The sequence below is a fragment of the Triticum aestivum genome, chromosome 6D (assembly GCF_018294505.1).
Source record: "Triticum aestivum cultivar Chinese Spring chromosome 6D, IWGSC CS RefSeq v2.1, whole genome shotgun sequence".
Lineage (NCBI taxonomy): Eukaryota > Viridiplantae > Streptophyta > Magnoliopsida > Poales > Poaceae > Triticum > Triticum aestivum.
Window position 1 is genome coordinate 41,863,132 of NC_057811.1, and position 72,089 is coordinate 41,935,220.

General features: G+C 43.4%; 1 protein-coding gene across 3 annotated transcripts; it reads right to left on the reverse strand.

Annotated features, from left to right (window-relative positions):
* Window positions 1–1,833: 1,833 nt before the first annotated feature.
* LOC123143383 (protein fluG) lies at window positions 1,834–17,127 on the reverse strand. Of its 3 annotated transcripts, none has more exons than XR_006470826.1 (17): window positions 16,866–17,127; window positions 16,020–16,271; window positions 8,197–8,464; window positions 7,978–8,083; window positions 7,638–7,794; window positions 6,533–6,581; window positions 5,983–6,245; window positions 5,677–5,852; window positions 5,064–5,184; window positions 4,944–4,996; window positions 4,729–4,858; window positions 4,454–4,599; window positions 3,498–3,686; window positions 2,962–3,194; window positions 2,734–2,873; window positions 2,379–2,632; window positions 1,834–2,216 (listed from the first exon to the last, which is right to left on the reverse strand). XR_006470826.1 is itself a non-coding variant. In XM_044562299.1 (17 exons), the coding sequence occupies exons 1-17, from the start codon at window positions 17,037–17,039 to the stop codon at window positions 2,570–2,572; spliced, it is 2,436 nt and encodes an 811-aa protein (XP_044418234.1). In that variant the 5' UTR covers window positions 17,040–17,127; the 3' UTR covers window positions 2,256–2,569. The 3 variants fall into 3 exon arrangements, 2 of the variants coding, with proteins under 2 accessions (XP_044418234.1, XP_044418233.1); XM_044562299.1 differs by lacking the exon at window positions 1,834–2,216 and having other exon boundaries at window positions 2,256–2,632; window positions 8,197–8,312; window positions 8,397–8,464; XM_044562298.1 differs by lacking the exon at window positions 1,834–2,216 and having other exon boundaries at window positions 2,256–2,632.
* Window positions 17,128–72,089: the final 54,962 nt, after the last annotated feature.

Here is a 72,089-nt window from a genome sequence, read left to right on the forward strand (position 1 = left end):
TGTTGGTTGAAATAGCGACTAACAAAGAGCATTAGAAAATAGAAATTTGATCAGTGTTATGGGACAAGCGGACAGCTTGGTGTTATGGAATTATATGGCTTTGTATTGCAGGGTGCTGATCTCCATGACATAGCAATTAAAAAAGTATTGTTAAACATAGGATTCCAAGGTCTTATCTCTTTCTCGGAGCTGAAATTTTGGCCATGTCTTTCTATATAATTTAGAAGTTGGTGGAGAAAACAATACTACATAACAATAAGACGCGAATGAATGATAGAGAATATTTTACCAAAAGAAGAAAGAAAGCATTAATTAAGGACAAATCGACAGCCGAAGTGATAATATTTTATCAATTTTGACCGTGAAGCGGTATTGATAATTACCTCAAAATGAGAAGATGTAAAAGCATATAAATGTATATATGGATATATGACATTGTATTTATAAGAACACATGTGCATTACAACCGGTGATGAGATAGACAATAAAACAGATAATAGTAAAAGCTATGTATTAGTATAAAAGCATATGGTTTGGCATGGTGGGACACATGCCTTGGTTCGGTCTATCTTTCAGTGCCATAATAACCCAATCTATATACCTACAACATTATACAGATTACAGATATATACGAAGTGCAGTTTGGTCATGATTTATATAGATATAAATTTTGGTTGAAACATTTATATAAATATTTATATAATGATGGATCAAATGAAAGAAGATACATAGAGAAATACCACCAAAAAACATATAATATAACTATAGGAAGTCTAGCCGCGCAAATGCGCGGGTCACCCCGCTAGTTTATTGTAAAGATCATGGCAAGTTTTGTTTTAAAAATGATGGCAAATTTACATTTTCTAGAACATGGCAATTTTAACTATGTAGCAGGGTAAATATATTTGTATAGCCATGACATTTTAAATTTGTTTCCATGGCAAAAGTACTCCATTGTTGTCATGGGAATAATTAATCCATTTTTTGACATGGCAAATTTAACTCCATTTTTGCCATGCCAAAAATACTTTTAACTTTCACATGGCAAATTTTTAGTTTAAGTTGACATTGCAAATTTTATTTTTAGTTGCCATGGCTTATTTATTGTAAGGAGCATGGCAATTTTAATTTAAATATTATGGCAAATGTACATTCTATAGAACATGGCAAATTTTACTATGTAGCATCTTAAATATACTTGTGTAGCCATGGCATTTTTTTAATTTATTTCCATGGCAAAAGTCCTACATTTTTTTCATGGCAAATTATCTAGATTTATGTGTGATATTTGTTGTAAAGTTTTTTTTTCAGTTTTTTAGTTGGTTTCATATTTTTTATGGTTTTTTTATTTACCTAAATGGGCTTATTTTGGCCCGCCAGCACAAGTGACATGAGGGTTTTACTCTTTTTTGCCATGGAAATTTTTAGTTTTGATGGCACGGCAATTTTTACTTTCTTTGACATGGCAATTTTTACTCTATTTTTCCATGGCATTTTTTTACTTCTAATATAATCTAATGCATGAAATAAATCTCTAGATGAACTTCTCTTAGCTGCCATGGGAACATGGCATATTTTGTAGAAAATGTTGAAGATGGTAAATTTGAGTATAAATAACATACATTTCTTGTGCAGAACATGACAAATTGTTGAACAACTTTTTAGTAGATTTCCCATACTATTTTAGTGTACTTACATTCTGGACACATGAGCATGTCAACCTTTTTCATAGCATTGCAAAAGACCATGGCATTTTTTGTCGTGCAAACGAACAATGTATATTTCGTCACAACAACAGAGCTTTTTAGTTCTTATGGGCTTTTTTTTGTACAGAGGAAAGGCCTGTAGGGCTTTTTCGTTTTTATGGGCTTTTTTTGTACAGAGAAAAGACCGAGGACGGGAAGGAGCGTTCGGGCTGGGAGGCCTCTCCTCCCAAACGATTTCGTTCGCAGGGAGCTGCCTGTCGTACCGAACTCCTCGTTCGGTCTGGGAGGCCCCCAGACCGAACGTTCGGTCCTTATCGACGTCCTTTTCAAAACACGGTACAAATGTTGATGCTCACATGCACTCGCCCCTATGAACACACGCACACCCTACCCCAGGAGCATCTCTGAGATACTGAGCGAGCACAACATCTTGAGATCAACAAAGTCATCATAGGCGCATCATAGACCATGGAAACGTCTCATCCCACTGAACAAACACCGATGAAAAATCTGAAATAAATCAAGAAAAATGTGAGCACTGGAGCGAAATTTAGGACTTGATCCCTGGTGGGTGACTGGTTCCACCACAAATAACCTAATCAAAATATAATTCTGAAATTTCAGCCAGATTCAAATATTTTGTGCTACCAAAATCTTAACATTGGTCTCTACCACTTATTAACTGAAAACGTCGGAGAACTGCAAGTGCATTGCCGAGATCCATCAGCAATCCGTGGGACAACATTATTCATCGGCATACATGTGAAGTGCCGAGAGCAGAGCAATGCCTAAAAGAAGAGCAGTACGTTTTCAACCCGATCGATCATCAAGCAAGAGTGCTCGATCTCGGCCTGCAACTACTGCTAGTAACGGTGAATGAGATGGTGGACTGCCCCTGGGTTCTTAGCGTAGTGCTCGATCTCGGCCTGCAACACACACAGGACAACATGGCGGATTATTAAGACTAGTTATATCAAGAGCAGATGAAAACAGTGTACTGGAGAGCGTGTCTACTGGTAGTAATTACCTTTCGCATAGCTATAACAGAAGTCACAAGTTTGTCACCCATCAGTTCATGAAAAATCTTGTCCGCAGCAAGTGCCTCCACAGATCCAAGCAAGTCATGCGGTAGCCTCTCGTGTGAAGCGCAATCTGCAGGGTTCAGTTCTGCAAGAGCCAAGAGACACATTTTAAAATGTTAAACTTAAAAAAAAATGTTAAAAGATCAAAAGAGCAATGAGAAATTAGTGTTTACCAGTTGGTGGAGGCAACTTGAGGCCTCTCCTTAGCCCGTCGATCCCGGCAGCGACAATGGCGGCGAGGCCTAGGTGAGGGTTTGCGCACCCGTCGAACGACCTAATCTCGAAGTTGCTGACAAAATCAGGAGGCACGCCAGGTGGGCAGGAGGTCCTCAATGGAGCCTCCCGGTTCTCTTTCCCCCAGCAAAGATATGCTCCAGTGAATGTGTTTGGCTGAATTCGGTCGTAGCTGTATATGCACACACAGAGAAAACCATCATCGTGCTCTCTTCTTTCGTAAACAAATAAAAAGCCTGTGATAAAAAATCTAGCTTTGCTAGTTATGTATTTACAAAAATATTTAGGTTAGTAAGCCTAAAAGATCAATAACTTTGCCATGAAAAGCATTTTCAGGATCAAAAAAATCATAAATATCTAGCAAAGAGTAGTGATCGAGTATTCGATCGTATTGGAGACTATATATACAAAATCTTCTACTCCCTCCAATCCATATTAATTGTTGCTGATTTAGTATAACTGATTAAACTTGTACCTGTGTGGGTGAGGGGCAGTAAATGCCAGTATCGATGGAAGATGATGATAAACTCCAGCAAGGAACCGTTCACCGGTATTTGACATCCCATGGTAATTATATTTATTTGAGCCCATGAAAACATTTTGGTCATTCTTCCATAAGCTCAGGTGCACATGACAACCGGATCCAAGTTCATTTAGGTCTGGTCTGGGCAAATGAAAACATTGCATCATACTAGATACCAAGAACACAAGTTCCACATTATTGTGTCGTTCCGCAGGTCGAAACAATACATGCTTGATGATTTAGCTAGCTGGTAAATAGGTGTAGCTCAGAAAATTTGCGTGAAAGTAAAACATTTGGGTGGCAGCAGGGTTCAAGAAATTATCTGGTATTTTTTATAACTAGCCTAGTTGCAAGGCATACTGATGCCCCCAGAAAACAATCTTGGAGCATCTGCAATGCAAAGTGCTTAGAGAGGTTCTTATAAAAATAAACTATTTTTTAGCACCGGTGTTTATTTCTGAAGCATATGTGCCTAATTAAGGATTTGTGCTCCTTCATAAGCATCAGTGCTTTTCTAAGCACCTCTCTAAGCACAATGCATTCTAGATGGCCTTATCAATCAAAACTAAGCAACTTAAAGATGATTGTGCAAACAAAATATAATTTAAGCAAACCTAGGCAAACTATTAGTTTGTCTGAAAGCTTTCGGGCGATAGTGGCCGATATTTTTCGGTTATGACTATAGCTCATTTCAGTTCTCTTCATATCTTTATTTCAAAATTTTAGTTATTTTACATACAAGCCGATAGTTCAGTGTTCAGTAGTACAAAACAGTGTACCGAGTAAAATCCATTCTCTGGGTAATGCTATTATCACAACAGCGAATGTAGTGTGCACACTTGATATGTGCCTAATTTAACATACACATTAAACAAGATGGCATATTATATATTAATCTGTTGACTTACTTTGGTAGAAATGTTGCTATCACCCCGTGTTTTCGAGCAATGGATTTAATAATTTCTCGGGCATATATCTGATTATCAGCAGCAAGAGTGCACAACACATACTTTAAGGCTATCTCGAACTGCCCATTACCACCTTCAGCATGCATCTGTTATATTTGTGGGAGGAAGAATGTGGGTGAAACCACACAAAAAATCAATCGCTAAATAAGTACACGCAAAAAGGGTAACCAATTTGATTCGAGAAGTTCTTCACATGTATAAAAGTCACTTGTTACCTGCTCAACCACAATGCCTGCAGCTTTAAGACAAGAATGTGCTTCTTTCAGCATAAATGATGCACCATCAAATGCTGAAGTCGAGCAGTAACTGCTATTATCATATGGAACCCAATGTTCATGCCCCTCGCTGCAGGAGTTTTCGGTACAATTAAAGAGCAGATAGATTTTAACATAATTAAGTTTATACAGACTACAGAGTCGGGCAAAGATACCTGAATGATTTTCTGAGGAGATAAAATTCATTCTCAAAACCTGCCTTGACTGTATAGAAAAGACAAATAACTAAGCATCAATAAAAAACATCTACTATATTTTTATGGATTTATTCTTACCACATTGAATTCATCTAGCAGAACTTTTGTCACTTTTCTTAAAGCATTTCTAGGACAGTATTTGGAGGCTTCTCCGGAACCGGTTAGCATGTCAACCATCACCATTTCTTCGTTTCTTGACCTTGTAAGAAGTGTAAAGTGCAATTAGTATAATCCCAAGCCAATTTTATTCCTAAAAAATATTCAGGTTGCCATTGTTAAGACTATGTCTTAGTAAATTCCCAGTTTGTCCGGGTAGGTTCTGAACAATCCGGCAATGCTAATGCCTGATAAGAACTAAGTAATTGCTCCCTCTGTATCAAAATATAAGATTTTTTTATATACAAAGGGAGTATCAAAAAAACGTCTTATACTGTGAATTTGTGATACAGAGGGAGTAGTACTAGTTATATATAGAACAGAAACCATAAGGATATCCTTCGCCGGATATAAGCAACAAATTGTCACGCATATGTACAAGTTGGGGGTGGTTGATCTAAAAGGAAAGTTGGGTATGTGTGAGAGAGAAACAATAATAAAAAAATAAAAAAATGTTCAAAAATTAAGGTTTGACCCAATTTATATAAAAAATAACAATAAATTGTTCAAAAATAAATTAATTAAGGATAATCACCATGGGATCCTCAAAAGTGTTGACATATCTGCCACAAGCCTGATTTCCTCTCCGGCACAAGTAAGGTTTGTCCCAACTGCTGGGGCATCTCTAAAGGAAGTAAACCCCACTGCTGCAATACCTAGACCAACACCCTTGTTCCGTGCAATGCCGTAAAATCTCTCGGCTGGCAAGGCCTGAAAGTAAAGTTTCCATTTCTCATTAAAAAAAGTTTCCATTTCTCAAGACTACCTGCTAAAAATACTAGCAATTCTAAGGCAAAAAAATACTTAACAATGTTTTACGTGGTCAGGAATATATGCTTACACGGCATCTATGTTGACCTGAAGCATCATTCCAGACCATTCGAACAAGGATCACATCATCTTTCCCGAGACAAGACGACGATGATATGGTATTGTCATCAATACTGGTAGTTTTTTCATGGAAGACATTCAACTTGTACAGATGCAGTGCATTTCTTCTGAAGATGTCCTCAACTGCTTCTATAGCTTCCTGAATGGTAAGATCACCATCTTCACATGCAGCTGAGAGGACACGGTAAACGACATCACGTGCCCATTTTGCACCTGTACATCAGCCCAAGCTAAAAATCAACACCAAAAAGAAATAACTGTACGTCTACAGTCCTGTAAACTGAGACGACTTGCTTCCAAACTGTACTAGGAAATATGTATATCAATAGGCTCTGTATATCCACTTTTTTACTATTTTTATTGGTGAAAAACTGAAAATTATTTCTCCCTACCTTGCATAGATAACATTCAATTCAAAGGCCCTTATTTCTGATAAGCATATACATTTGTATTGACATATAACGTTCAGCTTATTTAATACCAAAGATGGATAAACATACCTAGATAGTATGTCTCTGGAAAAGCATATCCATCTGTGCTGAACATGACCTGAAATTAATGTTAAAAATTCCTAGATGTATCAGTTGTAAAGTATATCAAGAAGTGGCAAAATTCAGGTTAAATACATAAATGATGAATAATATCACATGCATCAAATATCAGCATAATTGGTACTCCCTCTGTAAACTAATATAAGATCTTTTACATCACTAAAAGATCTTATATTAGTTTACAGAGGGAGTAGAGTTCTGTTCAGAGGAAATATGAGAGTGAATACTACAGACATGGATTGACAAAAGAAAGTTAGATGTACTGTAAGAAGAAGATACCAAAGATATGCTCTTGAACCTTTGTCTCCAAAGGTTGATGGTAAGCTATTAACCAACAAATACTACTAGAATTGGATTCTCTGGCCATGCCTGCATGTTACTTTTGCCGATGCTATCAGTCAATAAAAGCGTTCTTTATCGGAAAAAGATGAATGCTACTATAGTAATTTGTTAGTTAGTTAATATTGACCCTCCAGTCACAAAACGGGGTTTTGAGATAGATGTAGTCAATTTTTCATTACTTCGTTATCTATTGATATCTGTGTGAGTAATACAAAATTTAAAATTGAGCATCCGGATAAAGTGTGAGTAAATTTGCCTTGAAAAATGTTTTCCCAATGTCTAACCTTACTAGGTTTATAAATATCTTACAGGGTCAAAGGAATTTTGGCACCATGTCGGTATGCACTATGACAGTCGGTAACCAGAAGGGGTGCTACTTTTGAGTTGGTCTTGGTTTCAACAGCATGAGAATCCTCAGTGTGTATTCAGCACGATCGATGAAAAGTAAACTAAATATGTATTCCTAACAATGATCTCAAGTATTCAGTTTTTCTAGAAACAGCCATTCAGAAGACAGGTACTTTACCTTCTTTATGGGAGCTCGCTCCAGGAGCTCTTTAAGTGATGATGTTATTCCTTGAACACTAAGTTTTGGAAATGCAAAGCCAAAATCAAGGTAGAACTATTTCTGGTTTGTGTAAGATGGTTAAAAACATAAAATGAAGCAAATAAAATGGACAATGTATAATTTCTTAGTAAAATGAGGTTCCACCTGGGAGTAAACAGATGCAAGATAGGATCCTTCCCTCGAAAATGGATACGAAGCATTTAGAAGAACTATTTGGCACTTGACAAATCTTTTGTCTTCAAGAACAGCACGCAGATGAAAAAGGGTGCAATGTCGTAAGCCCAGTTCCCTGTCTCCAAACCTGAAATTGCGTGGAAAACATATGGCATATATTTATACTGGAGATTTTATTTTATTTTGAAAAGGAGGTAAAGACCCTCGGCCTCTGCATTGGGTGATGCACACAGCCATATATATACTAGAAATGCATATTAAAATTACACCACTGTGCTTTGATATATATGATTTAAAATGTTGTCGTTACCCTGTATGAATCTGCATTGGCAAATGAAACTCCACAGCAATTTCAAGACTATGAATAAATATATAGTCAAACAGGTTTTTGTTTGTAATCCGAAGAGGCCTCCGAGCTGAAAAGTATGGATGATTAATAAGCTTAATTGCCATCCAATTCTAGTTATTAACTAGTAACACTATTTTATTGGTTTACACATTTGTATCTCCCAACAAAAAATATGCTTACTTGCTAGCTCCTTCCGAAGACCATCCTCTGCATCCACCTTGCTAACACTTGGATCAATCTCTAAGCCACTTCTATGTGCAGCCATGCTTTTCAATCCAACAATTTTGTTGGCAACTGTGAGGAATTTGTTAAGGGTATTTACAGAGTTCAAACAAACAAACACACACACACGCGCAAATATCCGAAATTGTGTAGGATATGATTTGAGCTTCGCCACAAATGCTTCAGTGAATGAATCCAGTGTCCAGCTTGATCCAACAACTGACTCCTGAAATATTATTCACTTCATCACTATTTAGTCAAAAAACACTTGACATTATTAATGTGACTCAAGAATTGCAGTAAAAATAGATTGACATAGTAATGTAGCGAAGATCGCTCTTTAACTAGGTAACCAATCTGTTATTTAAACTCAAATGTCATGTACGTCAATCAAAAAGTTCCACTATGAGCCCCCTTGTGGGTTTGGAAGATTAGTAATAAGATGATTAAGACACTGATTATAAGTAAGTGTTGAACAAAAACTTAGTCCCAGGTTCTAGTTGGGACAGTCATCGATGGCACATATCAACATTGAATAGGGTACGATTGGGCAAGTGCACCACACGCCCCCCCCCCCCGCGTCGTCCGCTCGGGCGACTCGGGAGGCGACTAGGGTTTCCGCCCAGCGCCGCCACACCCTCACCTCCTTCCCCCTCGTCGCCACACGAGGTGGCCGCCGGCAAGCCTGCGCGGTCGCCGGTGACGGTGGCGGCGAGGCCCTTGTCGCTCCGTTCCTGGCGTAGGACTCCGGATCTGGGGCGGCGGCCCTTGGCGTGGCGGCGGCGCCCTCCTGGCTGGCGGCGTCCGTGGGTGGTCCTAGCCGGCGTTCCCGACCACGCGGGTGGTGGGACGGCGGCGGGTGGTGGCTGTGGCGTGGAGATCCCCTCCTCGTCAGATCTGAGGTTCGACTCCCCTCCCCTTCAGCTCCCTATTCCCCGCCGGTTCCAGCAGCTTCGGTCGCCGGAATGGTGTAGATGGGTGCCCGGTGGTGCGGTTTTGGGACCGTGGGAAACCATTGGTCGGTTGGTCCGGCCCGGCGGCAGCGCCGCCCTTCCTCCTTGGAGGTGCAGCTGAGATCCCAACCCTATCCACCCCCGTTCCCCTCCCGGGTGAAAGCCCAAAATCCTTCTTGGATTGGGCGGTGACGGCGCGCTGCGCGTCGTGTCCTCCTTGGAGGCGCCGCCTGGGGAGTGTGCGTTCGGGTGAGGGGCGGCAAAGGTGGAGTTTTGGGCGGCTCTGGTTATCAGGTGGCTGTGGTTGGTCTGGCTCGCAGGGAAGTCTGTCCCCGCTCCCCTCAAGTGCGGTGCTCCTCGGCGGTGGCGTGTTTGGCTCAGCTCCGGCGGTACGGCATCTGCGATCCGGCGGTAGGGGATAGGGTTCCTCTTCCCGGCAGTAGCAGCACGTCCCTCGCCGTGGACGCCCGGTGTTTCTCTTCAGCGGCCGACGACTCCTGCTCCTCGTCGTTCTGCGGCCTCTCCTGGTGTCCTTGCTGCTCGTTCTTCAGTGGCTCCTCCCGGTGGCTTTCCCGCTGTTTTTTAGGTGTCCTAGGTTGCTTCGGTGTGTCAGATGAGGTGTGCTCATGTCCTAGGAGGTTGTGCTCTGTGACTGTTCCAGGACTCGAGGTCGGCATCACTCCTGCTCTAGGGTGAGCGTCTCTCATGTCCGTCGGCGGCGCCTTTCGATCCAAGGCGAGAGGGAAGGGTCCCTCTACGGCGAGAGCGAAGGAAGATGCTTAGTTTCCTCCTACCTTGGAGTCGGTCATGTCCACAACTCCACTCTGTTTCTGCAGGTCCTCGTTGTGCTCACGCTGCTCGCAATTCTTGGTTCTTGTTTGCTGCGGTCGGCGGCGTGTACTAGCTTGGGCTTCCTCTTCTTTTTGTTTTGAGCTAGTATTCTGCGTTGAGTTGTAAGCTTCCTAGGGTGCTCCTTTGTATCGTTCGGCCGATGTGCTTGTTGTTGTGTTGTAATTCCTGGCCGGTTGATGGCTTTGTTAATTCAAAGCCGGGCTCATCGCGAAGATTAAGGACATTTTCAAGATCTTTTGGTGGTCTAGTTATCATATTGAGTAACATCAAAATCATACTATCAAGGTAGGAGCTTGGTAGTAGCAAGCAACGTGAATTCATGCTAAGTGCTCAGAAGAAGTACTAGAGAACACTACTGACTAGTGTTAGCCAAATAATTGAGTAGATGTGAGAGTTTGTTGCCGGAATGTTGGTTCGGGTGCAATTGGAATCAATGTGAGGGTCAGTTGTTTTTATTAGAGTTTTGCTCGGGTTGTTAACTATTGAGTGATTTCTGTTTCATACTTCCATGGCTATCACGAGGATTTAATTCACAAGTTATTTTTTCTGCGAATACACAAGAGCTTGCATATCTTTCATTGATATAGGAAGAAGCACCCCACCCCGCGTACTACGATAGCAAGTTGACTAGTCCTTTGGCACCGTCCTTCTCCCAGGAGCGCGCCTCCTCTTGGATCGCATGAGTCAAGCAGGTGTGAGACTGTCGGTGGCCAGCCGTCGAACACACAGGCGTTCCGATGGGTCCAGATCGACCGTAGCAACCTGTGGATGGCCGAGTAAGCAGAATGGGAGGCAGGCCACCAGTGAAGAAAAAGGTGTGGCTGGCCGAGCCCATGAGCGAAACCAGGTGAGAACGCCATGCCAAACCTGCCAGACAAGGAGATGATGCATCTACTCCCTCCGTTCCTAAATACTTGTCTTTCTAGGTATTTTAACAAGTGACTACATACGGAGTAAAATGAGTGAATCTACACTCTAAAATATGTCTACATACATCCGTATGTGATAGTCATTTGAAATGCCTAGAAAAACAAGTATTTAGGAACGGAGGGAGTATACAATAGCTTGGTCGCAAAGCGGGTTGTAAAGCTGACCATGCTGCGCTGACAAGTGTTATGCAGTCATGGGTTTGTCTATCAGCGTTGCGACTCACATAGGCCATGGGCATACTACAAGATGTCTCAATCCACTAACCAGGCCCAACAAGAAAGCATCACGGGCTTATAACATGTCATGGCCAAAAATCAAACTTGTAATATAATAAAAAAATTGGGACAGCAAGAGTGCTACACTTTCCACACTATTCTCTTACGGGTTATTTGCCTTGTTTATATCCTCCCCCTCCCCCTGTAATAACCTGACTTATTAGGGATGATAGACTACTCATATCAATAAGAAATTTCTTCTTTTTTGATAGCCCATTAAAAAAGAAAAACTTCAAAGTTGAGTGTGCTCAACTTGGAGTAATTTCAGGATGGGTGACTGAGTGGGAAGTTGGTCTCAGATGCACATGAGTGAGTACAAAGTGCGCAGGAAAGACTAGTATTGATCTGTGAGGCTAGTCTAGATCCCGCCAGGAGTAACGACCACCGACGGGTGTGTTCGAGGCATTATAAGATGGTATCAGAGCCGACCCTCGCGGTTACACGGATGTTTGCGCGTCAGGTACGCGGTTATGTTGTGCAAGACGTTTGTGACCTGTCATGGCACACGGCATGGCACATGTGTCGGACTGGACGCACAGACGTATGTGCCAAGAGGGAACGTTCCTGTGGGCCGACGAGGACATCGGTTCCTCTGAGTGGGCGTGTATGTAATAGCCTGACTTATTAGGGATGATACACTACTAATATCAATAAGGAATTTTTTTTCGGGAGGCCATTCGGAAAGAACTCCAAAGTTGAGTATGCTCAACTTGGAGTAATTTCAGGATTTGATCTATGAGGCCAGTCTAGATCCCGCCAGGATTAACGACCACCAACGGGAGTGTCCAGGGTGTTAACCCCGCCCTCAATATGTTTACGGAATGACTAAAACTCAGTCGACTGATTTCTTAGGAAGTCTCAGTCGATCCCTCGATTGATTTTTCTTTTATGCTAGTTGCTTGTCACGTATAATCGGCCTGCTAGAATGATGCGCCGGCCGGCCTGTTACTTTGTTTTTGTCTGTTGGGTTGTGAATGGAAACAGACCATGCAAAGTGCAAACTGTGTTGTCTTGTTTTTTTAGTAGATCAACGTGTGTGTCCTATCTTCCCCTATATCTTCATGTCTTAATCAATAAACATTTTTATTTTCCTCCACGATGTGGGGCGGTGGCCCCCCCCCCCCCCACGTGCCCTTCCACCGCTAGCAGGACTACGACGACGATGGCGGCGGTGGCCAGGAAGAGGTCACCGTCCAGTAGGTCAAGGTTTGCTCATACTATAATATTTGGTAATGCGATAAACTATTTAATCTATGCGCCAAGATTCGTGCAAATTTGTGTTGCATTTCCTTTTTCCGGTCGCAACATTGTGTAATATTTTTTTCAAAATGGATTGAGCCAATTCATTTTGGATTTTCAGGTTAGTTTTCCTTTTGATTTTGTTTGTTTTTGTTTGTTCTTTTAAATTTATTAGCTATTTTCATTCTTCTCATTCTTTTCTTGTTCTCTTTTCTCTCATAATTCCTTCTTTGAAATATGTTCGTGTGCTTTTTTCATTTTTACTTTTTGGCTTTTATTAATTCTTAATTGTTCACATTTATTGTCGTCAATTTTGTAACCATACTATCAGCTACATGTACATCTATCCACATGCGACTGCACACATCATATCCGCGTGTAACTATGTTTTTTTATTAATTCGTTATTCTTTAGCCTCGAAGGAAAACTTTACAGTATGCATGTCCGTTAATCCATGCACAACTAAACACATCTTACTACACAAGCAATTGGTGAAGGAGTGGCCTTTGCGTATATTACTCTTTTTTTTCCTTTCTTCGTCTGGAGAGGGGGCAGTTGCATGTTTGTCAATAGGCACGCAACTGCAAGGGTCGTCCCCAACTACAACTGCATGTCTTCGATGCAACGGCAACTCAACGATTTGTTTGTCGGGAGAGGGGGATAGCTGCATGTCTATCAATAGGCATGCAACTACAAGTGTCGTCCCCGAGTGCAATTGCATGTGTTTAATGCGACTGCAACTTTGTGATGTTTTATCGGGAAGGGAGAAGTTGCATGTTTGCCACTAGACACGTAACTGCAAGTGTCACTCCCGCCGCAACTCTCTGTTGTTTTGTTCAGGGAGGCAGTTGCATGTCTGTCATTAGGCACGCAACTGCATGCCCACACACCTCGATCCAAACTGACCTTTGTTTTCTATTTTGTAAGTGGGTTATGCAAGAGGGGTACAGTTGCATGTCCGACACTAGGCTTTGCAGCTACAAGTGTCACCCCATCTACAACTGCATGCCTCCCTCCTGGCTGCAATTGATCTTGTGTTTTTGTCGGAGGGCGGCGGGAGAGGTATGGCAGTTGCATGTCCGATACTAGGCGTCGGGAGATATGGGGCCAAATTGCATGTCCCATGCTAGGCATGCAACTGCGTGTCTTCTACCTAGGTCGCAACTGCATGTCTTATAACTTGGTTGCAACTTGACTTCTATTTCTTGTTGTACAGGGAGAGGCGCCACTTGCATGTCCCACACTAGACATGCAATTGCATGTCTTCTAACTTGGTCGCAACTAGGGACCTTTATTTTTTGAGAGAGAAAGAGAGAGGCCCAGTTACATGGCCGACACCTGGCACACAACTGCATGTCTTCGAGCATGGTCGCAACTGCATGTCTTATAATTTGGCTGCGACTCGACCTTTTCTGTTTGTCGGATGAGGTGAGGGGCCAATTGCATGTCGCAGAATAGGCACACAAGTACATGTCTTTTCTAACCTGGTTGCATTTTTGTAAGCGCCTTTGTTTTGTCGGAGGTGGCGGCGGAAAGAGAGTGGGCGGGGGGGGGGGGGGGCAATTGTAGTCATGCAATTGCATGTCTTCCAACATGTGCGCAGTTGCATGTCTTCAAACTTGGTTGCAACCCGTCTTGTTTTTTGTCAGACGACAAGAGGGAGTAGTTTGCATGTCCCACGCTAGGCACACAACTGCATATCTTCTAACTTGGTTGCAATTGGGGCCTTTGTTTGTCAGAGGGGCGGCATCAAGAGAGGGGGGGAGGGGGCACTTGCATGCTCAAATGTAGTCATGCAATTGCATGTCTTCTAACTTTGGTCGCAACTCGACTTTTTCTTCTGTCGGGCAAGGAGTGGGGCCAGTCGCATGTCTTCCAACATGGTTGCAACTCGACATTTTTTTATTTTTTGTCGGATGAGGAGATGGGCCAGTTGCATGTCCCGCGCTAGGCACACAACTGCATGTCTTCTAACTTGGTTGCAACTGTAAGCGGCTTCCATTGTTTTGTCGAAGGGGGCGATGACAAGTGACAGGGGGGCACTTGCATGCCTAAATGTAGTCTTGCAACTGCATGTCTTCCAATATGGCCGCAACTACGTGTCTTCTAACTTGGTTGCAACACGACCTTTTTGTTTTTTTGTCGGATGAGGTGAGGGGCCAGTTGCATGTCGCAGAATAGGCATGCAACTACATGTCTTCTAACATGGTTGCATTTTGTAAGCGCCTTTGTTTTGTCGGAGAGGGCGGCGGCAAGAGAGAAGCATGTCCAACTATAGCCACGCAACTGATCTTAGAACTAGCTTTTTTATTTTCTCACAATGGGGAGTGGCATTTTTCAAGATATTTTGGTCTTTTTGTTATTTTTAAAAAATCATATACAATTTTTTTTGCATTGTAAATATTTTTTTTCTAAAGGAGCCAGAACAAAAAATTAATTTGTTTTTGCGGAAAAAAGAGCATATTAAAGCTGAAATAGTTACTTTTGTGTAGATCTAGGGACACATAAATGTTTGCTGTGGTGGACTGGAGTATCTATAGACGGTGTGTTGCTCTTTTTTCTGTTTGAAGTCTCTGGAATGTGGATCCAGGCTCAACATCTTTCTAGAGGCCACCCCAAAGGTACTGTTTGAACTGAGAGACAAGCGGGGAGAGAGAGAACGGGCGAGGAAGGAAGCCGCATCATGGGGGTGGGCACATCGAAGCTTTCCGCGGCGGAATTCGCCGGTGACAAGATGCTCGGCAACGCGGGCGCCCCTCCAGACTCCAGTATGTGAATTTATTTTCAATTTTTCATTTTTGATTTTGTAGTTTCTGTTTTTATTTCTATTTATTTTTACGTTTTGGATTTGTGTTATTGTGTTTTTTCTAAATTAGTCATGTTTTGGATATTTATCTAAAGAATAATGCCACTCGATTTTGTGCACACGTGGACCACACATTTTTTCTTAATTTGTTTTTCTTCTTTTTTGTGGCAAAAATATGTGCTCAAAGAAATACAAAGACGCTACAGTTTTTTAGAACAGCTACACTTTTTGTATGCATTATGTTTGTTTGAGACACACTACAGTGCAAATCGACTAGGAGAGCTGACACAGACACCCATATATTTGACAGCCCAAATACAAACAAAGAAAAAAAAACAATCTAAAAGAAAGAGAACAAAAAACAATAGGAGGCTGCCCAACGTACAAGCAAGAAAAAAAAAGCCCAACTAACAAGACAAGAAAAAAAAGACAAAAAGAAAGCCCTGTACACGTTAAACAAGCTCAAAGGGAAACGAAGGAACAACAAGGAAATCAAACAGAGCATCTGCAGAACGCTGACATCAGTCGACTTAGACTTCGCGAAGTCTAAGTCGACTGAGTTCTAGACAGACCCATATGTTTAATCTATCCTTCATAGTCAAATATATTGACAAACATGCATCTAATTTTAGAAGAGAATTCCTCAAAACACCATAATCATTCATTACAAAAAATGCCATTCACATCAACAAAAAACACAAATAGCATTAATAAAGGCACACTCACCTCATTAATAATTGTTTCCGCCAGGGTCTCGATTCCGACAACTCTGTAAACCTTGGGAGCAAATGCCTTGTGAGATTCCAGTTCAAGGGTTTTGTCCAATGTGGAGACATCATCTACAACAAGCGCAGATATATTGGCAGCTTGGAAGCATTTTGAAGTGATAGATGACAGGCCTTGAGCCCTTCTGAACTCCTCCACCTTCTCAAGTGAGGGATCACAGTCGTACAATGCAGCAATGTCCCTAAGGCTTCGCTGCATTTAATTAGTATAAATTGGTTACCAAAAATGCATGAGACGGCGAAAGTATTTGCTTAGTGCCACGACTATGTAACACGACATTTGGAACCACGCCACCCTTATTTAAGAAACAAAGAATGTAATGGCACCAGCTAGTAGCTTGGAATTGTCTCACAGAGCACCGCCCAAACGGGAGACGTCACATGACAGCAGGGAACATTTGGCAGGACGCCGCACAAAAAGTCCTCAACACCAGAAGCAAGAACCAGACAAGACACAGCCCCATCAGCTAGCTCGTCTGCTCCTCCGCTCCCCGGCCCATCCATGCCATGGAGTTTCGTTCTAATTCTTTCAATCGAAATCCAGAAAAGCTTGACGTTTAATTTTCAACACTGTAAAAAAAATGTTGAACTCTAAAAGGGAAGCTTGAAATAGGCTTTCGCCCTGCTGCAGATAAATCGCGTATAGTGAGCGAATGAGTATAGTCCGTGGGTTGCAGATGAGTTCGTGCATGCTTTGTGTTTGTGTGACCACAGGGGCTTCTTGCATCTGCGCGGCCAACCATCGGTGCATGCATGCTTATTATCAGGAAATGATACTGGTTAGTACCTTGAAAGGGAGGGAGTGGGGGGCCAAGGCGAGCGCGTCGCCGTCGGCCTCGGAGAAGCAGCCGATGAAGGGCAGGGTGGAACCAGCGGCGACGAGGTCGTGCGCGTGCGCGTCCACCACCGCCGTTTCCTCCGCCGCGCGCCGCAGATCAGCATACTTGGCCTCCATATCCATCTCCTCTCTGGTGTACGTAGGTCGCCGCTGCTGTCTCCCACGCTCGCTTGCTCGGTGCTACTACAGGAACGAAGTAGTTCGGTAAGGTGCCAAGATTGGCCGGTGTCACTCACGGGCTTTCCATTGTATACATGCATACCGACAGACACAGGTGGCCCCACGGATGGATTACCACCAAGACGGACGGCAGAGAAACGCAGGGTAGTCTGTGATCCCAGGAATCTTATCCTCCTCAGCACTATGTATGCCTTCATCTTTTCCTGCGCTTTCTTCCCAGACCTTAAGATCCTGAAGAACATCTTTGCACAGCCCAGAAGTGTAAATTAATCATATAAATATTTAGCGGCCTAATACGTCTTACATTTATTTACAGATCAAGTGAGAGTACTTAAGTACTTGATCCCGTCACTCCTATTTATCTCAAAATGCACATATTGCACCTCACCACGTATGCTATCTCGTCTAACTCTCATCAACCTCACTACTTATATGTTTCTATGTACATGCATATGGAAAAATGGTATTATAATATTTCTTTCAACATATATACATCTCACATCATCAACCCCGCTACTTCTATTTTGTTCTCAACATGCATGATAAATACTACTTATTATTATCCTATTAATATTTATAACTATATAATAATTAAATGCAATAAATCATATTAGTTTTAGTCTTCATTCTTGTATTCAAATTCCAAAACACTGAGTACCATTAAAATAATATATTGCAACAAATCCCGCAACAACGCGTGGGTCTCATATTGTACCATAGATGGTAAGTATCGAAATAAAAAAATCTAATAGGTTGAAAGATTCATACCCAGGACCAGAAAGAAAAATATTGATGGTCGCACTACCTCGTGGATCAGCGTAATAGCTAATAACTCCAAAATTTATGTGAAACTGTTAGAGTACGTAATGGGCCTAATGGCCTGGGCTGGTGGTATAGCCCGTTAGTCTTAGGGTTAATTAGAGATAAGGGTTGCTTGCTTAGGGGTCAAGTAAGCCTTGCTTGGGAGTCAAATAAACCTCTTTATATAAAGATAGGGGATGTATCAATCTAATCAAGCAAGAATTAAGAAGGAAATCCCTTCCATCTTGCCCGGCCGTGGGCAAAAGGCCCCCGGCCCACTAGTAGAAAAAGGGTCAAATGTGAAGCACATTAGTCTCGGTTTGTAACAGAACCGACACTAATATGTCCATTAGTGCCGGTTCAAACGGCTAGGCGGGCGGAGATCTATAGTACCGGTTCGTGGCGAACCTATAGTACCGGTTCATACCACGAACCGGTACTAAAGAGGCTGTGGCCCCACCTTCCCCCTTTAGTGCCGGTTAGTGAAGAGGTTGTGGCAGGCTGTTTTTAGTCCCATCTCGCTCCCCTAACAAGGTTTTTACCACCTTAAATATGTTACTTCTCAAACTATCACAAGCACTTGGTCTTCACTGAACTCTATGTGTAGAATTTGTGGCCGCAATATGATAAAAGTATTTTTGATGTATTTCTCTATAAAGAAATATAAGATCAATATCTAAATGCTCTTATATATCGTTTCTTTACAGAGGGGTATATTTTTACATGTTTACATATATAGCATTTAGATCAATGTACTTTTGATGTATATTTTTACATGTTTACATACATAGCATGTGCAAAAAAGTAGAGAGGGTTACGGCAAAAACTGGATGCACTTCGTGTACAAACTGGACAATCTCTTTCGGAGTATTAGAGTTTCAGACGAGAACTCATCTGTTACACGGGCACTTCATTTTTCTAAACTTATTTGAACTCCAGACTTTTTTCACGTTCCGTATGCACCATTCAAAGCGACGTCATCAATTTTCAACACTTTCTGACGTCATTTGCTATTTTCCAGTCATTTACCGATTTGTTTAGAGAGCTAAATGACCGTGAAATTGAAAATCACTACAAAATGAACTCTGAAAATATTGAAACTTGGCATGGTATCATCATTTCACCCACATAGCATGTGCAAAAAAGTAGAAAGAGTTACGGCAAAAACTGGATGCACTTTGTGTACAAACTGGACAATCTCTTTCGGAGTATCAGGGTTTCGGACGAGAACTCATCTGTTACACGGGCAATTCATTTTTCTAAACTTATTTGAACTCCAGACTTTTTTCGTGTTCCGTATGCACCATTCAAAACGACGTCATCAATTTTCAACACTTACTGACGTCATTTGCTATTTTTCAATCATTTACCGATTTGTTTAGAGAGCTAAATGACTGTGAAATTGAAAATCACTACAAAATGAAAACTATTCAAATTTGAAAACTACTGGCACTAACAGAAAGTTTGTAATTTTTTATACCTAAAGCAAAAGTATTCACAAAGAAAATAAATACAGCAAAAAAAACTACTCCGAAATAAATAAAAATAATACTGTATAAAAAAAATTGCGCATCACAGCGTGCCCTTTAGTACCGGTTCATGGTTCTAACCGGTACTTACGGGTGGTCTTTAGTACCGGTTGGAGCAACGAACTGGTATTAAAGGGGGCCGCTTCCCGCCGATTGGCCTGGCCAAAATTGGCTTTTAGTACCGGTTGGTGGCTCCAACCGGTACTAGAGGTTCTTCCTATATATACATAGCACTTACGAAAAATTCAGTTTCATCTCCCCATCTCCAACCTCTTCGCGACATTGCCGCCGCTCCCGTGTCGCGCCGTCGCCCATCGCTGTCTCGCCCTCGCCGCCCCCGCCGCTCGCCGTCGCCTCCGCCGTCTGTCGTCGCCGTACCCGTCGTCACCTTCTCGCGCCGCCGCCCCCGCTCGTACACACACACACACACACACGCGCGCGCACACACACACACACACACATTTTTTTAACTTATTTTCTGTTTTCTGTTTTTAGATTAATAGAACTAGTTTTTTTAGTAAATGCTTAGTTGAATTAGTTGAATTAATAGAACTAGTTTATTTTTAGTAAGAAAATTTAAGTATCTGAGATTTGATGGTCTAATTAAAATATTACTATATAGAACTAGCTACTTTATTTTAGTAAGAAAATTAATAGAACTAGTTTATTTTTAGTAAATGCTTAGTTGAATTAGTTGAATTAATAGAACTAGTTTTTTAGTTGAATTAATAGAACTAGTAAGTGTTTAATGTTTCACCCATATGAACATAGGAAATGTCGTCTGACGACGAAAAAGATTTCATTATGTGCGAATACTGTGAAGACCAGCACGGCCTATGCGACAGAAATTTCCTTGTTGATGATAGGCGCTTCAGCATCAAGCTGGATGAGACCTTCGAAGTGGATACAGTAAGTCACAACGACAAGTCTTTTTTTTCATAATTAAACATGACTTATGCTTCATTTGCTTGAACTTATAATTTGAAATTTTCACTACTACTAGCCCATCCCCTGCCATGCAAGAATTTTTGTCTTGGATAAGATAGGTTTCAGCGCTATGGAAAATATGGAGGTAAAGAGAGTTTACTTGAAGACCGAGCATGGTTATACTTTCAACGTCAAATTATACAATGCAGACACATACACCTATTTTGAATGCAAAACTTGGCAAGCACTATGCAAGGCTTATGCATTTGAGCATGATATGGTTATCACCTTTGATATTCGTCTGGAAGATGATATTGAAGGTAATAGAGACATCTGGGTCGATGTGCAGATGCCTCCAGTTCTACCATTATGTGAGTTTCTCAACCATATTTATGTCTTCGATATTTTTTATTCAAAAATAGTTGACAACTAATTTCTATGGACAGCTTATTTCCATTCAAACAAACATGTTCGGCACCTTGTAGACAGGACCGTCCACTGTCCCGGGGCTGAACTAAACTTCGAGGAGATAAGTCATTATGTTTCATGGCTTGAGGATCTTGATGTTGTCAAGAGAAATTATTTTCCTGAATTTGCAAATCTTAGTACTCAAAACGTGCGATCAATAGTGATCGTATTGAACTACGGTCACATCTATTTAGGAAAGATGGTAAGATTTTTACTATTTGTCCTCAGTGCATCTTTTGCATACATTAATTTTCAAGCTAAACTTTCATTGCTAAGTATATTACTATACGATGTTCTTCAACAGGGACTCCCGATGACAGTTGTGCCTGAGTGGATCGAGACTAAAGGTCGCATGTCAATGGTTAGCTTACGGCCAAGACATCCTACATTGCACATGAGTGCATTCAGGATTTCTAAAAGCGAGGAATGCTTAATAGTGAAAGATTGGAGCAACATTGTTAACGATCGCAGAGAAGTACTAGGGGCAGCAAGCAGAAGCGCAGCCCACGATTAGGAGACAGGTTCATTAGCATGCTCCAATATGATGAATCAGGAGAGCTATACATGTTCTATGCTATTTTACCTGAGAGAGAGCAGCAGGAGTGATTAGCTAGTTCATGCTCTTAGTACTTGTCCTCTCATGTCCGTGTTCTTCGTCCTGAACTTAATCTCAAAGAGTGATTTGCTTTTGTGGTGTTACGAACGCTTATAATATCATGACCATGTTGAACTCGATGATATCTTTGCTTCTGGTACAAGTGAATGTTTCTTCTTTAAGCTAGTGTTGGTGGTGATTAGATAGCGGTAATGACTATGATGATTGAATAGTGGTAATGACGACTATATATGATGATTTTTAGCTAGCTAGTTACTGGTGTTGGTGATGATATGATACAAGAGTTTTTATATTAATATGATGATGATGATGATGAGTTATTATATCATTTATGAAAGAAACCGCAAATTAGTTTCAACTGGATGGATCCTAGCTAAGTGATCAAGTGATCACTTAGCTAGGATCCACATGCATCCAATCGAAACTAATCTGCGGTACTTTCACCTAATGATTTAACAACTCATTATAATGTAAAACAATCATTAAATTAAATTGAAAACACAAAATTAAAGGAAAAACAAAAAATAAAATCAAACCCCCCCAACATTTAGTACCGGTTGGTGTTACCAACCGATACTAATGGTCTACCCGCACCCGGGCCTGTCTCGTGCCACGTGGTGGTAGTTTAGCGCCGGTTCGTGCCGAACCGGTACTAAAGGGGGGGTGGGCTTTAGTCCCCACCCTTTAGTGCCGGTTACAGAACCGGCACTAAAGGCCCTTACGAACCGGCGCTAGAGCCCGATTCTGCACTAGTGGCCGGCCCTCTCGCGCCCTCCCTCTAGCAGCACCATAACAATTTGGTATCACCTAGCTTCGGTTCGATCATGCCTTCACCGCCGCCCAACCCGTCTCTCCCGCTGCCGGTCACCTCGTCGCCTCCGGTGACCACCACGACCGTCGCCCCACTCCTGCTCGCGTCGGGATCCTCCGTCACGCCCGCCCCTGCCGTCCTGACCCCGGAGGAGGTATCCAGGGCGCTACGGGACCTAACCCAGGCGGTCCAGGAGATCCGCCTGTTCTTGGCCGGGTCCTACGGGCCGCACCAGGCTACGCCGCCGTGGCAGCCGCCGCACCAGGCGGCCTCCGCCGCGCTCGCCGGGCCGCTGCAGCTGCCATCCACCGCCCCACCCTGGCTGCAGTGGCAGCCGCCGCTCCTGGCGGCCTCCGCCGCGCTCGCCGGGCCGTTGCAGCAGCCGTTGCAGGTGCCATCCACCGCCCCGCCCTGGCTGCAGTGGCAACCGCCGCTCCTGGTGGCCTCCGCCGTAGCAGCCGCTGCCGTTGCCCGGCGTGACACCGCAGCAGCCGCTGCAGCTGCAGCCGCCCCCGCCGGTCAGCTCCGGCCCTGCATCGATCGCGCCGGCGGGAGTCCCGATCCACCAGATCAAGTTCCCGCCGTCGCCATCACCGCTTTCCCAGGGCGTCCCCATCCAGCAGATCAAGTTCTCGCCATCCCCGTCAGCGCTTCCGGCTTGGATCGCTACCCGCCACGTGACGGCGGCGGTGAGGCTGCAGGCTGCTGCGCGCGGCCTCCTAGCGCGTTGGCGTGTGCGGGAGATGCGTGGTCTGCAGCTGTCGTTCCTCCCAGGTGTCCTTCACTGCGCGAAGGACCTCGATCTCGTCCCCACGGACAACGACCTCAAAGTCTGCGACATCGGCGGTTGGGGGGCGCAACCCTCCTCGTCATTCTCCATCGCAAGCCCTCCACTCTTCTTTGTGCGATGTAGACCAACAGCCATCCGGCGGGGAGAAGGTAGGGTCTCACCGACAGGAGCGCACCGCGTAGCACCACTGCATTCCGCCGGCCGCCACGAGGGCGCCTCTGCTGGTCGCTCTTGCGACCTCTTCTAGGTGGCCATACACATGCACTCCTTTTGTCCAGATGGTGTCCATGGGATCCAGGTGGCTGTACACGTGCACGTCCGACGTGCGGATGGTGTCCGCTTTTTGTTAAGGGGTCCAAAATAAATCGTCCCAGTCCATTTCAGGTTGAGAGTAATAAAACAAGCCGAGATGTAAAAGGCTTGTTTTTAGGTGTTAGGTTTGTGTTGCATCGAGTCATGGTTATAAGTTGGTTAGGCTGCAGCTTGAGGATAAGCTGCATGTCCAGGTGGGGTGTAGTGTTAGATTACGTAATGAGCCTAATGGCCTGGGCTGGCTGTATAGCCCATTAGTCTTAGGGTTAATTAGAGATAAGGGTCGCTTGCTTAGGGGTCAAGTAAGCCTTGCTTGGGAGTCAAGTTAACCTCTCTATATAAAGAGAGGGGATGTATCAACCTAATCAAGCCATAATTAAGAAGGAAATCCCTTCCATCTTGCCCGGTCGTGGGCAAAAGGCCCCCGGCCGGCCCTCTCGCGCCCTCCCTCTAGCAGCACCATAACAGAAACATGTCTACTATCCCAACATAAAAGTCGAACAACTTAATGGTCACCACTTTGATGATGTCCTAGAAGGACTTGAATTAGATGACCAGGAGCCCATTGGGATCCGGAGCCAATTGGCTTCATGTTGAAAATAGCGCTCCCGATCTCATCTCTCCGGAACTCAAGTTTCAGGTCTAGGTTGAAAGAGTTCGAATTTTTTCCCCATCTATCCAACAAGTAGGGTTTACCCTCCCCCCGGGCCTTCCACTAGAAGGAGCTCCCAATAAAAGCCATATATGTGATCTAATGGCTTGGGGCTCCTCAATCAGGGCTTTTCCCCCATTTGCAATAGCATTAAAATAAGCCATGCCGGCTTCTCCATTATGGATATAGATTGCTGCCAGTAGAGCTTCTCACCCTGGAAGATATCCAGACCAGTCTATCCTCGAGTGCATAAAGATGAAGCCATTCACAAGGAATAGGGCGGAGGAATCAAAAACCCGATCGAGCACTGCGATTCTACCAATGTATCATTCCTAACTCGGAGGCCCCTCCCAAGATTTCTCCCACACAACCCACACATAAATTGGCAGCTGCTCTTTGCTGTAGTGTTGCCAAACGTCAGTGGTTATTGATGGGGACCCGCCTCCGCTACCACCAATTGCACGTCTAGAACTTCCTTGAACCATTGCTATTTGAACTAAAAGACTCGAAGTAAAACCAATTATACCTTGCCTGAGACACCTCCCATGGGCCTAGGAGAACTGTTGAATGCTTGGAGCCAATCGGAGTGATAGCCTGAAGGGCACAAAGATGAAACTAAAGTTCCCAATCCACGTCACGGAGGCTCGATCAAGCATACTAGGGATAGGATCCAACTGACGGCTACTCCACATGTATTGAGCCCCCACGCACGAACTAGCTCTCAAAGTGCAATATTCGCTATGAAATCATTAAACATGTGCATAGAGGACTCATCGATGTTGGTCACGCTTTTACCATTCGAGGATCAAATCAACTTGAAATCTACGACCACGACCATGACCAATAGAATATGGCATTGGTGTTCCTTGTCACCTATCTCAACCAGGAAGTCGCCGACCGGCTATGATCTACGAGGCCTTACACTACAATCACTTCCCATCTGAGGTGAGTAGATTGATGAAGAAAGCTTCATGCTCAGGAAGAACTCCTCGGGGTACATGTCTTTGACATCGAAAGTTTCTTCCTTTACAACCAAGAGGATGCCTCCCAAGTGTCCTACCGCCGAGAGCCATCGTCGTAAGAAATGATGGTGTCTCGGTCCTTGCAGCTCAAGGATGGTGAAGTCTTGGTGTCCCCTAAAGATCTATGGTGTCCATGTTCTACCAGTTCATGTATTCAATAATCTGCCACCGCCGAACCTCCTAGCCAAATCCTCGGATGTTCCAAACTAAGGATTTGATTGAGGCACTATTGAGGAATGAGACTGCTTCCTCTCACCTAGGAAGATGTTGGTCCCCAAATGAAAGGGTTCTAGCAAGCAATAATTTCCCTCAAGTGACCTCAAGGTTTACCGAACCAACATGAGCTAAGTTGAAACAACCAATGATCAGTATTTTTTGATATCCTGGAAGTGCCCAAGGTTTAGTTGTAGCCTTTTCGAAGTAAGAGTATCGATCCCACATAGAGCACATGAATTGGACTTTGTCTCTTGTAATGATTTATAATATTATGACTTGCAAGTTAGTTGCGGAGCGGAAAACGGAAGTTTAAAATATTGCAGGGTATTACGAACACGAAAATAAAGTGGAAGAGAGAAATAAAAGAGCGTGATACATAAGTAATGATTGTTAGGATCAATAGGTATAAAACATTCTCAGAAAGTCTTGATTCCGCGTTAGTACATATTTAACATGACCAATGCCTAAGCATAATTTGATGTCGGTTTCCTTGGCCACTTTATATATTTCTACAAGTGGGCGGAGTCAAGTACAGATACATGCATACATGCAGCAGTCCCGTATCCCATATGCCACTATCATTCATCCATTGTGGTTAGCGAACCATAATTAAGGGTTTCCCTGTGGATGCACCTAATGCGGTCTCCTTTTATCCCCTATTGCAATGATCCAGAAAGGAGGGAGATAAGTATTGTCAGTATCGGCCTCTGGACAGTTTTCGAGGATAGAGTTGATGCGGAGCATCCTATGGACATCACCAAGTCAAGAGTCCATTTGGCAAGTGACACGTGCGACATCTACTTCACATACATAAAGGTGAATCTTCTCCTTTACACGTGTTCACTTGACCCCTTTGAGGATGGTATACTACTTGACATTCCTTCCGTGTGCATGCATAGGTATTGTCGGAGCTTCACACTTAGCAAGGACGAGTTCATGTGGAAGAGAACATCTACACCATCCAAGAGGGAAGCCTGGAAACGGAGAAGGAAGCGCCAAGAAGAAGGCAGCAGCTCCCAGGCGACCCCGTGTCCACGGGCCCCTCCGACCCTGTGCCCACGGGCCTCCTAGGCTGGCGGTCCTGAAGACCCCGTGCGCATGGGAGTGTACCGTGCCCACGGGACCCCCGTGTCCATGGGCCTCACGGACCCCGTGCGCACGGGCCCTTGCATCAGGTCTCTGGATGCCCCGTACGCACGGGCTCCACTTACCCCGTGCACACGGGGCCCCCTGTGTGATGCTGCGGGCTTTGCCCTTGTTTTACCATTTCGCCCCCACTTATCCCTCTCTTTGCCTAGGACTATATATACTCCTTCATCTCCTCCATTTAGAGGAAGCTAAGAATAGACACAAATCATAGAGCTTAGCTCATGTACCTCCCCTTGTGGGATTCCTCTTTAGAGAGAAGACTCCATTGGAGTACAGGACCTCCTCTTGGAGAAGCTCCTTTTGGAGATCAAGCCCTCCTCTTGGAGAAGGATCCCCATCATAGGATCATCAAGACCTCATCTCCTTTGGATTTGGGATGAACTTTACCTTGTATCTTTCCCTTTGTTGTTCTTGTACCTTTGTGGATCTTGTGTGATTGTGAGTCTAGTGGATGTGTGATTGGACTTGTTCTTGAGTGTTTTCTCTCTTGTGTTCATCTTGTTCTTGGGGATTCCCCCTCCAATTCGTGAAAGATCTTCACTTAGGGTTCCACCCTACAACATCTTGGTATCTAGAGCCAGGTTGATCACGAAATTGGAGCCCCCTCTTTGTTTTTCTAGCCTTATTTTGCTTGTTCTTTCCCAATTTCGAAAATTCCCCACAAGAAGAGCCATAACAAATTTTTTGCGATTTGATGTTTCTTGTGAGTTTTTGTTGATTTTCATCCATGGATCTGGTGTCTAGCAAGTAGATCTAACTCCTATTGCGTCCCCATACCCCAATTTTTCTTTCCCCCATCAAATTTGACAAGAAAATCGCGAATTTTCCGCCTACCCCGTGCCCACGGGCTTCGGCGAAGTCTCTGGTGACCCTGTGTCCTCGGTACGTGTACCGTGCGCACGGCCCCCTACAGCAGCCGCGAGCTTTTCACATTTTTGCCCATAACTTCCACTCCCGAACTCCGATTTGGGTGTTCTTTGGCTCGTTGAAAAGCTAGCGACGTGCCCGAGCTGCTCACCTTAGTTTTACCACCATTTGACTACATCAGATTTTGCCCATTTTTTGCATCTTTTGCATAGGCCCTCCACCATAACTTCCACACCACCACATACAACTTCCGCAAACTAACCCATTTTGGTTCTTATTGCATTTGTGGTCGGTTGAGTTGTGATTTGAGTCTCCTAAGGTGTTTCGGCTACTTAGGGACAGTTACATATTCATCCAGCACCGGTGACTTGTATCGGTCCACATCGACGACGACCATCCATCCTTTGAGACCATCTTCAACCGGAAGCAAGGCCGGTTACCCTGACTTCGTGAAAGGTTAAGAGTGACGAAGGTATCCATTCCGTCATAAACTTTTCCTTCCTTGCCATTACATCTTGATAGCCCCACCATCTTTGCGCATACCTTCATACCTATTGAGACTAGCTATCCGAGTATTGTCGGGCTTCGCGAAAACTTGTGCACCATAGTGATACGATATCATATTGTTGCATCATTGGATATATCATATAGTGCAATTGTTTACTCCCGTGCATATCTTGTGATACTTATCTCATGTTTGTGGTTGAGGCTCAATAAGAAAAGTGGAAAGGAAGAGAAGAGCAAGAAAAAAGAGTCAAAAAAAGCTTTTAAGCAAGAAAGAGAATGATCATAAGCTTATAAGCAAAGAGTTGAGCATGATAAGAGATACTTATGCATGAGGATACATGGAATAGGAAACATTTAGCTTGCATACATATAGGTTGGTGCCAAGTGGTGAATCGTGCCCAAGTGTGCAATCAAGCTAGTGCTCTCCTAGTGTTTGTGCAACACGAGCTTCGTCTTCATTAGGCAATTTTGTCTTGCTCATCCCTATAGTTGCACAAGCCCCATTATCCCACCGTGTGTGTTTATTTATTGCCCTCCTCTATATTTGTGATCACTTGCTTTGCATTTTGAGTCCTTTGGATTTATTTCAACATTTACAATATCTTGGACTTCAATTTGCATGAAATTTGTGCCACTTGTCCTAACCAAGCCACTCGATAAGCTTTTACTTGTAGGTGTGAGTGAACAAGTCCGGTACCAATTCCACTATTCTTTCATCTCACATTGAGTGATACGAGATACATCCTCAACTTTGGGAAAAGGTAGCTTGGTATTGTTTATCTCATTTCGTACTCACCTTTGCTCGAGTCTTGTGATGGATAGGCAAAGCTCATCATATCCGGTCTACAACCACGACGACGAGTTCGATGCTATGAAGAACGTCATCGACGCCAAGATGGACAAGCACATGGAGAAGCTCAAGGTCCTCATCAAGAACGGCAAGCGGTCTTCCTCATCTTCGAGAAGACGCTCAAGTGCAAAGACTTCCGTGCTACCATCTCCGGCAAGTACACACAGGCATCGGCATCGACACGACCATGAAGGGCGACCTCCTGGACGAGAGTTGGCTTCTCTGCCACCCCTGTGCACACGAGCCCTCTACCCTCGTGCACACGGCCTCCAGCACCCCCGTGCGCACGGGCCATACAGTACAACAACATCGACGACAAGGCTGCAGCTCCTTCAACACGCCAATTGGAGAACACCATCCAAGGATCCAAGTCCATCGACGAGTACTTCAAGGAGATGAAGCATGCCTTGCGACGTGCCGGCGTGGACGACCCCATGTCAATGAAGTTCCACTTCATGATGGGATTGAACAACGACATCTCCAAGACTATCTTCCTCGAGAACTACAAGTCCCTCGACGACAACTACATTGACGCTCTCAAGGCGGAACAAGAACTCATGAAGGCCAAGGCTTCTCGACCCCAAGCACACTTCTCGAAGACCAAGCTCCAACACGGCGAGCATGAGGCTAGTACCACCATGATGTCCAAGTCCGACGAGCTCCAAGACGACGCTCCCAAGTTCGACTTCACCGCCACCCCTCTTTGTGGCATTTATGATGCCGAGTCCTCCACGACTCTTTTTCAAGATGGTACGGCAATGAGTACGACTACGGAGACCTTCAAGGACCAAGCTTTGGAGGCAAGCGACATGGTGACGAGCAAGGATGATGCTTCCATCTTAGGAGGCGAGAGTGATGTTGTGCCATCTTCGGCCTTCATCCACGGCGATGGTGACGAGATGATCGAGCATGGGATTTTCCCTTCGGTCATGGAGGAGAGTGATGATGTGCCATCTTCGGCCTTCATCCATGGCGACGACGATGAGACGGTTGAGTATTTCACCTCGACCACGATGACGTATGATGACTTGAGTGCCTTGTGCCACCATATTGAGAGCGAGAGTGACTTCACCACTAGCCCCATATATGATGTGTTGCCACAATCCCCATGTGAGGAGAGCCACAACCCCCACCATTTGAGTGAGATGAGTGACTCCACCATATGTGAGTTTGAGTGCGCCTACCTTGAGGGAGTGAGTGAACCACCACATAGAGAGAGTGAGATAGTTGATGAGGCATATGAGGCCATTTCGATTTCTAACAACTTAACCTCTACCTCTATTGTGTCTTCTCGTTTGGTGCTAGGTACCATATATGATGACGTGCCGATCCTCGACGACTTCGTCCTTCCTTTGGACAAGACGATGGCCATGGTGGAATATGATGCACCCCCCACATGGTTCCATCAAGATGAAGATGACCACGATATGGTCTTTCCCACCTCACCTACACCACTTGAGTGGAATGAACAAGGTAACAAAGGTGAAGGTGATGCTCTTGTCCCACTAGTGGACATTCTTGACATTGATTGCTTGCATGACGTTGATCCACCTATTCCCATGTTTTATGCTAGTGCGACTTCCTCATGTCATGACTTACCACTTTATGATGACTATGATGATGAGCATGTTGAATTGCCCAGTTGTGATGCCATGTTACATAGGATTTCTTGTAACAATTCTCTAGGTCACAGCATGTTTGACAATCCGCTTGACTTGTCATATGCTATGCACGAGATCAATCATATGTCTTATTTGCAATCTCATCATAGTGACTATGCATATGCCTTTAAAATAAACCCGATTTGCACATATGGCATAGATGACAAGCCCATGGTTATTGGCATTTGTTTTTCTTGTGATGATATTGATATGCCCCCTTTGCATCATTTATCTGATATGCCATACCATGACCACCTAGCTTCGGATATGCATTGTTTTGGATGTTGTTCATATTCTCCATATGATGTTTCCACTATTGTTCATGAGGAGACCCCCATAGTTTCCTCATACATGTTAGGAGATTTTGATCAATCCCATTATTTGCATGATTCCCATGATTGTGTACACCACATGCTCCCCATGAATAAACATGCTATTGATGTGCCATATACGTGTATGTTAAATTTGCATCCCCATCGTGTCATACACAATAAATATTCTTTCATGATGGATGACATGTTCTTATACCATGCATCAAATTTCTTTGAGCGATGCTTATCTTGTGCTAACTCACACATGCACATACACATCATGATGGATGATGTGTACATTTACCACGCACACACGTTCTTTGTTTGTGTCTCTTTTGTGTAGGTACCCATGAATACTTGTCAACCTCACAATCCCATGAGTTGACAAAACGAGCTCTAGAGAGCAATGACGACTTGGGATCCCATGGATTTCCTTTCCCACCGCTCTCTTCGCGCAAAGACTTCGCGCATTTCTTCTACATGGCTCTCACATGGTTATGGGTTATTGTCCATTACATATTATATGCCCATCTTGCCATGATCACTTTGCATGATATTATCATTCCTATACGTTTGCCATGCATTTGTGACCCATGCTTTGCATTAGACATGATGATTGATTCTAGTACTTGTATGTGTATTTGCAAGCTTGGTGGAGATATCACTTGTTATTGCCATGTTTGCTTTGTGCCCCATGCCTATGATGATATCTTGCTTTGTGCTCGTGCTCGCGATATGTCATGTGCATTTCCTATATCTATTACTTGCTCACATGACATGATTGCCATGATTTCCTCTACTGTGTTGCATCTTCGCTCCACTATTTTACACGACTTCATTGCTATGCTTTCTCATGTTGCATCCAATTCTTGGATTACTTACTACTATCACATGTTTGGTTGCAACAATGTCATTACTTCACATATGCCTATGCCTACTATTTGCTCTCATGACTTGATTGCCTCGCGCATGTTGCAAAATTGCTATATCATTTGTGTTGAGTGCATCACCTTCGTCACCACACCATATGCACATTATACTTGGATTGTCTTGCACTTGCCCCATGTGTTTAGACATTTCATTTCTCTTGGTGTCGTGAATGACTCTTATGCCTACCATAGACCATTTGTCGAGCGCTTTATGCATGTTTGCTATGATCTTGAGGTAGATGCTTGTTCACTTGTCACACATATTAGCATCTTTACCTCCCATTTGCATACTTGTTTCCATGATGTCCTTGATTGTGCTCACCTTATATGCTTAAATGCCATGCCACACTTCTTTGTCAAACCATATGCTATGCTTGATGACAACACTTGTTGGGCAAATCACCTCTTGAATCCTTGGTTTTGCTCTTACGCCAACCACATTTGTTTTTCCAAGTGCTTGTTATCTTTGCTCCTTTTGAAGGAATTACAAGACGGTGCGACATTGGAGAGTGCCAATTTGAAACTACAAGATGATGAACGCTTGGTGATCGTCAACTTCTACATGACAACATCATCTCTTTCCCATGGTGACTTGGATTTCGATCCGAGGTCGGATCTTTCCCAAGGGGGAGGGGATGATGAGGAGCATCCTATGGACATCAACAAGTCAAGAGTCCATTTGGCAAGTGGCACGTGCGACATCTACTTCACATACATAAAGGTGAATCTTCTCCTTTACACGTGTTCACTTGACCCCTTTGAGGATGGTATACTACTTGACATTCCTTCCGTGTGCATGCATAGGTATTGTCGGAGCTTTACACTTAACAAGGACGAGTTCATGCGGAAGAGAACATCTACACCATCCAAGAGGGAAGCCTGGAAACGGAGAAGGAAGTGCCAAGAAGAAGGCAGCAGCTCCCAGGCGACCACGTGTCCACGGGCCCCTCCGACCCCGTGCCCACGGGCCCCTCCGACCCCGTGCCCACGGGCCTCCCAGGCTGGCGGTCCTGAAGACCCCATGCGCACGGGAGTGTACCGTACCCACGGGACCCCCGTGTCCACGGGCCTCACGGACCCCGTGCGCACGGGCCCTTGCGTCAGGTCTCTGGATGCCCCATGCGCACGGGCTCCACTTACCCCATGCACACGGGGCCCCCTGTGTGATGCTGCGGGCTTTGCCCTTGTTTTACCATTTCGCCCCCACTTATCCCTCTCTTTGCCTAGGACTATATATACTCCTTCATCTCCTCCATTTAGAGGAAGCTAAGAATAGACAAAAATCATAGAGCTTAGCTCATGTACCTCCCCTTGTGGGATTCATCTTGAGAGAGAAGACTCCATTGGAGTACAAGACCTCCTCTTGGAGAAGCTCCTTTTGGAGATCAAGCCCTCCTCTTGGAGAAGGATCCCCATCATAGGATCATCAAGACCTCATCTCCTTTGGATTTGGGATGACTTTACCTTGTATCTTTCCCTTTGTTGTTCTTGTACCTTTGTGGATCTTGTGTGATTGTGAGTCTAGTGGATGTGTGATTGGACTTGTTCTTGAGTGTTTTCTCTCTTGTGTTCATCTTGTTCTTGGGGATTGCCCCTCCAATTCGTGAAAGATCTTCACTTAGGGTTCCACCCTACAACAAGAATATTCAACCCAAATTTATTGTTCGACACAAGGGGAGCCAAAGAATATTTTCCAAGTATTAGCAGTTGAGTTGTCAATTCAACCACACCTGGATAACTTAGTATCTGCAGCAAAGTATTTAGTAGCAAAGTAAAATGGAAGTGACGGTAACGATAGCAAAAGTAATATTTTTGGGTTTTGTAGTGATTGTAACAGTAGCAACGGAAAAGTAAATAAGAAAATAACAATATGTGAAAAGCTCGTAGGCATTGGATCGGTGATGCAGAATTATGCCGGATGCAGTTCATCATGTAACAGTCATAACATAGGGTGACACAGAACTAGCTCCAATTCATCAATGTAATGTAGGCATGTATTCCGAATATAGTCATACGTGCTTATGGAAAAGAACTTGCATGACATCTTTTGTCCTACCCTCCCGTGGCAGCGGGGTCCTAGCGGAAACTAAGGGATATTAAGGCCTCCTTTTAATAGAGTACCGGACCAAAGCATTAACACATAGTGAATACATGAACTCCTCAAACTATGGTCATCACCGGGAGTGGTCCCGATTATTGTCACTTCGGGGTTGCCGGATCATAACACATAGTAGGTGACTATAGACTTGCAAGATAGGATCAAGAACTCACATATATTCATGAAAACATAATAGGTTCAGATCTGAAATCATGGCACTCGGGCCCTAGCGACAAGCATTAAGCATAGCAAAGTCATAGCAACATCAATCTCAGAACATAGTGGATACTAGGGATCAAACCCTAACAAAACTAACTCGATTACATGATAAATCTCATCCAACCCATCACCGTCCAGCAAGCCTACGATGAAATTACTCACGCACGGCGGTGAGCATCATGAAATTGGTGGTGGAGGATGGTTGATGATGACGACGACGATGGATCCCCCTCTCCGGAGCCCCGAATGGACTCCAGATCAGCCCTCCCGAGAGAGTTTAGGGCTTGGCGGCGACTCCGTATCGTAAAACGCGATGAATCCTTCTCTCTGATTTTTTCTCCTCGAAAGTGAATATATGGAGTTGGAGTTGAGGTCGGTGGAGCGTCAGGGGGCCCACGAGGTAGGGGGCGCGCCCAGGGGAGCAGGCGCGCCCCACCCTCGTGGACAGGGTGTGGGCCCCCTGACGTGGATTCTTCTTCCAGTATTTTTAATATTTTCCAAAAATATGTTCCGTGGAGTTTCAGGTCATTCCGAGAACTTTTGTTTCTGCACATAAATAACACCATAGATAGTTTGCTGAAAACATCGTCAGTCCGGGTTAGCTTCATTCAAATCATGCAAGTTAGATTCCAAAACAAGGGCAAAAGTGTTTGGAAAAGTAGATACGACGGAGATGTATCAACTCCCCCAAGCTTAAACCTTTGCTTGTCCTCAAGCAATTCAGTTGATAAACTGAAAGTGATAAAGAAAAACTTTTACAAACTCTGTTTGCTCTTGTTGTTGTAAATATGTAAAGCCAACATTCAAGTTTTCAGCAAATATTATGACTAACCATATTCACAATAACTCTTAGGTCTCATGTTTACTCATATCAATGGCATAATCAACTAGCGAGCAATAATAATAAATCTGGGATGACAACACTTTCTCAAAACAATCATGATATGATATAACAAGATGGTATCTCGCTAGCCCTTTCTGAGACCGCAAAACATAAATGCAGAGCACCTTTAAAGATCAAGGACTGACTAGACATTGTAATTCATGGTAAAAGAGATCCAGTCATAGTCATACCCAATATAAATTAACAATAATGGATGCAAATGACAGCAGTGCTCTCCAGCTGGTGCTTTTTAATAAGAGTGTGATGACTCAACATAAAAGTAAATAGATAGGCCCTTCGCAGAGGGAAGCAGGCATTTGTAGAGCTGTCAGAGCTCGATTTTAAAGCAGAGATAAAGAATATTTTGAGCGGCATACTTTCATTGTCAACATAACAACCAAGAGATGGCGATATCTTCCATGCTACACACATTATAGGCGGTTCCCAAACAGAATGATAAAGTTTATACTCCCCCTCCACCAACAAGCATCAATCCATGGCTTGCTCGAAACAACGAGTGCCTCCAACTAACAACAGTCCCAAGGGGAGTTTTGTTTGCAACTATTTTGATTTGATTTTGCATAAAGCATGGGACTGGGCATCCCGGTGACCAGCCATTTTCTCGCGAGTGAGGAGCGGAGTCCACTCCTCTTGAGAATAACCCGCCTAGCATGGAAGATACAGACAACCCTAGTTGATACATGAGCTATTCGAGCATACAAAACAGAATTTCATTTGAAGGTTTAGAGTTTGGCACATACAAATTTACTTGGAACGGCAGGTAGATACCGCATATAGGAAGGTATAGTGGACTCATATGGAATAACTTTGGGGTTTAAGGGATTGGATGCACAAGTAGTATTCCCGCTTAGTACAACTGAAGGCTAGCAAAAGACTGGGAAGCGACCAACTAGAGAGCGACAACAGTCATGAACATGCATTAAAATTAATAGACACTGAGTACGAGCATGAGTAGGATATAATCCACCATGAACATAAATATCGTGAAGGCTATGTTGATTTGTTTCAACTACATGTGTGAACATGTGCCAAGTCGAGTCACTTAAATCATTCAAAGGAGGATACCACCCCACTATACCAGATCACAACCATTTTAATAGCATGTTGGCACGCAAGGTAAACCATTATAACTCATAGCTAATCAAGCATGGCATAAGCAACTATGATCTCTAATTGTCATTGCAAACATGTTTATTCATAATAGGCTGAATTAGGAACGATGAACTAATCATATTTACAAAAACAAGAGAGGGCGAGTTCATACCAGCTTCTCTCATCTCAGCCAGTCCATCATATATCGTCATAATTGCCTTTCACTTGCACGACCGAACGATGTGAATAATAAGAGTGCACGTGCATTGGACTAAGCTGGAATCTGCGAGCATTCAATAAATAGGAGAAGACAAGGCAATATGGGCTCTTGGTTAAATCAACAATAATGCATATAAGAGCCACTTCAACACTTTCATTATGGTCTTCTCCTATCGACCCCCAAAGAAAAGAAAAGAAATAAAACTATTTACACGGGAAAGCTCCCAACAAGCAAAAGAAGAACATGAAATCTTTTTGGGTTTCCTTTTTAATTATTACCACTACAGCAAGAAAAGTAAGCTAACTAAAAGCTACAACTAATTTTTTTGGTTAGTTTTTCTTAAGGTTTATCAAACGCACAAGAAGAAAGCAAGAAAGAGAAAATAAACTAATGGATATTACAATGAAAGAGTATGAGCACTGACATCTAGGAATGAGTGTGTGAACATGAATGTAATGTCGGTGGGAAATACGTACTCCCCCAAGCTTAGGCTTTTGGCCTAAGTTGGTTTATTGCCACGGATGGCCTGGCGGATATCCATAGTAGTAGCCGGGGTCGTACTGAGATGCAGCGGTCATTGCATCGTGTGCTGTAGCTTGGAGGCGAGCTATCTCAGCCCTCCTCTTATACTCCTCCACCTCCTCTCTGGCTATCTCAGCCCTTTTGCCTGAAAGTCAAAGAAAGCAGAAGCAGGAAGAGTGACTCGATAGGTGCGTCGTCTGTCAAAGATTAGTCAGTACTGGAGAGGTTGTTCATTTCTCTCAATAAACTGATGACGAACCATAGCCTCATAATCTAAATAAGTAGGAGGCAACTCAATATCATCCTCACGTATGTCTACACCAAGAAAATTAGCTAAACGAGTTGCATAAATTCCACCAAAGAAATCTCCATTAAATCTATTATGATGCAACCTTCGTGCAACAATGGCTCCCAAATTATAAGATTTGACTCCTAACACAGCACTCCTAAGAATACTGAGGCCAGGGACACACATGTGACATGCTTCATCCTTACCATTTATGCACCTACCTATGAAGAGAGCAAAATAATGTATAGCAGGAAAATGGATGCTCCGTATGGTAGCTTGTGCTATATCTCTAGATTCCCCCACAGTTATACTAGCAAGAAATTCTCTAAATTCAGATTTGCGAGGTTCACTAGTACTACCCCATTGTGGAAGTTTGCAAGTAGTAATAAAATCCTCTAAGTCCATAGCGTAAGATTTTTCATAGAGATCAAACAGGATAGTTGGAGAATTGCGTGAAGATGAAAATTCAAACCTCCTCACAAATGAACTAGTGAGATAGTGGTACTGGCTGCACTTTTCTCCCTCGAAGTTCACAAGATCAGCGTTACGCAAATACGCGTTAAATTCTTCCTTGATTCCCGCTGGATCCATAAAGCCTTCTGAAGGCCATTCACAAGGCCGCACTGGAGCGTTCATTGGTGGCTCATCATCGGCGTCGCGTATTGCGAGCCTGGGTCCTTGCTTCCTTGAAGGACCACCATGGAACATTTTCCTAAACATATTTCTTCTCTGAAAAATTTCTGAAAATTTTAGTAACTTCAAATTAAAGTGAATCAAGCTCAACAAAATTGATAGTAACTACTCCTACAAGTGCCTAAAGCCTATATCATGCATTAGAACAACTTGGAACAACATAAATTTGACATGCAAGCTCAAGAACATGGTCACCTAGGCAGCACAAATTTGAAATGAATAAAGCACTAGAACAAAAACTAATTGGACCAATGGAGGAGTCACATACCAAGGAACAATCTCCCCAAGCAGTTTTGTGAGAGGTGCTTTGAGCAAGGAGATCGAAAATCGCAGCAAAATGAGCTAGAACTCGTGCTTGAGCTGGATGGTGATTTTTTTGGGAGGAAGAAGAAGTGCGTGGGTGCAGGAATAAGTGGAGGGGGGCATCATGGGCCCACGAGGTAGGGGGCGTGCCCAGGGGGTGGGCGCGCCCTAGACCCTCGTGGCCAGGTGCTTGCTCCCCCTGCTGTGTTCTCAGTGCCAGATATTCTCAAATATTCCAGAAAAAATCATATTCCATTTTCAGGGCATTTGGAGAACTTTTATTTTCGGGGTATTTTTATATTGCACGGATAAATAAGAAAACAGACAGAGAAATACTATTTTTACTTTATTTCAACTAAATTACAGAAAGTAGAGAGAGGGTACAGAAGGTTGTGCTTTCTAGTTTCATCCATCTCATGCTCATCAAAAGGAATCCACTAACAAGGTTGATCAGGTCTTGTTAACAAACTCATTCCGACTAACATGGAACCGGAGAAATTTCGAATAACACTATGTTACCTCAACGGGGATATGCACATCCCCAATAATAAGAATATCATATTTCTTCTTGACAGTAGGAAGAGGAAATTCAAAACCTCCAAAAATAATCAATGGAACTTTTCCAATAGAGTTGATACTATGAACCTGAGGTTATTTCCTCGGAAAGTGTACCATGTGCTCATTACCATTAACATGAAAAGTGACATTGCCTTTGTTGCAATCAATAACAGCCCCTGCAGTATTCAAAAAAGGTCTTCCAAGAATAATAGACATACTATCGTCCTCGGGAATATCAAGAATAACAAAGTCCGTTAAAATAGTAACGTTTGCAACCACAACAGGCACATCCTCACAAATACCGCCAGGTATAGCAGTTGATTTATCAGCCATTTGCAAAGATATTTCAGTAGGTGTCAACTTATTCAAATCAAGTCTACGATATAAAGAGAGAGGCATAACACTAACACCGGCTCCAAGATCACATAAAGCAGTTTTAACATAGTTTCTTTTAATGGAGCATGGTATAGTTGGTACTCCTGGATCTCCTAACTTCTTTGGTATTCCACCCTTAAAAGTGTAATCGGCAAGCATGGTGGAAATTTTAGCTTCCGGTATCTTTCTTTTATTAGTAACAATTTCTTTCATGTACTTAGCATAAGGATTCATTTTGAGCATATCAGTCAAACGCATACACAAAAAGATAGGTCTAATCATTTCAGCAAAGCGCTCAAAATCCTCATCATCCTTTTTCTTGGATGGTTTGGGAGGAAAAGGCATGGGTTTCTGAACCCATGGTTCTCTTTCTTTACCGTGCTTCCTAGCAACAAAGTCTCTTTTATCATAACGTTGATTCTTTGATTGTGGGTTATCAAGATCAACAACAGGTTCAATCTCTACATCATTATCATTGCTAGGTTGAGCATCATCATTAACATTATCACTAGTTTCATGTTCATTACCAGATTGTGTTTCAGCATCAGAGATAGAAATATCATTTGGATGCTCAGGTGTTTCAGCAACAGGTTCACTAGAAGCATGCAAAGTCCTATCATTTTTCTTTTTCTTCCTCTTAGAAGGACTAGGTGCATCAATATTATTTCTCTGAGAATCTTGCTCAATTCTCTTAGGGTGGCCTTCAGGATACAAAGGTTCCCAAGTCATTTTACCAGTTCTAGTAGCCACTCTAACAACATAATCACTATTCTTACTATTCAATTCATTGACCAAATCATTTTGAGCTTTAAGTACTTGTTCTACTTGAGTGGTAACCATAGAAGCATGTTTAGTAATGAGTTTAAGTTCACCTTTAACTCTAGACATATAATCACCCAAATATTCAAGCGTATCGGAATTGTATTTCAATTTTCTACCAAAATAACCATTGAAGTTTTCTTGTTTGACAATAAAATTATCAAACTCTTCTAAGCATTGTCTAGAAGACTTATATTGAGGAATATCACCTTCATCAAATCTATAGAGAGAATTTACCTTTACTACCTGTGTCGGGTTATCAAGACCATGAGTTTCTTCAATAGGTGAAGGATTAAGATCATATGTTTCTTCAACAGGCGGTAAATTAAGGCCATGTATTTCTTCAATAGGAGGTAAATTTTTGACATATTCAGCTTTAATACCCTTTTCTTTCATAGATTTCTTTGCCTCTTGCATATCTTCAGGACTGAGAAATAGAACACCCCTCTTCTTCAGAGTTGGTTTAGGAATAGGCTCAGGAAGTGTCCAATTATTTTCATTGGTCAACATATTATTCAATAAAATTTCAGCTTCATCCGGTGTTCTTTCCCTGAAAACGGAACCAGCACAACTATCTAGGTAATCTCTGGAAGCATCAGTTAGTCCATTACAGAAGATATCAAGTATTTCATTTTTCTTGAGAGGATGATCAGGCAAAACATTAAGTAATTGGAGAAGCCTCCCCCAAGCTTGTGGGAGACTCTCTTCTTCAATTTGCACAAAATTATATATCCATTAAAGCAGCTTGTTTCTTATGAGTAGGGAAATATTTAGCAGAGAAGTAATAAATCATATCCTGGGGACTACGCACACAACCAGGATCAAGAGAATTAAACCATATCTTAGCATCACCCTTTAATGAGAATGGAAATATTTTAAGTATATAAAGGTAGCGAGTTCTCTCATCATTAGTGAACAGGGTGGCTATATCATTTAATTTAGTAAGATGTGCCACAACAGTTTCAGATTCATAGCCATAAAAAGGATAAGATTCAACCAAAGTAATTATATCAAGATCAACAGAGAATTCATAATCCTTATCAGTAGCAAAGATAGGTGAAGTAGCAAAAGCAGGGTCAGGTTTCATTCTAGCATTAAGAGATTGCTGCTTCCATTTAGCTAATAACTTCTTAAGATCACTTCTATCATTGCAAGCTAAAATAGCTCTAGCAGATTCTTCATCCAGAACATAGCCCTCAGGCACAACAGGTAATTCGTATTTATTAGGGGGAGAGTCTTCATCATCACTATCTTCAATATTATCAGTTTCAATAATTTCATTCTCTCTAACCCTAGCAAGTTGTCCATCTAGAAATTCACCAAGTGGCACAGTAGTATCAAGCATAGAAGTAGTTTCATCATAAGTATCGTGCATAGCAGAAGTGGCATCATCAATAGCATGCGACATATCGGAATTAATAGCAGAAGCAGGTTTAGGTGTTGCAAGCTTACTCAAAACAGAAGGTGAATCAAGTGCAGAGCTAGATGGCAGTTCCTTACCTCCCCTCGTAGTTGAGGGATAAATTTTTGTTTTCTCGTCTTTCAAGTTCCTCATAGTGACCAGCATATATAAATCCCAAGTGACTCAAAGAATAGAGCTATGCTCCCCGGCAACGGTGCCAGAAAATAGTCTTGATAACCCACAAGTATAGGGGATCGCAACAGTTTTCCCCAAATTTATTGATTCGACACAAGGGGAGCCAAAGAATATTCTCAAGTATTAGCAGTTGAGTTGTCAATTCAACCACACCTGGATAACTTAGTATCTAGAGCAAAGTATTTAGTAGCAAAGTAATATGGAAGTGACGGTAACGATAGCAAAAGTAATATTTTTGGGTTTTGTAGTGATTGTAACAGTAGCAACGGAAAAGTAAATAAGCAAATAACAATATGTGAAAAGCTCGTAGGCATTGGATCGGTGATGCAGAATTATGCCGGATGCAGTTCATCATGTAACAGTCATAACATAGGGTGACACAGAACTAGCTCCAATTCATCAATGTAATGTAGGCATGTATTCCGAATATAGTCATACGTGCTTATGGAAAAGAACTTGCATGACATCTTTTGTCCTACCCTCCCGTGGCAGCGGGGTCCTAGCGGAAACTAAGGGATATTAAGGCCTCCTTTTAATAGAGTACCGGACCAAAGCATTAACACATAGTGAATACATGAACTCCTCAAACTATGGTCATCACCGGGAGTGGTCCCGATTATTGTCACTTCGGGGTTGCCGGATCATAACACATAGTAGGTGACTATAGACTTGCAAGATAGGATCAAGAACTCACATATATTCATGAAAACATAATAGGTTCAGATCTGAAATCATGGCACTCGGGCCCTAGCGACAAGCATTAAGCATAGCAAAGTCATAGCAACATCAATCTCAGAACATAGTGGATACTAGGGATCAAACACCAACAAAACTAACTCGATTACATGATAAATCTCATCCAACCCATCACCGTCCAGCAAGCCTACGATGAAATTACTCACGCACGGCGGTGAGCATCATGAAATTGGTGATGGAGGATGGTTGATGATGATGACGACGACGGATCCCCCTCTCCGGAGCCCCGAACGGACTCCAGATCAGCCCTCCCAAGAGAGTTTAGGACTTGGCGGCGGATCCGTATCGTAAAACGCGATGAATCCTTCTCTCTGATTTTTTTCTCCCCGAAAGTAAATATATGGAGTTGGAGTAGAGGTCGGTGGAGCGTCAGGGGGGCCAAGAGGCAGGGGGCGCGCCCAGGGGGGCAGGCATGCCCCCACCCTCGTGGACAGGGTGTGGGCCCCCTGACATGGATTCTTCTTCCAGTATTTTTAATATTTTCCAAAAATATGTTCCATGGAGTTTCAGGTCATTCCGAGAACTTTTGTTTCTGCACATAAATAACACCATAGAAAGTCTGCTGAAAACAGCGTCAGTCCGGGTTAGTTTCATTCAAATCATGCAAGTTAGAGTCCAAAACAAGGGCAAAAGTGTTTGGAAAAGTAGATACGACGGAGACGTATCAAAGTTCCATCCAAAGGAGGTATATGTTGGATGTTTGATATTACCCAACATTAAGAAGGTCATTAACATAGAAATATAAAGAGGATGCCAAATCCTATCCCGAGAACAAGGGAAACTATTTACACATCGAGGCATGAACATTGTAGGATGAATCATGATAACCATAACCATAACGTCAAAGTAATAAAAAAGTGAATCCACACTGACTACTTTACTACAAAGAGATGAAGACGTACTGGTGATGATGAAGAAAGGTGGTGACAATGTCCCATCGATGAGGTGGTGCAGTGGCGGAGTCCCTCTATTAATTACCCTCTGAAATCCTTCTGAATGCTAGGGTTCTTCGTTCTGGACGAATATTCGATGGTTGGGAATCTCTCATTCGCAGTCCGTTTGCATGGGGTGAAGTAGTTGATCCAGGTGAGGCATCGACATGTGGCACAAGCGGCAGTACGAACGCGCACACTCGTACCATGCTTCGTCTTGTGCTTTGGACACTTCTTCTATTACTTCGCTCAAATGCTTGGTCTTCTTATGGTAGTATCCTATGACGTTAATGGACGTGATTTCACCATCATAATATGACGTTCTTTCCTTAAATTCCAAAATGCTCCTGCAAGTAGCAACATGGTGAAAACATATGAAACAGGTGCACAAACGCGGTAAATCCCAAAATGCTCCCGCAAGTAGTTACCGAACAAAGTAACGTAAATTTTGGACTCATCAACTCCCCCAAGCTTAGAGGTCTGCTCATCACCAAGCAAATGCCGCAAGTTGTAAGAACGACATCATCTTGTTCATGGAATTTAGATAAAATAAATGACGAGCCCATTGCTTAGTTTAAAATCCACATGAAATACATAATTGAAACAAGCATCATTATATTTTCACCACCAAGATGATCATGAAGGCTTCCACACCTCTGATACTTAATTGGTTAGAAAAGTATCAGAACTCTATATAATAATTCACCTTCTTTCAATCGAGCAAGTAGCAACGGGCTCTCGTTCTTATCTTTCTCAAAATGGCATGTTTTTTTTCCTTTTTTGGTCCATACTTAAGTGCCCATGTGACATTGTTGGAAATATGCCCTAGATCAAATGTTATTATTTATTTCCAAGTTCAGAATTAATATTTATGTTCTGTGCTATAAGTAAAATGGTTATTGAGTCTGAAATAACCATGATGCTCAGAGGAAAACTCATGTGCACGTGTAGATAGTAGACGGTAAAATAGATTCCTAATCTCAGCTCTAAGACTAGCAGAGCCATGCCTGACTGGAGGATTGGACATCGCCCAACAAGAAGGTTGTATTGGAAACTATCGGTAGGCAAACGAGGCACCTAGGAGGACACCAACACTAGTAGAAAACATGGCTTTCGTCCTAGCCGGAAAGGATCAATAGTCTCGGTCGCGTTACGAACTGGGACTAATGTGAGCCGGTTCGAGCGGCTAGGACGCCGAACGGGGCTCGGCTAGCTTTAGTCCCGGGTCAAACACAACCTTTAGTCTTGGTTGGAGATGTCAACCGGGACTAAAGGAGCTGCGGCTGGTGTGAAATGTCCCGGTTGGAGACCCAACTTTAGTCCCGGTTGGAGACACAAACCGGGACTAAAGGGGTTTTGAAAGTTTCTTTTGTGTTTTTCCATTTGTTTTCTATTTTTAGTTTCTATTTTAAATTGCTTATATCTTTTAGGATATTTGATGTTTTTGAGTGATTCTTTTTGCATTAGATTCAAAATTTTGTCTAGTTTCTGTTTATGCCATTAGTTTTCAAATTAAACGGATTAAATTTGAATTTGTTCAAATTTTCTTTAAACCCTGGATTGTGAATAACTTGAGTTTAAAATAGTTTTTAATGAAATTCTTTTTGCTCCTAGTCACATGTTAGATTGTTGTCACAGTAAGATTTATTTGGTTATTTTTAGAATAATGTAAATATGGATCTTTAAATAAAACAGTACTGTTTGCTTATATAGTTGTTTTAGTCATTTAATTGTTGTTTTTAATTATTTTTAGTTAGCACTTTCAGTAGATTTTAACATGTTGTAGTATGCTTCTGTTACACAGTAGTAGAATTTTTTTATAATTAATTAATATTAATTTTGCTACTGTTTTGTATTAATAGTTGTTTAGCCTTTAATTATAGTTGATAGAATTAGTTTTGCTATATTAAAAAGTAATTCATTTTGCCACTTTAATATAATTACCTTTAGTTTATGTTGTTTGACAATAATTTAGTTTTCGTAATTAGTCAATATTGCTTTATTGTTATGTTAGTTATAATTTCTTATGATTATAACTAGATTGTAAAATAGTTTTTAATTAGTTCTTTTTGCTAGTTATTAATTTAGTGAAATGCAATGTTTGATTAATATAGATTTCATCGGAGAGTGACGAATAATTCTATCAGGGGTTTCATCGGTAGGATTGGATGGACACCAACCCGGACTAAAGGGGTTCTGTAATTTTCGAACTCTACACCCCCCTTGTATCGCCATTCCAGTTTTGAAAAAAACAAAAGAAAATGATAAAAACTTCAAAAATTAAAATCCTTCCAGATGTAGTTCTGTTACTACATCTACTAGTTAGGAAAATTAAAAAACATAAATTTCGACATGTTTTGCAACAAAGTGTTATGAAAAAGTAAAATGGCTGTAACTTTTGCATACGATGTAGAAAAAACCGGTATAATCACATCACCAAAAAGCAATTGCTTCCAGTATATGAGAAATAATTTGAAATAAATAAATGATGTCATATTTGGATTCCTCAAATTTTTCTGATAATAATGGATATATTATTTGTCGCATTTCGATTCAAAGATTTAAAGATATTAATTATGCCATATTAAATGAATAAATAGAAAAAATGAATACAATAATATTATTAATTATTTTATTTTCATTGAAATTCAATATTAATATTACTTATTTTATTTTAATAATTGTTTGGAATTCAAAAATTAAATCATGTGACATCAAGACCTAAGGGTTAATAGGATTCATAGCTTACTATTGTCAAGAAAACAACAAGTGCAGACTTGGAAACTAGGGGAAATAGAACTGGGAAATTAAGCGTGCTTTGGCTGGAGTAGTGAGAGGATGGGTGACCGACAGGGAAGTTAGACGATTCAGAATGAGTACTTGACCGGCCGGGAAGTTAGACGATTTGGAATGAGTGCTCCACGCTGGAGAAGTGAGGAGAGGTGACTAGCGATTAAATTGTCAAATAATTCAAAAAATTGAAAATCGGAAAAACTAAAAAAAATAAAAATATGATTTTTTTTTTGAAAAAATTCCTGTAGTCCCGGTTGGTACTCCAGACAGCGGCAACGTGGAGCCCCTTTAGTCCCGGTTGGTACTCCAGACAGCAGCCACGTGGAGCCCCTTTAGTCCCGGTTCGTAACACAACCGCGACTAAAAGTGGTGGCCTTTAGTCCCGATTGCTTAGTCCCGGTTGCAAAACCGGGACTAAAGGCCCGTACGAACCGGGACTAAGGCCCGTTTTCTACTAGTGCAACAAGTACTCGATAGATGCTCCCCTGGTTCTAACATTAAATTACATTCTAAGCTCTCTTTATAGATGTCCATTAGTGCCTACATTAGTTCGAATCTTGCCTATAAGTTATCATGATATCCAATAATGCAACGACTATCCTGACCATGCATTTCGCGGACAAGAAGCCAACACGGCATGTTGCATTGCAGCACAACTAATGTTGCAACGCATGACGGCGTCGGTGGCACTCCCTTGCATCATGGTGGTTCTTATTGCTGCAATGGGCAGTGGTCGCGCTTTTAGCCTGGTCTTAGTGGTGACCTGAGGAAGGATGCAGCAGTGGTCACATCACCCCCTCCCATCTTTCAGCAAAGCGGCTTCTAAGACAAGGGATACAACGACAACAACGCTCCAAGTCAAGGGGAGGTTGCTTCGATCTTGTTGTAAGAGTGTCGCCCATCTTTGGCACTAGTGGCGAGCGATGTGCCTATAGCAGCAAGTCCTTCATCTTGCAGCGACGAGGAGGAGGAAGTTGAAGGAAATATGCCCTAGAGGCAATAATAAAGTTGTTATTTTATATTTCCTTATATCATGATAAATGTTTATTATTCATGCTAGAATTGTATTAACCGGAAACTTGATACATCTGTGGATACATAGACAAAACACCGTGTCCCTAGTGAGCCTCTACTAGACTAGCTCGTTAATCAAAGATGGTTAAGTTTCCTAACCACAGACATGTGTTGTCATTTGATGAATGGGATCACATCATTAGGAGAATGATGTGATGGACAAGACCTATCCGCTAGCTTAGCATAATGATCGTTCAGTTTTATTGCTATAGGTTTCTTCATGTCATATACATATTCCTTTGACTATTAGATTATGCAACTCCCGGATACTGAAGGAATACCCTGTGTGCTATCAAACGTCACAATGTAACTGGGTGATTATAAAGATGCTCTACAGGTATCTCTGAAGGTGTTTGTTGGGTTGGCATAGATCGAGATTAGGATTTGTCACTCCGAGTATCGGAGAGGTATCTCTGGGCCCTCTCGGTAATGCACATCATAATAAGCCTTGCAAGCAATGTGACTAATGAGTTAGTTGCGGGATGATGCATTACGGAACGAGTAAAGAAACTTTCCGGTAACGAGATTGAACTAGGTATGAAGATACCCACGATCGAATCTCGGGCAAGTAACATACGATGACAAAGGGAATAACGTATGTTGTCATTATGGTACGACCGATAAAGATCTTCGTAGAATATGTGGGAACAAATATGAGCATCCAGGTTCCGCTGTTGGTTATTGACCGGAGAAGTTTCTTGGTCATGTCTACATAGTTCTCGAACCCGTAGGGTCCGCACGCTTAACGTTCCACGACAATTTTGTATTATATGATTTATGTGATTTGGTCACCGAATGTTGTTCGGAGTTTCGGATGAGATCACGGACATGACGAGGATTCTCGAAATGGTCAAGAGGTAATGATTCATATATAGGACGATAGTATTCGGACACCGTAAGTGTTCTGGGGGTACCGGGTACGTATCGGGTCACCGGAAGGGGTTCCGGGCACCCCAGACAAAGATATGGGCCTTATTGGGCCAAGGGTGGGACAGACCAGTCCCTAGTGGGTTGGTGCGCCCCCATATAGCCCGAATAGGAGGAGAAGGAAGGAGGGGAAGGGAGAAAGGAAAGGGGAGGATTCGGCCTCCCCCTTTCCATCTCTCCCCCTCTCTTACCTTCCCCCTCCGACACTTGTGGGAGGCGCCCAAGTAGGAGTACTCCTACTTGGGGCGCCCCTTGCTGCCCCTCTCCCTCTCCCACCTATATATATGTGGGGGGGGCACCTCTAGAACACACATCAATTGTTCCAAGCCGTGTGCAGCGCCACCTCCACAGTTTACGCCTCTGGTCATATTCATGTAGTGCTTAGGCGAAGCCCTGCGTGGATCACTTCACCATCACCATCACCACGCCGGCGTGCTGACGGAACTCTCTCTCGACACTTTGCTAGATCAAGAGTTCGAGGGACGTCATCGAGCTGAACGTGTGCAGAACTCGGAGGTGCCGCACGTTGGGTGCTTGATCGGTTGAATCGAGAATATGTTCGGCTACATCAACCGCGTTAAGCAAACGCTTCCGCTTTCGGTCTACGAGGGTACATGGACACACTCTCCCCTCTCATTGCTATGGATCTCCTAGATACATCTTGCGTGAGCGTAGGAATTTTTTTGAAATTGCATGCTACGTTTCTTAACAGTGGCATCCGAGCCAGGTCTTTGCGTAGATGATATGCATGAGTAGAACACAAAGAGTTGTGGGCGGTGATAGTCATACTGCTTACCACCAACGTCTTATTTTGATTTGGCGGTATTGTTGGATGATGCGACCCAGACCAACCTTACATGACCACGTTCATGAGACCGGTTCCACCGACAGACATGCAACTTGTTTTGCATAAAGGTGGCTGGCGGGTGTCTGTTTCTCCAACTTTAGTTTAATCAAATTTGACTACGACCGGTCCTTGTTGAAGGTTAAAACAGCAAACTTGACGAAACACCATTGTGGTTTTGATGCGTAGGTAAGAACGATTCTTACTAGAAGCCCATAGTAGCCACGTAAAACTTGCAACAACAAAGTAGAGGACGTCTAACTTGTTTTTGCTGGCCATGTTGTGGTGTGATATGGTCAAGACATGATGTGATATACATTGTTGTATGAGATGATCATGTTTTTTAAAAGTTATCGGCAACTGGCAGGAGCCTTATGGTTGTCGCTTTATTGTATGAAATGCAATCGTCATGTAATTTCTTTACTTTATCACTATGCGTTAGCGATAGTTGTGGAAGCAATAGTTGGCGAGACGACAACAATGCTACGATGGAGATCAAGGTGTCAAGCCGGTAATGATGGAAATCATGACGGTGCTTCGGAGATGGAGATCAAAGGCACAAGATGATGATGGCCATATCATGTCACATAGTTTGATTGCATGTGATTTTTATCTTTTATGCTTCTTATTTTACTTAGTACGGTGGTAGGATCATAAGATGATCCCTCACTAAAAATTTCAAGGTATAAGTGTTCTCCCTGAGTATACACCATTCCGAAAGTTCTTCGTGCTGAGACACCACATGATGATCGGGTGTGATAGACTCTACGTTCACATACAACGGGTGCAAGACACTTTTGCACATGCGGAATACTTGGGTTAAACTTGACGAGCCTAGTATGTACAGACATGTCCTCGGAACACTGGGGACCGAAAGGTCGAACGTGAATCATGTAGTAGATATGATCAACATAGAGATGTTCACCATTGATGACTACTCCATCTCACGTGATGATCGGACATGGTTTAGTTGATTTGGATCACGTATCATTTAGATGACTTGAGGGATGTCTATCTAACTAGGAGTTCTTAAGTAATATGATTAATTGAACTTAATTTATCATGAACTTAGTCCCGACACTACTGTAGGATGCTGCTAGTGCGACACTACGATCAGAGACCCTTCGAGAAACTGTGTGTGATGCAATAATCGCAAACGGTGCTGTATGAAAACCGTCAGAAATGTATAAAACGTTTGCGATGACGGATGCATCAAACAGGGTTCAGCTTTTAGCTGCATGTGCAATGAAGGGCATATAGTTCAGTTCAATTAACTATTTGCAATGAGGAGGAACAAAAGAAATGGGCAGCCAGATGAAGGCGTGTGTGATACAAAGCATACGGTTCACTCGGATGAACTGTTTGTGATTAGGCAACACAAAAGAAATGGTCAGCCAGATCAAAGGTGTGTGCGATATACGGCATGCGGTTCACTCGGATGAACTGTTTGCGTTGAGACATGAGAACAGAAACGGTTCAAATGAACAAGATGTGTGTGATACAAGGCAAACATGTCTGTAATTGGAGACGTGTGCGAAGACCGATAACAACACATACGATTACTGCTAACAAGCTGTGTGTGTTGTGAGCAAACGATTGCTGGTATACAATTGTGAGTGATTGTTGAAAACATCACCGACGAGTTCCATTGTTTAGTCCATGTGGGATGTGATTTTCTTTGTCCGCACAACATCTACGCTCTGTCTACAGAGCATCAACATATATACCTAAAAAGATAGTATTGCATAACCAAATTAAGCATACAATTACACAAGTGACTACACACGTAACATTTCCACACACCAAAGAAAGCAATTACATGCATACTAAAGTAGGAGAAATGAGGATCTAATCATCTACTTATTGTTGCGACGACGCTTGCCATTGCTCTGCTTCCGGTTGGATCCCTGGCCGTTTTGGGGAAGGAGGGACTTCCTCATGTCAACGATCCGCCTGTACATGTCGTAGCTCGTGTACGCCTCCTTGGCTGCGTACACGACATGAGCTTTGTCGAGTTTCTCAATCCAGGCCGAGTGCCAGGCAGGCTTGTCCTTGTTGCACGAATTCTTCATGTCTCTGTAGTAGGGGTCGATGATGGCCTCGGCGAGGTGAACCAGTGAGTCCTTCTCATGCTCCTTGCTGCCCCTGATCTTGTATTGGCCCTGGATGTCGACAAGATTCTGGCACGTGATGCCCGAATTCTCGAGCGCCTTTACATAGTTGGTGATCTCCACCATAGCGATCATGTAGTGGGGGCTGTTGACAAACCTGGCGAAACGCTCGCAAGGCCTTGTGGCCAGGCAGTAGTGGTAGACGAGGACGTGGTGGCGCACGCACATCTGGGGACGGCGACCTTGGGACGAGACCCGGCACGAGCGCGGGTGTACTCGAGGTCAAACCGACCACCTGTACTTCTCCTCGGCAAGCAACAGCTCCATGATGTGGATGGAGTGCTCCACCCAGACCGGGTCGTTGGTGTACACCACCGAGAGGTCCATGAACCTTCTGTGGGTGTCCACCACGGCACGCATGGTGAACTGCTGCTCGTCGTTGGCAGCCGCTCGGAGCGCCCTTGGAGCCGCGTAGGATACCCTCTAAGAATTTCTCGTGGTGGGTGTGCTTCTTCGAATGGTGGGGCACGATCGAAAGGTTGAAGAGACACAAGGGTAGGTTAAATGTGTTGGGAATCGTAGCATAATTTTAAAATTTTCCTACGTTCACCAAGATGTATCTATGGAGTATACTAGCAACGAGGGGAAAGGAGTGCATCTACATACCCTTGTAGATCGCGAGCGGAAGCATTCCAATGAACGTGGATGACGGAGTCGTACTCGCCGTGATCCAAATCACTGATGACCGAGTGCCGAACGGACGGCACCTCCGCATTCAACACACGTATGGTGCAGCGACGTCTCCTCCTTCTTGATCCAGCAAGGGGAAGGAGAGGTTGATGGAGATCCAGCAGCACGACGGCGTGGTGGTGGATGTAGCGGGTCTCCGGCAGGGCTTCGCCGAGCTTCTGCGAGAGAGAGAGAGGTGTTGCAGGGGAGGAGGGAGGCGCCCAAGGCTGTAGGTTGCTGCCCTCCCTCCCCCCTTTATATAGGCCCCCCTGGGGGGGCGCCGGCCCCTGGAGATGGGATCTCAAGGGGGGGGCGGCGGCCAAAGGGGGGAAAGGGGTTGCCTTGCCCCCCAAGCCAAGGGGGAAGCCCCCCCACCCTAGGGTTCCCAACCCTAGGCGCATGGGGGGAGAACCATGGGGGGGCTCCCAGCCCACTAGGGGCTGGTTCCCTTCCACTTTCAGCCCACGGGGCCCTCCGGGATAGGTGGCCCCACCCGGTGGATCCCCGGGACCCTTCCGGTGGTCCCGGTACAATACCGGTAACCCCCGAAACTTTCCCGGTGGCCGAAACTGGACTTCCTATATATAATTCTTCACCTCCGGACCATTCCGGAACCTCTCGTGACGTCCGGGATCTCATCCGGGACTCCGAACAACTTTCGGGTTTCCGCATACATATATCTCTACAACCCTAGCGTCACCGAACCTTAAGTGTGTAGACCCTACGGGTTCGGGAGACATGCAGACATGACCGAGACGCCTCTCCGGTCAATAACCAACAGCGGGATCTGGATACCCATGTTGGCTCCCACATGTTCCAGGATGATCTCATCGGATGAACCACGGTGTCGAGGATTCAATCAATCCCGTATGCAAGTCCCTTTGTCAATCGGTATGTTACTTGCCCGAGATTCGATCGTCGGTATCCCAATACCTTGTTCAATCTCGTTACCGGCAAGTCTCTTTACTCGTACCGCAATGCATGATCCCGTGACTAACGCCTTAGTCATATTGAGCTCATTATGATGATGCATTACCGAGTGGGCCCAGAGATACCTCCCCGTCACACGGAGTGACAAATCCCAGTCTCGATCCGTGCCAACCCAACAGACACTTTCGGAGATACCCGTAGTGCACCTTTATAGTCACCCAGTTACGTTGTGACGTTTGGCACACCCAAAGCACTCCTACGGTACCCGGGAGTTGCACGATCTCATGGTCTAAGGAAAAGATACTTGACATTGGAAAAGCTCTAGCAAACGAAACTACACAATCTTTTATGCCATGCTTAGGATTGGGTCTTGTCCATCACATCATTCTCCTAATGATGTGACCCCGTTATCAATGACATCCAATGTCCATAGTCAGGAAACCATGACTATCTGTTGATCAACGAGCTAGTCAACTAGAGGCTTACTAGGGACACGTTGTGGTCTATGTGTTCACACATGTATTACGATTTCCGGACAATACAATTATAGCATGAACAATAGACAATTACCATGAACAAAGAAATATAATAATAACCATTTATTATTGCCTCTAGGGCATATTTCCAACAGTCTCCCACTTGCACTAGAGTCAATAATCTAGTTACATTGTGATGAATCGAACACCCATTGCGTCCTGGTGTTGATCATGTTTTGCCCTAGGGAGAGGTTTAGTCAACGGATCTGCTACATTCAGGTCCGTGTGTACTTTACAAATATCTATGTCTCCATTTTGAACACTTTCACGAATGGAGTTGAAGCGACGCTTGATATGTCTGGTCTTCCTGTGAAACCTGGGCTCCTTCGCAAGGGCAATGGCTCCAGTGTTGTCACAGAAGAGAGTCATCGGGCCCGACGCATTGGGAATCACCCCTAGGTCGGTAATGAACTCCTTCATCCAGACTGCTTCCTGTGCTCCCTCAGAGGCTGCCATGTATTCCGCTTCACATGTAGATCCCTCCACGACGCTTTGCTTGCAACTGCACCAGCTTACTGCTCCTCCATTCAAAATATACACGTATCCGGTCTGTGACTTCGAGACATCCAGATCTGTGTCGAAGCTAGCGTTGACGTAACCCTTTACGATGAGCTCTTCGTCACCTCCATAAACGAGAAACATATCCTTAGTCCTCTTCAGGTACTTCAGGATATTCTTGACCGCTGTCCAGTGTTCCATGCCGGGATTACTTTGGTATCTTCCTACCAAACTTATGGCAAGGTTTACATCAGGTCTGGTACACAGCATGGCATACATAATAGACCCTATGGCCGAGGCATAGGGGATGACACTCATCTTTTCTATATCTTCTGCCGTGGTCGGGCGTTGAGCCGTGCTCAATTGCACACCTTGCAATACAGGCAAGAACCCCTTCTTGGACTGATCCATATTGAACTTCTTCAATATCTTGTCAAGGTATATACTTTGCGAAAGACCAATGAGGCGTCTTGATCTATCTCTATAGATCTTGATGCCTAATATATAAGCAGCTTCTCCAAGGTCCTTCATTGAAAAACACTTATTCAAATAGGCCTTTATACTTTCCAAGAATTCTATATCATTTCCCATCAATAATATGTCATCCACATATAATAAGAGAAATGCTACAGAGCTCCCACTCACTTTCTTGTAAACACAGGCTTCTCCATAAGTCTGTGTAAACCCAAACACTTTGATCATCTCATCAAAGCGAATGTTCCAACTCCGAGATGCTTGCACCAGCCCATAGATTGAGCGCTGGAGCTTGCATACTTTGTTAGCATTCTTAGGATCGACAAAACCTTCCGGCTGCATCATATACAACTCTTCCTTAAGGAAGCCGTTAAGGAATGCCGTTTTGACGTCCATCTGCCATATCTCATAATCATAGTATGCGGCAATTGCTAACATGATTCAGACGGACTTCAGCTTCGCTACGGGTGAGAAAGTCTCATCGTAGTCAACCCCTTGAACTTGTCGATAACCCTTAGCGACAAGTCGAGCTTTGTAGATGGTCACATTACCATCTGCGTCCGTCTTCTTCTTAAATATCCATTTGTTTTCTATGGCTCGCCGCTCATCGGGCAAGTCAGTCAAAGTCCATACTTTGTTTTCATACATGGATTCTATCTCGGATTTCATGGCTTCTAGCCATTTGTCGGAATCCGGGCCCGCCATCGCTTCTTCATAGTTCGAAGGTTCACCGTTGTCTAACAACATGATTTCCAGGACAGGGTTGCCGTACCACTCTGGTGCGGAACGTGTCCTTGTGGACCTACGAAGTTCAGTAACTTGATCCGAAGCTTCATGATCATCATCATTAACTTCCTCCCCAGTCGGTGTAGGCACCACAGGAACATTTTCCCGCGCTGCGCTACTTTCCGGTTCGGAAGGGGTGACTATCACCTCATCAAGTTCCACTTTCCTCCCACTCAATTCTTTCGAGAGAAACTCCTTCTCCAGAAAGGACCCATTCTTGGCAACGAAGATCTTGCCTTCGGATCTGAGGTAGAAGGTATACCCAATAGTTTCCTTAGGGTATCCTATGAAGACGCATTTTTCCGACTTGGGTTTGAGCTTTTCAGGTTGAAGTTTCTTGACATAAGCATCGCATCCCCAAACTTTTAGAAACGACAGCTTAGGTTTCTTCCCAAACCATAATTCATACGGTGTCGTCTCAACGGATTTCGACGGAGCCCTATTTAAAGTGAATGCGGCAGTCTCTAAAGCATAACCCCAAAATGAGAGCGGTAAATCGGTAAGAGACATCATAGATCGCACCATATCCAATAGAGTGCGATTACGACGTTCGGACACACCATTTCTCTGAGGTGTTCCTGGCGACGTGAGTTGTGAAACTATTCCACATTTCCTTAAGTGTGTACCAAATTCGTGACTTAAATATTCTCCACCACGATCTGATCGTAAGAATTTTATTTTCCTGTCACGTTGATTCTCAACTTCACTCTGAAATTCCTTGAACTTTTCAAAGGTTTCAGACTTGTGTTTCATTAGGTAGACATACCCATATCTACTTAAGTCATCAGTGAGAGTGAGAACATAACGATATCCTCCGCGAGCCTCAACACTCATTTGACCGCACACATCGGTATGTATGATTTCCAATAAGTTGGTTGCTCGCTCCATTGTTCTGGAGAACGGAGTCTTGGTCATCTTACCCATGAGGCATGGTTCGCACGTGTCAAATGATTCGTAATCAAGAGACTCCAAAAGTCCATCTGCATGGAGCTTCTTCATGCGCTTGACACCAATGTGACCAAGGCGGCAGTGCCACAAGTATGTGGGACTATCGTTATCAACTTTACATCTTTTGGTATTCACACTATGAACATGTGTAACATCACGTTCGAGATTCATCAAAAATAAACCATTGACCAGCGGGGCATGACCATAAAACATATCTCTCAAATAAATAGAACAACCATTATTCTCGGATTTAAATGAGTAGCCATCTCGAATTAAACGAGATCCAGATACAATGTTCATGCTCAAAGCTGGCACTAAATAACAATTATTGAGGTTTAAAACTAATCCCGTGGGTAGATGCAGAGGTAGCGTGTCGACGGCGATCACATCGACCTTGGAACCATTCCCGACGCGCATCATCACCTCGTCCTTTGCCAGTCTCCGTTTATTCCGTAGTTCCTGTTTTGAGTTACAAATATGAGCAACCGCACCGGTATCAAATACCCAGGAGCTACTACGAGTACTGGTAAGGTACACATCAATTACATGTATATCACATATACCTTTGGTGTTGCCGGCGTTCTTCTTGTCCGCTAAGTATTTGGGGCAGTTCCGCTTCCAGTGACCACTTCCCTTGCAATAAAAGCACTCAGTTTCAGGCTTGGGTCCATTCTTCGACTTCTTCCCGGCAACTGGCTTACCGGGCGCGGCACCTCCCTTGCCGTCCTTCTTGAAGTTCTTCTTACCCTTGCCCTTCTTGAACTTAGTGGTTTTATTCACCATCAACACTTGATGTTCTTTTCTGATCTCTACCTCAGCTGATTTCAGCATTGAATATACCTCAGGAATGGTCTTTTCCATCCCCTGCATATTGAAGTTCATCACAAAGCTCTTGTAGCTTGGTGGAAGCGACTGGAGGATTCTGTCAATGACCGCGTCATCCGGGAGATTGACTCCCAGCTGAGACAAGCGGTTATGCAACCCAGACATTCTGAGTATGTGCTCACTAACAGAACTGTTCTCCTCCATTTTACAGCTGAAGAACTTGTCGGAGACATCATATCTCTCGACCCGAGCATGAGCTTGGAAAACCATTTTCAGCTCCTCGAACATCTCATATGCTCCATGTTTCTCAAAACGCTTTTGAAGACCCGGTTCTAAGCTGTAAGGCATGCCGCACTGAACGAGGGAGTAATCATCAGCACGTGTTTGCCAAGCGTTCATAACGTCTTGGTTTTCTGGGATTGGTGCTTCATCTAGCGGTGCTTCTAAGACATAATATTTCTTGGCTACTATGAGGATGAGCCTCAGGTTCCGGACCCAGTCCGTATAATTGCTGCCATCATCTTTGAGCTTGGTTTTCTCTAGGAACGCGTTGAAATTGAGGACAACGTTGGCCATTTGATCTACAAGACATAGTGTAAAGATTTTAGACTAAGTTCATGATAATTAAGTTCATATAATCAAATTATTTTATGAACTCCCACTCAGATAGACATCCCTCTAGTCATCTAAGTGAAACATGATCCGAGTCAACTAGGCCGTGTCCGATCATCACGTGAGACGGACTAGTCATGATCGGTGAACATCTCCATGTTGATCGTATCTTCTATACGACTCATGCTCGACCTTTCGGTCCTCCGTGTTCCGAGGCCATGTCTGTACATGCTAGGCTCGTCAAGTCAACCTAAGTGTATTGCGTGTGTTCCGAGGCCATGTCTGTACATGCTAGGCTCGTCAACACCCGTTGTATTCGAACGTTAGGATCTATCACACCCGATCATCACGTGGTGCTTCGAAAAAACGAACCTTCGCAACGGTGCACAGTTAGGGTGAACACTTTCTTGAAATTATTATAAGGGATCATCTTACTTACTACCGTCGTTCTAAGCAAATAAGATGCAAAAACATGATAAACATCACATGCAATCAAATAGTGACATGATATGGCCAATATCATTATGCTCCTTTGATCTCCATCTTCGGGGCACCATGATCATCTTCGTCACCGGCATGACACCATGATCTCCATCATCATGATCTCCATCATTGTGTCTTCATGAAGTCGTCACGCCAACGATTACTTCTACTTCTATGGCTAACGTGTTTAGCAACAAAGTAAAGTAATTTACATGGCGTTATTCAATGACACGCAGGTCATACAAAATAATAAAGACAACTCCTATGGCTCCTGCCGGTTGTCATACTCATCGACATGCAAGTCGTGATTCCTATTACAAGAATATGATCAATCTCATACATCACATATATCATTCATCACATCTTCTGGCCATATCACATCACATAGCACTTGCTGCAAAAACAAGTTAGACGTCCTCTAATTGTTGTTGCAAGTTTTTAACATGGTTTGTAGGTTCTATCAAGAACGTTTCTTACCTACGTATGACCACAACGTGATTTGCCAATTTCTATTTACCCTTCATAAGGACCCTTTTCATCGAATCCGTTCCGACTAAAGTAGGAGAGACAGACACCCGCTAGCCACCTTATGCAACTAGTGCATGTCAATCGGTGGAACCTGTCTCACGTAAGCGTACGTGTAAGGTCGGTCCGGGCCGCTTCATCCTACAATGCCGCCGAAACAAGAAATGACTAGTAGCGGCAAGAAGAATTGGCAAACTCAACGCCCACAACTGCTTTGTGTTCTACTCGTGCATAGTAACTACGCATAGCCTGGCTCATGATGCCACTGTTGGGAATCGTAGCATAATTTTAAAATTTTCCTACATTCACCAAGATGCATCTATGGAGTATACTAGCAACGAGGGGAAAGGAGTGCATCTAGATACCCTTGTAGATCGCGAGCGGAAGCGTTCCAATGAACGTGGATGACGGAGTCGTACTCGCCGTGATCCAAATCACCGATGACCGAGTGCCGAACGGATGGCACCTCTGCGTTCAACACACGTACGGTGCAGCGACGTCTCCTCCTTCTTGATCCAGCAAGGGGAAGGAGAGGTTGATGGAGCTCCAGCAGCACGACGGCGTGGTGGTGGATGTAGCGGGTCTCCGGCAGGGCTTCGCCGAGCTTCTGCGAGAGAGAGAGAGAGAGGTGTTGCAGGGGAGGAGGGAGGCGCCCAAGTTTGTAGGTTGCTGCCCTCCCTCCCCCCTTTTATATAGGCCCCCTGGGGGGGCGCCGGCCCCTGGAGATGGGATCTCAAGGGGGGGGGCGGCCAAAGGGGGGAAAGGGGTTGCCTTGCCCCCCAAGCCAAGGGGGAAGCCCCCCCACCCTAGGGTTCCCAACCCTAGGCGCATGGGGGGAGGCCCATGGGGGGGCGCCCAGCCCACTAGGGGCTGGTTCCCTTCCACTTTCAGCCCACGGGGCTCTCCGGGATAGGTGGCCCCACCCGGTGGACCCCCGGGACCCTTCCGGTGGTCCCGGTACAATACCGGTAACCCCCGAAACTTTCCCGGTGGCCGAAACTGGACTTCCTATATATAATTCTTCACCTCCGGACCATTCCGGAACCTCTCGTGACGTCCGGGATCTCATCCGGGACTCCGAACAACTTTCGGGTTTCCGCATACATATATCTCTACAACCCTAGCGTCACCGAACCTTAAGTGTGTAGACCCTACGGGTTCGGGAGACATGCAGACATGACCGAGACGCCTCTCCGGTCAATAACCAACAGCGGGATCTGGATACCCATGTTGGCTCCCACATGTTCCACGATGATCTCATCGGATGAACCACGGTGTCGAGGATTCAATCAATCCCGTATGCAATTCCCTTTGTCAATCGGTATGTTACTTGCCCGAGATTCGATCGTCGGTATCCCAATACCTTGTTCAATCTCGTTACCGGCAAGTCTCTTTACTCGTACCGCAATGCATGATCCCGTGACTAACGCCTTAGTCACATTGAGCTCATTATGATGATGCATTACCGAGTGGGCCCAGAGATACCTCTCCGTCACACGGAGTGACAAATCCCAGTCTCGATCCGTGCCAACCCAACAGACACTTTCGGAGATACCCGTAGTGCACCTTTATAGTCACCCAGTTACGTTGTGACGTTTGGCACACCCAAAGCACTCCTACAGTATCCGGGAGTTGCACGATCTCATGGTCTAAGGAAAAGATACTTGACATTGGAAAAGCTCTAGCAAACGAAACTACACGATCTTTTATGCCATGCTTAGGATTGGGTCTTGTCCATCACATCATTCTCCTAATGATGTGATCCCGTTATCAATGACATCCAATGTCCATAGTCAGGAAACCATGACTATCTGTTGATCAACGAGCTAGTCAACTAGAGGCTTACTAGGGACACGTTGTGGTCTATGTGTTCACACATGTATTACGATTTCCGGACAATACAATTATAGCATGAACAATAGACAATTACCATGAACAAAGAAATATAATAATAACCATTTATTATTGCCTCTAGGGCATATTTCCAACAAAATGGCCGCTGTAATAAATGGGGGCCGGCCGGCCTATAATCGTCACGTCTTGTCATGGCGTTCATAGCGGAGGATTCCAGTGCACGCTTGACAACACCGCACCGCACGCGTGGGCTCGAAGAGGCGCCAAATGTATCGTCGGTGAGCCTGTTCCCGCGCTACCGCGCTGTTTACCGCGCAAGCTTCCCGCCTGGCTAGTTTGGCCACACATCGACTAGAAGAGGGACAAATCGTGGGCGTTTATTGGCAAAAAGCTTTGTAAAAATGAAGTGTGAGGAATGACTTCGGTCATAAGTTTACCCTTGGGTGATGAGGTCAAAGTTACACAAAAGGGTGATGATGGACACTCGAGGGCGATAATTAATTCTGCGCTCTACACTGCACACGATGGAAGAAATCAACTGTGTGCAATAATGTCAAAGATCGCAGTCGAGTTAGCTATACAGATCGTGTGCTGTGAGATCGACAAGGTAAACTGATTCGATAATGGTTAATAAAATCTAAGACCATTGCATATTAAGGTCAAAATAGTGCTAGCAATATACGAGTCTCATACGATGCCATTTCAACGATTGTACCACAAAAGCTCGAAATGTCACACGGTTCAAATTCCAGAGTTATATGGCTCAAATTCGAAGATTACAAGGTTCAAACTGATATTAGAAATGAAATTCAGCTCATCAGCTGCAAACGCTCGTGCTGATCTGCTGAAGATGGATATCACAGAGGTTCAAACTAATATCACCGCTTCTAAGTCTGACTTCGAAACGCCACATTTTTTGCAAAGGGGCAGCCACTGAGAAGTCATGTATGGGGTTGACCCGATGACTTCCAATTACTCTGTCATGTGAAGTTCCAATGAAATTCAGCATTTTTGGAGCCTACTCCATTCTGTCGCAGGCGCCGGCGCTGATCAACAAACCATTCATTTTTTGTGAAATAAATGCAGGGCAAACCTCATTTCCTTCAGCACCTTTGCTTTGAGAACAAAGAACCTGGGTGAATATAATCTCCGGTAAGGTCCCTCGGTAGGAGTTCAAAGTAACTTCTGAGAGATGCAGATCTAGGCATTCAACGTGATTGTTATATTGTATCACATTATCCACCACTGGGCCTAATCTTATCCGCAAAAGAAGAAAACATGTTAGTGCCTACATGCAGTTTTGAACATTACTACAGGCTTAGCTATTTGGTTTGCAGGATTTGTAAAATGCACTAACATGCTGTCTTCGATCTGACATGATTAACATGGGCATTTGATGAAAAATGTAGCCTTCTTCACAAGAGGTTGGAGTGGATGAAAAGTTCCCTAAGAAAACTAGTACAGATGAATCCAAAGGAGAAATGCTTATTGATTGTAACCATATGGATCAAGCAACCAATATTGGGGGGGGGGCGACATGTATGTACTGAAATCCTCCAAAAGAACCTTCAGAAATCGTACTACATTGTCATTGTAAACTTGGAAAAAGGTGTCACAAATTGAACTCCCTAATGGTTAACATTTAACAGGAAAGGAACATCACCTCGATGTATAGCTTCTCCAGGCACGGAAAGCATCTCAGGAAACTGACAACTTGCTCCAGATCGGGCCCAATAGATTCTAGTGCCAAGATCTTCACTGTGCGCAGTTTTGGGGTCAAGCTTGTCGGAATCATTTTCTGAATGACGGACGAACAAACATCTTCAAAATTAGAAATAATGTTAATTTGTAGAAAGAGATGTAGAAGGTGGCTATTGTACCTGAACGGGTGTGGATCCAATAACAAGTTCGGAGTATTTGTCAGGCGAGTAGCCCACCACTGTGAATTTCGGCGCAGAAATGACATTGATTCTTGTTGGACCTTCTTGATCAACTACAAGTAATCTCTCAAGTGCATGTGTGTCCTGAATGACCATACCGTGGTACACATCTTGTGATGTCTTCCTGCCGCACCAGCAACACACATAAATAGTCTGGAGAGTCATGGAGGTGATGTGGAAGGTACTCAACCCATTGATCGCCTGAAGATGAAGGTACTCGAGTGCAGTACAGCCACGGAGCAGGCGCTCCATGTCACCCTTTGAGAGGCAGACGGCGACGAGCTCAAGGTGCTTCAGTCGTGGTAGAATAAGAGCGGGCGCGTCATTAAGGGGCGGGAAATGGAAGTTCCTGAACTTGGCGACGCACAGCGTGGGCGTGAGGCGGAGTGCGGACGTTGGCAGCGACCGCATATGTCCATCATCAAAAGTGAGCTCCTTGAGCTGATCTAGGGCGGGGGATCGGAACCAGTCGTCAACCTTGGCTCGGTCCTTGCCGTTGGAATGGAACTTGCCCATTCTGAGGCCTTTGGTTGGGCCAAGGTGATTGCCGAGGATCTTGGAGAACGCATCCAAGCTTTTGCGATAGCCATGGCAGAGCTCATGGGTGTCGATGAGGTCGAGAGGGCTGGAGTTTGCTACCTCTTAAAGAGGAATGGGTGATGCAGTAAAGTAGCGTAAGTATTTCCCTCAGTTTTTGAGAACCAAGGTATCAATCCAGTAGGAGGACACGCTCAAGACCCTTGTACCTACACAAACAAATAAGAACCTCGCAACCAACGCGATAAAGGGGTTGTCAATCCCTTCACGGTCACTTACGAGAGTGAGATCTGATAGAGATGATAAAATAATATTTTTGGTATTTTTATGATAAAGAGTAAAAGTAAAGAAAGCAAAGTAAACAGTAATGGAAATAACGGGAGATTAATATGATGGAAAATAGACCCGGGGGCCATAGGTTTCACTAGTGGCTTCTCTTAAGAGCATAAGTATTACGGTGGGTGAACGAATTACTGTCGAGCAATAGATAGAATTGAGCATAGTTATGAGAATATCTAGGTATGATCATGTATATAGGCATCACGTCCGTGACAAGTAGACCAACTCCTGCCTGCATCTACTACTATTACTCCACACATCGACCGCTATCCAGCACGCATCTAGAGTATTAAGTTCATAAGAACGGAGTAACGCTTTAAGCAAGATGACATGATGTAGAGGGATAAACTCATGCAATATGATATAAACCCCATATTTTTATCCTCGATGGCAACAATACAATACGTGTCATTTCCCCTGCTGTCACTGGGATCGAGCACCGCAAGATTGAACCCAAAGCTAAGCACTTCTCCCATTGGAAGAAAGATCAATCTAGTAGGCCAAACCAAACTGATAATTCGAAGAGACTTGCAAAGATAACCAATCATACATAAAAGAATTCAGAGAAGATTCAAATATTGTTCATAGATAATCTGGATCATAAACCCATATTTCATCGGATCACGACAAACACACCGCAAAAGAAGATTACATCAAATAGATCTCCAAGAGAATCGAGGAGAACATTGTATTGAGATCCAAAGAGAGAGAAGAAGCCATCTAGCTAATGACTATGGACCCGAAGGTCTGAGGTAAACTACTCACACATCATCGGAGAGGCTATGGTGTTGATGTAGAAGCCCTCCATGATCAATGCCCCCTCCGGTAGGACGCCGGAAAAGGCCCCAAGATGGATCTCACGGGTATAGAAGGTTGCGGCGGTGGAATTAGGTTTTCATGGTGCCCCTCGATGGTTTGGGGGTACATAGGTATATATAGGAGGAAAAAGTAGGTCGGTGGAGCCACGAGGGGCCCACGAGGGTGGAGGGCGCGCCTAGTGGGGGTGGGCACGCCCCCCTGCCTTGTGGCCGCCTCATTGGTTGCTTGACGTCCACTCCAAGTCCTCTGGATCACCTTTGTTCCAAAAATCATGCTCCCGATGGTTTCATTCCGTTTGGACTCCGTTTGATATCCTTTTTGTGCGAAACACTGAAATAGGCAAAATAACAGCAATTTGGGCTGGGCCTCCGGTTAATAGGTTAGTCCCAAAAATAATATAAAAGTGTATAAATAAGCCCATTAAACATCCAAAACAGAATATATAATAGCATGGAACAATAAAAAATTATGGATACGTTGGAGACGTATCAAGCATTCCCAAGCTTAATTCCTGCTCATCCTCGAGTAGGTAAATGATAAAAACAGAATTTTTGATGTGGAATGCTTCTTAGCATAATTCTCAATGTAAATCTTTTTATTGTGGCATGAATATTTAGATACGAAAGATTCAAGATAAAAGTTTGATGTTGACATAAAAACAATAATACTTCAAACATGCTAACCAAGCAATTATGTCTTATCAAAATAACATAGCCAAAGAAAGCTTATCCCTACAAAATCATATAGTTAGGCTATGTTTGAATATTTTCACACAAACGTTCTCATCATGCATAACCCCGATGACAAGTCGAGCAATTGGTTCATACTTTTTAATGCGTTTCAACCTTTTCAACTCTCACGCAATACATGAGCGCAAGCCATGGATATAGCACTATGGGTGGAGTAAAGATAATGATGGGGGTTATGAGAGAAGACAAAAAGGTAGAAAGCCTCATGACGCGGCTAATCAATAGGCTATGGAGATGCCCAACGATTGATGTCAATGAGAGGAGTAGGGATTGCCATGCAACGGATGCACTAGAGCTATAAAAGATATGAAAGCTCAACAACAGAAACTAAGTGGAGGTGCATCCAACTTGCTTGCTCACGAAGACCTAGGGCATTTTGAGGAAGCCCATCATTGGAATATACAAGCCAAGTTCTATAATGAAAAATTCCCACTAGTATATGAAAGTGACAACATAGGAGACTCTCTATCATGAAGATCATAGTGCTACTTTGAAGCACAAGTGTCGAAAAAGGATAGTAGCATTGTCCCTTCTCTCTTTCTCTCTCATTTTTTCTTTTTATTTCTTTTTTGGGGCCTTCTCTTTTATTTCTTTGGACTTCACTCTTTTTTTATTTAGTCCGGAATCTCATCCCGACTTGTGGGGGAATCATAGTCTCCATCATCCTTTCCTCACATGGGACAATGCTCTAATAATGATGATCATCACACATTCATTATTTACAACTCAACAATTACATCTCAATACTTAGAACAAAATATGACTCTATGTGAATGCCTCCAGCGGTGTACCGGGATATGCGATGAATCAAGAGTGACATGTATGAAAAAATTATGAATGGTGGCTTTGCCACAAAATAAGATGTCAACTACATGATCATGCAACGCAATATGACAATGATGAAGTGTGTCATAATAAATGGAACGGTGGAAAGTTGCATGGCTACATCTCGGAATGGCTATGGAAATGCCATGATAGGTAGGTATGGTGGCTGTTTTGAGGAAGATATAAGGAGGCTTATGTGTGATAGAGCGTATCATATCACGGGGTTTGGATGCACCGGCGAAGTTTGCACCAACTCTCAAGGTGAGAAAGGGCAATGCACGGTACCGTAGAGGCTAGAAAATTGTGGAAGGTTGAGAGTGCGTATAATCCATGGACTCACATTAGTCATAAATAACTCATATACTTATTGCAAAAGTTTATTAGCCCTCGAAGCAAAGTACTACTACGCATGCCCCTAGGGGGATAGATTGGTAGGAAAAGACCATCGCTCGTCCCCGACCGCCACTCATAAGGAAAGCAATAAAAGAACACCTCTGTGTCAAAATTGTCACACAACTTTTACCATACGTGCATGCTACGGGACTTGCCAATTTAACACAAGTATTTCTCAATTTCACAATTACTCAACTAGCACACTCTAATATTACCACCTTTATATCTCAAAACACTTATCAAGTATCTAAATTCTCATGATATTCAATAAACTCAATATGGAAGATTAATTTCACAATTAAAGCAAATTACCATGCTGTTTAAGACTCTCAAAATAATATAAGTGAAGCATGAGAGATCAATAATTTCTATAAAATACAACCACCGCCGTGCTCTAAAAGATATAAGTGAAACACTAGAGCAAAAACAATATAGCTCAAAAGTTCTAAGTGAAGCACATAGAGAATTCTAACGAATTCCGAATCATGTGTGTCTCTCACAAAAGGTGTGTACAGCAAGGATGATTGTGGCAAACTAACAAACAAATACTCAAATCATACAAGACGCTCCAAGCAAAACACATATCATGTGGTGAATAAAAATATAGCTCCAAGTAAAGTTACCGATGGATGAGGACGAAAGAGGGGATGCCTTCCGGGGCATCCCCAAGCTTTGGCTTTTTGGTTTCCTTGGATTTACCTTGGGGTGCCTTGGGCATCCCCAAGCTTAGGCTCTTGCCACTCCTTATTCCATAATCCATCAAATCTTCACCCAAAACTTGAAAACTTCACAACACAAAACTTAACAGAAAATCTCGTGAGCTCCGTTAGCGAAAGAAAAGAAAACACCACTTCAAGGTACTGTAATGAACTCAATCTTTATTTATATTGGTGTTAAACTTACTGTATTCCAACTTCTCTATGGTTTATATGCTCTTTTACTAGCCATAGATTCATCAAAATAAGCAAACAACACGCGAAAAACAGAATCTGTCAAAAACAGAACAGTCTGTAGTAATCTGTATCTAACGCAAACTTCTGGAACTCAGAAAAGTCAACCAAAATAGGACGACCTAGATAATTTGTTTATTGATCTACTGAAATTGTAATCAGTATTTTATCACGTTCTGGTCATTCTAAACATTGTTTTCGTGAACAGAAAGTTTCTGGAATTTTCAGCAAGATAAAATAACCATCATCCAAGAAGATCCTATAGGTTTAAGTTGGCACAAACACTAATTAAAACATAAAAACACATTTAACCAGAGGCTAGATCAAAGATTTATTCCTAAACAGAACCAAAAAGCAAAAAACTAAAATAAAATTCGGTTGCCTCCCAACAAGCGCTATCGTTTAATGCCCCTAGCTAGGCATAAAAGCAAGGATAGATCTAGGTATTGCCATCTTTGGTATTTATCTTTTTAATGGAGTTATGCTCGAATCCGGGAGGTTCCTTACTTTTCCCTTCATACTCAGAGATTCTTAGATCTAGAGCATCCAACCTTTTATTGCAAAGTGTGATCAAGGTATTCATACGATTCAGGTTTCCTCCAACATTTTTAAGGGGTTCAAGAGATTTTTGCAATTCGCCTAATTTTTCTAAGATTTGGGTTCCCTCATGGGTAAGAGTTAATCCCTTAGGTGGGGGAAGTACTCCTACTATCCCCTCTATAATTTCATAAGCAAAACTAGGATCAGTTTCAATAAAATTCCCTTTGGTGGCAAAATCAAGGAGTTGTCTATGGGACAAGGTTAGCCCAACATAAAAATTACGAAGTAAAACCTTGAAATCTCCCTCTATAGTGCAACCACGATAGGATTCTATCAATCCATACCAAGCATATTTTAAATTTTCTCCTTGTTTTTGTTTGAAGTGAAGAACTTCAAACTTGGGAGACAAAGGAGTAGATAAAGGACTAGCCGTAACGGCGATGTAAGCAAAAAAGAGGGCGAACGGAAAAGAGAGGGCGAATAAAACGACAAGGGTGAAGTGGGGGAGAGGAAAATGAGAGGCAAATGGCAAATAATGTAATGCGAGGGATAAGAGTTTGTGATGGGTACTTGGTATGTCTTGACTTGTGTAGACTCGGCAACGGCACCAAAAATGGCTTGTTGTTGGGAGTCAAATCTTGACTTGACTTGCCGCACACCTCCGTGGCAACGGCGCCAGAAATCCTTCTTGCTACCTCTTGAGCACTCTGTTGGTTTTCCCTTGAAAAGGAAAGGGTGATGTAGTAAAGTAGCGTAAGTATTTCCCTCAGTTTTTGAGAACCAAGGTATCAATCCAGTAGGAGGACACGCTCAAGTCCCTTGTACCTACACAAACAAATAAGAACCTCGCAACCAATGCGATAAAGGGGTTGTCAATCCCTTCACGGTCACTTACGAGAGTGAGATCTGATAGAGATGATAATATAATATTTTGGGTATTTTTATGATAAAGAGTAAAAGTAAAGAAAGCAAAGTAAGCAGTAATGGAAATAATGGGAGATTAGTATGATGGAAAATAGACCCGGGGGGCATAGGTTTCACTAGTGACTTCTCTCAAGAGCATAAGTATTATGGTGGGTGAACGAATTACTGTCGAGCAATTGATAGAATTGAGCATAGTTATGAGAATATCTAGGTATGATCATGTATATAGGCATCACGTCCGTGACAAGTAGACCGACTCCTGCCTGCATCTACTACTATTACTCCACACATCGACCGCTATCTAGCATGCATCTAGAGTATTAAGTTCATAAGAACGGAGTAACGCTTTAAGCAAGATGACATGATGTAGAGGGATAAACTCATGCAATATGATATAAACCCCATCTTTTTATCCTCGATGGCAACAATACAATACGTGTCATTTCCCCTACTGTCACTGGGATCGAGCACCGTAAGATTGAACCCAAAGCATAGCACTTCTCCCATTGCAAGAAAGATCAATCTAGTAGGCCAAACCAAACTGATAATTCGAAGAGACTTGCAAAGATAACCAATCATACATAAAAGAATTCAGAGAAGATTCAAATATTGTTCATAGATAATCTGGATCATAAACGCACAATTTATCGGATCTCGACAAACATACCGCAAAAGAAGATTACATCGAATAGATCTCCCAGAGAATCGAGGAGAACTTTGTATTGAGATCCAAAGAGAGAGAAGAAGCCATCTAGCTAATAACTATGGACCCAAAGGTCTGAGGTAAACTACTCACACATCATCGGAGAGGCTATGGTGTTGATGTAGAAGCCCTCCGTGATCAGTGCCCCCTCCGGCAGGACGCCGGAAAAGGCCCCAAGATGGAATCTCATGGGTACAGAAGGTTGCGGCGCTGGAATTAGGTTTCGTGGTGCCCCTCGATGGTTTGGGGGTACGTAGGTATATATAGGAGGAACAAGTAGGTCGGTGGAGCAACGAGGGGCCCACGAGGGTGGATGGTGCGCCTGGTGTGGGTGGGCGCGCCCCCCTGCCTCGTGGCCGCCTCGTTGGTTGCTTGACGTCCACTCCAAGTCCTCTGGATCACGTTTGTTCGAAAAATCACGCTCCCGAAGGTTTCATTCCGTTTGGACTCCGTTTGATATCCTTTTTCTGCGAAACACTGAAATAGGCAAAATAACAGCAATTTGGGCTGGGCCTCCGGTTAATAGGTTAGTCCCAAAAATAATATAAAAGTGTATAAATAAGCCCATTAAACATCCAAAACAGAATATATAATAGCATGGAACAATAAAAATTATAGATACGTTGGAGACGTATCAGAGTTCCATAGGGGGCACCACCGCCGGGAAACGAGGGTTGTCCGTGCCCCATATTTGATTGGGAGGAGGGAGATGATGACTCTCAACATATCATCGGGGAGGCTGCTGATTAAGTCTAGGCCTGTTGGAGTCTCTTGCGGTTCTAGCTCGCCCTGCCTCCGCTTGTTGGCAGCCATGTTCTTCACCTCCGGAGTCTCCTTGTCAGTGGCGCTTTCTGATAGAAATGGGAGTACTGGGAATATTTAGTTAAAACAGGGCAATAGAAAGTGTATTGGTAACTAGAAGTTATTAGGTAGGAATATAGTAAGAAAAGGGAATAGCAATTGGTTGCTTAAATACTACACAATCCATTTGACATTGCTGGGTAAGTCAACATATGCAGATAGTTGAAAAGAAAACTTAATTCGAACAAAGTCTGGATGGATGATTTTGTCGGGGAAGCTAGCATATATCTCATGACCAGGCCCTTTTATGTGTAGTGCAATTTTAGTGCCAATTTTCAATACATAAAACTTTGCAATTTCATTCCAAAAGCCAGTGCCAAAATAGGAGTCACCGCGTTCATCAAGTCTTACGGTAGCAACGATTGTAAATCCATGGTTTGTGTGCAGTATGACATCCGTGGAGCCTTGATCTATGTAAAGGGAAAAATTGTGCACTACATAATCTGTTGCATAGCGAGGGATGTCCTGCAGAAAATGGTAGGATTGTTAAAGAAAATATGGTAACATGCAAATATGGGCCCAAATTGAAAGAACTGTACAACAGTTGAAATCGAAGGACAAAAGTCTACAATTAAACAGATAGGGTAAACATGATGTCATGGAAAAATGAGAGTAATCGAAAGAATAATACATCATTAATTTCCCTAATATAGAAAGAAGAGGGGGAAAATCCCCTTTGACGTATATGGTGCATGTGGCACCTTTTATCCAAATGTAGCAATATTTAGAATATGTTCAGGAAAGTAGGCCATGCCAACCGATTTAGGTTGAGATTGAACATACCGCACGCGTCCTCATGTTATCTGGTACGATGAGATGGAATCTCTGGCGGAGGGCGCAAGATCCTGATGTGTCCGCGCACTGTACACTCTATGAACGGAAGAAAACCGTCAATCATCTCAAAGGAGGCAGATGAACTGGGATAAGAGATGAGATAATATCTCGTTAAATTAGCTACCTTGTCGTCCATGAGAAAGAACCCTTAGTACGGTAGATTCCCCAACCGAGCGGAGCTGGGACGACCGCGAGCAGCGTCGAGAAAGTCGATGGCGATACGCGGCGGCAAGAGGAAGTGGCAAAATGCGGTGGGCTTTGCCGACAACCTGGCGGCGGCGGCAGGCGTCGAGCTAAGTGTTTACCACCGCGATAGGCGGTGCCATGGCATAGACGCGGAGGAGCTTGTGCAGGTGTGAATGGGGAACGTACCGGAGGGGCCGAGGGGGTGGCGGGCGGGGTGAGGGTTTTTGTGACGTGGGGATGGTAAGCGTTTTCTTTTTTCTTTTTTGAATTAGGTGGTGAGGGTTTTCTGTCCTCAAAGAATTTTGGGGGCGACGGTTTGCTAGAGCAAACCATGTGTGATTGATGCAGCAGGCAAAATGAAAGTCATTGTACACGGTTCAAATTTTGGGAACCGTGTGTGCTTGACGTACTACCTCCGTCCGGGTTTATTGGTCCGCGTTGTAATTTTTACCAAATTTGGCGAAATATTTAACATACTCAGACATAAATAATAAGCGTACACATACATAAGCATAGTTCAACCATAAGTACATAGTTCAACCGTCATTAAGCATACTCAAGCGTACATAGTTCGATCCATCCCACATCTCATCTCACTGAATGAAATATGCCCTAGAGGCAATAATAAAGTTATTATTTATTTCCTTATATCATGATAAATGTTTATTATTCATGCTAGAATTGTATTAACTGGAAACATAATACTTGTGTGAATACATAGACAAACAGAGTGTCACTAGTATGACTCTACTTGACTAGCTCGTTGATCAAAGATGGTTATGTTTCCTAGCCATTGACATGAGTTGTCATTTGATTAACGGGATCACATCATTAGGAGAATGATGTGATTGACTTGACCCATTCCGTTAGCTTAGCACACGATCGTTTAGTATTCTGCTATTGCTTTCTTCATGACTTATACATGTTCCTATGACTATGAGATTATGCAACTCCTGTTTACCGGAGGAACACTTTGTGTGCTACCAAACGTCACAACGTAACTGGGTGATTATAAAGGTGATGTACTGGTGTCTCCGAAGGTACTTGTTGGGTTGGCGTATTTCAAGATTAGGATTTGTCACTCCGATTGTCGGAGAGGTATCTCTGGGCCCACTCGGTAATGCACATCACTATAAGCCTTGCAAGAATTGCAACTAATGAGTTAGTTGCGGGATGATGTATTACAGAACGAGTAAAGAGACTTGCCGGTAACGAGATTGAACTAGGTATTGAGATACCGACGATCGAATCTCGGGCAAGTAACATACCGATGACAAAGGGAACAACGTATGTTGTTATGCGGTCTGACCGATAAAGATCTTCGTAGGATATGTGGGAGCCAATATGAGCATCCAGGTTCCGCTATTGGTTATTGACCGGAGACGTGTCTCGGTCATGTCTACATAGTTCTCGAACCCGTAGGGTCCGCACGCTTAAAGTTTGATGACGGTTATATTATGAGTTTATGTGTTTTGATGTAACGAAGATAGTTCAGAGTCCCGGATGTGATGACGGACATGACGAGGAGTCTCAAAATGGTCGAGACATAAATATTGATATATTGGAAGCCTATATTTGGATATCGGAAGTGTTCCGGGTGAAATCGGGATTTTACCGGAGTACCGGGGGGTTACCGGAACCCGCCGGGG

What these genes read in the sequence shown, in the direction of transcription:
- LOC123143383 (XM_044562298.1), bottom strand. Translation starts at nt 17,039, where the DNA reads ATGGATATGGAGGCCAAGTATGCTGATCTGCGGCGCGCGGCGGAGGAA. An exon ending in CGGAAACAATTATTAATGAG is followed by an intron (nt 8,465 to 16,019) that starts GTGAGTGTGCCT and finishes ATAATATTTCAG; the next exon opens with GAGTCAGTTGTTGGATCAAG. An exon ending in CTCCTCAGAAAATCATTCAG is followed by an intron (nt 4,859 to 4,943) that starts GTATCTTTGCCC and finishes AAACTCCTGCAG; the next exon opens with CGAGGGGCATGAACATTGGG.